Genomic DNA, 72,089 nt, shown 5'->3' with positions numbered 1-72,089 from the left:
CACAAAACGGGGCTTCCCGAGGCTCCCACCCCACAATGCACCTCTGTGTGCAGCAGTCACATCTGCCAGTTTTTTACAAGCTACAATGAAGGCAGGAAACATGAGCGAAGCCGAGAAACAGAGCTCCTTTATGGCCGTAGCGCTTTCGTGTCTTAGCATGGGGAATCGTGGCCTGTCATCGGCAAGTATCACTGTTGAGACATTTGTGTAGTTTAAACCAGTCTAAGAGGCTGTTCACATCAAAAAAAAATTTAAGTGCAATGTTTTCAGTTGTTTTGGTTTTTTTCAATGTAAACATGCTCTAGACGGACATATTTGACCGATGCGCCGCATCTTGATTTTACAGGATTTCGCGTAAGAGCACCACGTTTTCGATGCCGTCTATGTGGTTAACTGGTCTCCCAGCCTGGCTAGACTTGTTTGTTTTGATGTTTTAGAGGGGTTTGGGTAGCTAAACATCAGCTTGGACAGACTGGGAGACCAGCTAAACTAGCTTAAACCAGGCTTATGCTGGTTGTTTCAGCGGGGATTATGAGTGCAGTTTTGTTTCCTACAGTAAAAATATCTTAACACCCGTAAAACAAGACAAAATTACTTGAGAAGCAGAATGGCAAAAGATATTAAATCTTGTGTAGAGAGAAATCTAACAAAATTAGGTGTGGTTTATGCTTATTACAAGAAAAATAAGCTTGTTTTTCCTTTGAATCAAGTTTTTATTGTTATACATTATTACATTTTGTTAGGGTAGGGTTAGGGTGCATTAGATTTCTCTGGAAACAAGATTTAATATTTTACGTCATTTTACTTCTCAAGTAATGTATCTTGTTTTAAGAATGTTTCGATATTTTTACTGAAAAACAAGACAAAAATACTCATCTTATGCAGGTGGTATTAGGGGGAGGGAGTGAGGGTATGTACATTATAGAGAGCATTTGACTGGACAAAAATCTTTGTAGTGCAAGATTAGTACTCAACATTTTTGGTCTGTTTTCCCGGCAGTGAAAGACAGAACATTTTAAATGTGTACATCTGCTAAAAGTTACTTTTTGTTAACTATTTGTCGTATACTAGCATATTGATCGGCTTTAAAGCAAATAGACATAAACTAAAAGCCAAAAAAGCTGGTTTAACAACCGTACATTCAGTATAAATCCAGGGATTCGATTTATAAAAACAAAGATGTATTACAATTAGACACTAATGAGCGGGTGGAACAAGGGCTTAGCGTTATCTCTTGCGCAGCTGCAACATTTTGGACACTAATGGCTAAAATCTGTGTGACTGCTTGTTATTTATGGAGTAATTGCAGATGCATAGCCAACTCATAAAAACGGCTGCTTCCATCCACTGCAGACAGTACACGGTCAAGTGGGTTTAATGACAGAATTACAGATTTCCCAAATCCCATGCGGCTGACAAAACAAGCGTATGTTTGCTGTTCACTTTCAAACACTCTGATGACTCCAAAACTGGCAGCAGAATGAAATGGTCAATTTCTCATTGGCGAATAAATTGACTGTGGTTTTACAGCTGATGAGACCAAACCCTATGGTTAGGTGCATTTGGTTTATTTGTGTATGACCACATTTTCCGGGCATTCGGTGGGAAACGGCCGGACAGGTCTGGCACAGAGCGCATGTAGTAACAGAAACTTGCGCTTACGTTAAACAACCTCATCCAGGAATTACCTACATCCATTACTTTTCTGCCATCTAAACAAAATCAATCAAAACCTTCTCGAAGTCTGTCATAGAAAACTACACTTTGCAAGGTTTCACTGGTGGGCGGATGGTTTCAAATTTAGCAAATCTCAACAGAAAACACTCATAGCTTGACATCGGCTAATAATTCAAAGAAAGAAACACTATATGTTGTCCACCAATTTCACAGTATTCCATGACGTTAGTATATCTGCTCAGTTGCACCTCTCAAGTGAAACCTAGTATATCGTTAAAAATGCCAAAGGAACGTTCAAAAATATGATTAAGTCCTTGAAAGTAGGCAGAGTAGAGAAAAATTCAAAAGACACATTTAATGTTGGAGCTGTAGCAGTTAGCGCACATGCGCCACAACATTATGAGAATCTGGCTTGCATTGGTATTGTGGAATTAACTGAAATTAATGAACTCACCCGCGGCCGCCCCACAGCTGGGTGCAAGATGACCACTGGAGCAGGTACACATGTTGGGCCTGGAGCAAAATCCATCTCCACACGAGTTCCTACATATTGCTGGAGTGGGAAAAATATTCTTCAGAAGTGTTCGACAAGGTATCTGCACCTCATTGAACCCTTTTACAGACTGTGATGATGCAATTCCACCATAATTTAGCAGTGCAAGCCTTTTTTATACTTTCCACTTTTTAACTACCACCACTGGACTACTTTGTGCTTTTATGCAAAATCTGATTAAAAACTGAAAAATGTCCTAATATCCTAATTCCAAAATGATAACTGGACAGCACTCGCTAAATTAATTTGTGATGTAATGTGATGTAACAGGTCATGTGACAACAATTTATCATTCTACTGTTTGAAACATTGTTGCATACTGAATACTAATTCTCGCAGAAAAATAAATAAAAGGCAGTATACAGTACATACTAAGTTATATGTAGTAGGCAGTACACTAGCAATCCATTCTGAATGCAGCCTGTCTCTAAAATATGTGGGTGGGTGTTCCCTCCATCTTCCTGTACTAAGTACTCATTAACTCTTGTGGTTAAACGTCTGTGGTAGCAAACTAAAGATCATAAGGGTCAAACCCTAAAAGGGCCAATTTATGTTTCAATTTGAGTGAACTTTGATTTTAACCACAGGGTCAAACCTAACTCTGTGGTAAGTGTACAGTAAGTTATTAAGGATAAGCATTTGCTAATTGACATCCTTTGCCCCCAACTTTAAAAACAAAAACCTGAATCACATGAGGCTGGAGATACTCACGAACTATACACTGGTTTCCTCCGGGGAGTGTTTTCCATCCTGGACAACAATAGGAGTGGAAGCGCGATCCACATACATTGGGCCTAAAAGGGAGAAAACAAATGCATTCAACTGAAAGCCAAATATTAAAAACAAAGGTTTCTCAGAAACATACAGCAGAATGAAATGTCTACAGTCTCAAAGACCTTGTGACCTTTGGGAATAAATATGGCGCAAAACATGCAACAGCCCCAACAGACTTTATACATTGCTCAAGGGAATGACTGCGAAAAGAGTGCGTTTGTTTTGAGTAGGACCATAACTAAACTTCCTGAGACAGAAATATTTACCAAAGTACTCTTATGTTCCCGAACTTAGTCATCCATGAGCTGCAATTTGGCTCATATCCGACTTTCTCGCCAACTGCATGTTACTCCAGAGAAATTAGGCTGTCTTAGTCTTGATATTTGTAAGATTAATTACAGAGCTAAGCCCAAAGTTTAACATTTCTCCTCTTGAGTACTGTTTCTCACGAGCAAGCCCTGTTGCATGTTTTGGGGGCCACTGTTTTGTGTATATGACTTGATCCAGTACGACCGCTGAACCATTCAAACAAGCATCTGTGATGGATTCCCAGACTGTGATGGGTTCTCACTGGTCAATGACAGCTAAGAGGCAAAACGCCCTCAGGATGCATCATCTTCGCTGGTTCTTTCCAACAAGCCCTGATTATTTCCGTCGAACCTGCACCCCGCTGCACAAACACTTTTATTTTAATCATCACCAAGTTAAGCTCATCGTAAATGGAGCTTTGAAAAAAACCACAAGGTACATCTGTCTTTCTACACACATGCATAAATTCCTTTTCCCTACAAGTCAAGATGCTAACGAATGTCAGTCAACTGGGGACAACCAGCTGTGGTTTGAAGCGTTTGATGGATTTCAAACCGCAATACCAGACGACAAGCTAAGAGTAAAAAACTGAGAGTGAAACCTAAAAGGCTAGAAAGTGTGGAGGCAGATAGAGGGCTAGATGTTGGAAAATGGAAATGTAAAATGCTGGGAAAAACGGCAAGAATTGATGGGAGGTAAAGAAAACAAGTGGAAGTAAATAGTTTGGGAGGTTTGGGGAGTGGGCTGTTGAAAACAAAAGCAGCAGCGGAAATTAGGCCAGAAAATGTTGGAGTATCAGTAACATGGACCCAGAGAGAGTCTTCTTTCTCAAGAAGACACTTGAAGAGCCTGAAATATGGAGTCTCGAGATCCTAGAAGAAGTTGAAGACACCATGATGGATCACACGGGACTCTTCCTCAAACCAATCTCTTTTTTTTCCACAAAAATGAAAACTCTTGGTGAACTATCCCTTATAGTTCGGTTCACCACTTCTACATGAAAGAGCATAGTAACCCAGCATTCTAAATGCAAACCAGCACCACAAAAACAGAGATATTGGTACAAGGGTCTCGGCTACGAGGCAAATACCTAAGAAGACAATGTGACTCCTAACTGGATGGACTAATTCATGTCATTACACTAGGTCAAATCTGTTTACAATTAAAAGATCTACCAGGCCTTTAGGCAAGGGTCAGTATCCGTTATCTGCCAAAGATCTCATGATAAAATTGTTGAGTCAACTTTAAAATTATTGGGGGAGGTCAACTAAAGACCCCTCGCAATCTGAATTCCAGTAAGGCAAAAGGTCAGGATACTAGGACATGCTTTGACGGCCAGTGGCCAGTTTGCAGTGAGGTCATATAAACTGAAGAGGAGTTCTCGTAAAGGCTTGGGGCTAGACTAAGATAGTACATTTCTGACCCAGGCTAACAGATCTAAAGAGGTTAAAGGTTAAATTTAAAGGAATTTGTTCCAGCCCCCTGGATTGCTCTAGTTGAGAGCCCGAAAGCTCACCACACAGTCGTTTTAAATTTATAAAGACTCCATGTGTACAGCCTCTAGATATAAAAGGCTTTTCCAATTCTAACTTGGCCTGTTTACCCTAATGAACTCAAATCACATTGCTGTCTAGACTATACAAACTTTAAACGCAATAACAAAGAGGGGAGGGGGGTCATTCTTGCTTGTTCTTGCAGGTTGAATGTAGAGTTCGTACAAAGATTGTTTCACAAGACTTCAGAGTTCTGCACATGCACCTGGCATTGAATGTACTAAAGAGTATCACAAAACAGTCAAAGTGTGCATGTGTCGAAAGCATCCGTATGGGCTTGCAGTTAAAAAGAGTATACTTTCAAACGCTGGAGCGCCTGACTTTGTGCAAAAAGTACACAGCACGTGGGAAAATGCAGAATACTTTGGCCTGAAGGTATTTTAAGCTTGGCCTGTTTCAAGCAGTTGACCCAATAAACTCAAATCGCACTGCCGTCTAGACTTTACAAATTTTCAATGCAATGACAAAGAGAGGCAGGGGGAACTCCATATGATTTTACAGTATTGCATGAGTCCCAGTGGGAATGCTGTGTTCTCGAAAAGATTGTTTCACGTATCATTTCAAAGTTCTGGAAGGACTGATAGTATCGACGATGAGCGACAGAAAGCAATTAGTCATTATGTTTTTTCTTGTTCGGAACAATACGTCACAATGAGTCCATTTGATAAGTTGATAAATATTTCTGGGCATGCTTTTTTGCACACATAAGGATACACTTATTCGATTTGTGTCTTCGTTGGTAAGATAAATGATGGATTGAATCATTGCAGTATGTTTTTCTCTTTTCAATGGGGTCCCTCTCACATGAGCCCCATATCAAGATGCCTCAAAAATTTAGCTAAATAAGTTTTTCTTATATTGAACTTAAATAATTACCTCCACAATCCCTGATTCCACAACAAAGTCTTGTTGGCTTCTAGTCAGGCCCGTCGGTATCTAATATAGATTGTTTTCCTTATGACTGGCATGTGCTTTTAGCTGTTCAAAAAATCCAAGACAAAGAGCTCACTCTCTCTGGGGACAAAAACATCAAGTGTTCTGGACAAGCCGATATCTGGAGTCGGGTGGAACATCGTATTGGAGACATGTTGAGCAAATTAAATTGGTTCTCTGCTTTGAGAACCCTGGCGAAGCCAACAAAACTTCTCAAAACCTCTACCCTGAGCAGATCTCTGGCTCTATCCTTGGCGCAGCTCATCAGGATCCGCTTGGCATCAATAAACGAGGACCACATAATCATATTCTCACCCCAAGACCATTGCTTTTACAGCAGTCTTCCAGACTTTTCCTTTATTTAAGGGGCCCCCAACTGCAATGCGATCAGACTCCTACAACGTGACAGTCAAATTATGCTTAGCGAGGAAAGCCAGTAAGCTCCAAATCACCTACTGCAGCTCTCTTAAACCAGCTGACCCAGGATAATTTGGCTTGATTAGTCAGCGGTAGATCAAATACGCACTCTTGACAGCAGTCTGAAACTTTTGTTGATTATAAACCAGGAGTTCTCAACAGGGGCGTTCAAAGAATGCCAGGGGGTGCTGAGAGCAAATTAGAAGAGAGGGGGGTGTTAGGTCACAAATGGGGGGCATTTATCATTCATATATCAAATCGATCGTCAAGTTCGTCTCTGCATAAAAACTTTTATCTAGACTCTGAATATTAGCCTACCAGTTCTCCATTATATGGGTTGGTACGCATTTGTAGCGCAGGTCATCTGATTCTGAACTGAAGTCTTGCGACGCTTCTGAAGTATCTGGTTTTGCAGCGTCAAATAGACAGGCGGAGTCACAACCTCCACTAATGCACCTGTATGGCTCTATAGTTGGATACGGCTCAATTGAAAGAGGAAGTGCGTTTTTACTCGCAGACCGGTTCGAGCTCTTAATCACGCAGCGCTGCGAGAACCAGTGAAGCATGGCGTGAGACACGGAAACCATTTGAATTCGGCACATAATTCTACATCACCACCCTTGAATTTACAATAGTAACTAACTGTACTTTAGGCAGAAATAGATTCATAATAAATATAATCATATCACTACTTCAGCTCTACTAAATTTGTAATAAGGGCAAATGCAAAATACATTAAAAACATTTTTTAAGCTGAAATAGAAATGCGTAAATCCTAAAAAAAAAATAAGCTAAAATATTTTTGTTTGAGTGTAAGAAAATATAAGTAATAATTTGTTATGGGGGTGGAAGGGGGTGGCATGAGGTAAGGTAATGAAGTAGGGAGGCGTTCATCCAAAAAAGGTTGAGAACCACTGTTAACATAATCAATGTTCCAAAGGGACGTTCATACACACACTCTGTTGATACTATGAATGCTCTCCTTGAGAACATTATATAGGATTACAGATCGAATAATTAGGTTTGGTGCTTGTAATTAGATGCTATCTTTAAAAGACTTAATGCTAAACAAAGTTCTTTATAGGTACACTACGGAATTCTGGGCTCTCTATTAACATCTGTGGTTGAAACATAAAATTGCAAGTTACTCGTGGAGGAACATCATTTCATTTTTTACACCAGTTGTGCTTCGGCACTGCTCTTCTGCGTGGACTAAAATAATAATTAATCTTTTTAAAATGTCATTTAAACACTTCATTCCGACTAATATCGTATTAGTCTGATTATCCGACCTAGACAAAATTGCAGCTCAGCTTTTTTCAGCATGTATACACTTAATCGTACCGCAACTTGCCTCGCCGCTGTGTGCATACACGCTCCGAAAGACAAAGGTGGTGCGCATCATATAATTAACACAGTGAATTTGACGTCCTTCCTTTAAAGATTGTTGTCTAACTACACAACAACCCAATGTAGCTCGATTATAACTGCACATGTAAATGTCCTGACTGATCGTAAGAAAGTCCTACAAAGACGTATATCCGAAAAATATGTTGTCTGAGCAAGTAAGTAGCACATCTGCTGCCGGACCTTCTTTTTTCGTTTATAGACATGATGTTAACACGCAAAGCAGATAGACGGAAGCCTGAAATTTCCAGCAAAATTGAACCTGACTCCTCTAAATATAAAATTCTTATTGTAGTCTTACCGTAGTAAGACTACAGTACAGCAAGACCACGGTTTGAACACAGAATTTTTAAGTACTGGTTTAATAATGGTACTTCTAACAAATGAAATAAGAAATCCTCCATAGTGCACCTTTAAGATTAGCACCTTGCCTTACAAAGCGAATTCTTGCACTGGAATAATATGGAAACCGTGCAAGTCTTGGAAGTCTTTGGGCCATTCCATGTTTGACATGGACTCTCAAAAGTTTCAGTGCAGTATGGTGGATCACATACTCTCATTTTAACTGGAAAATTGGCCAAAATGTCTAATTAACTCACCTCTATATGGGATACATGTTCAGAATGGCCCTATTGTTTCTCAAGACCAATATCAACTGGACCGCAAACCACAGTGCCAATCTAATTGACTCAAAGTGTTTATTTGACCTTTCTTGATTAGTTTCAGACCTTATATATTTTTAAAAACCCTTTGGATTTTGTGTTGATGTACCTTGATTAAATATGGTTCCATGTATTGGAGACATGTCTCTGTTTTGAAATGCTCTTTCTCACCTGCGGCTTGCAAACAAACGTCCCTTGTTGGAGGCCCTGAGTAATCAGAATACCTCATTTCCTGCTGCAGTTTGCAGAGGGAGTTATAAGCAAGTACAGATGAGAGGATGATTAGAATAACTGATTCAAACATATGAGGACTGCACAGCACAAAACAGCCATTGTTTTCCCAAATATTAGAAAAATACACAGCTCTGGCTTTGTGAACACAGATGCCCTCTCTGAGTTTAAAAGGCATGGAAAAATATCCATCATGCAATCATTAGGTGTCCTCTTTCCAAGTATTTTAAAGGATAGCTTAGCCACAGAATGGAAACTTTGGATTTAAAAATCTGTCAAATTTACAATGACCAAGCAAGAATGTCATTGTAAAAACAACATTAGGAAACAGCACTCCTGTTGTCTTTACCAATACACTGAGGCATTTCAGCACTTAAAATTCCTTCACAGCAGATTCACACACATTTGACAAACGTTTTCTCAGCTGGCTCCTCCACATACTGTATGTTGCTTTTTTAGGGAGCAATCATGCATTCGACCTGGACAGCAGTTTGGCTCCAACCCAAACAGAGCAGCAGGTAGTAAACACAGATTTCTACTGCACTGAATACGCTGATTCTGGACTTGAATTGTGTCATCTAGACACCATACCAGTCCTCAGAAGGACATACTGTAATTCGGGCAATCAAAATTTAGTTAAACCCTCGCTTTGCCTGTTATGGTTAAACCATTAGCATTTTCACTTCAAGGATGAAACTGACAGAAAACAGGGGCAGGATGTGGCTGAAAAAACATCTTACCCCCTGAGGGTCTCCTGGCCTCTCCGACGGACCCTCTGTTGCACCTCCCCCTCAGTTTTTCCAGTGAATCTGCTGGCCTGAATGTCTCCATCGCCTTGTGCCTGCACCGAATTGACTGCGGCCCACCAAAGCACAACCTTGGCCAGCTTCCACACTCCCATTGGCCCCTGCTGCGCGACTCCTGAAGCCCCCGTTAAACGTGCCTCAAACGTAATAAAACTGTTCCCTTCCAACGAGCTCTTCAGACGCGACCTTCAAGTGTGTGATCCAAGAGCACTCCAGACTGAAGGCTGCAACTGAGTTAACAAAGACAGAAGACAAAATGCTTACTTTGTGCTTTTGGTTATTATTTTCATTCATTTTACAACTTAATGTATTTGAGAATCTATGGAGTTTTTATTTTGGGGTGAACCATTCCCTTAACGTAAGAACAAATGCATTCCCACATAAATTTGGCCATTAAATCGCCTTCAGTCGATGATGGAGTTTTTTTTATAAACTCTAGTATTACTCCAGGCAAACCGTTTGGCTCTTTAAACACCAGCACGCACCCTTTTACAGGCCCACTTAGACTGCATTACTGTGCATTTGCTGCAGAAATAACCAACTCTAGGCCAAGACTGGACTCCTGGTTCTGTCCTCAACTGGCTCATTAAAAATAAGATTTCAGACTAAATAATGGGCCTCAGAAGATTTAGAACCACGGCAGAAACTGGCTTCAACTTCAGGGGTAGGTTGCAACAGCAATGCTGTAAAATTGTATTGCTTTCTTTTCACCATGATATATTTAGGGAACGACGGCAGATATATACCCTATGCAAAGTGGGCGTAATGCTTTACAAGAACATTCTTTAACAAAGGATAAATCAGACGTCTACATCCCAGACTTTCTATTGTGGTTTATACCTATAACCTACTTAATGTACAGTGGGGTCCAAAATCTGAGACCACTAGTGAAATTACCTAAATCATTAACTTTTTCCAATTACAAAGTATATCATTTTGGCACATACATTTGATTAGTGACGTATATACTTTATAAATAGTGCAGAATGTTAAAAGTCTTCTTCATTGTGCATCATATTTTTCTTTTAAAATGTTTCTAAAGTTTTAAAATGTTAAAAATCCATCAGGGGCTTGGGTAGCTCAGCGAGTAAAGACGCTGACTACCACCCCTGGAGTCGCGAGTTTGAATCCAGGGCGTGCTGAGTGACTCCAGCCAGGTCTCCTAAGCAACCAAATTGGCCCGGTTGCTAGGGGCGGTAGGGTCACATGGGGTAACCTCCTCGTGGTTGCTATAATGTGGTTCTCGCTCTTGGTGTGGTGTGCGTGGTGAGTTGTGTGTGGATGTCGCAGAGAATAGCGTGAAGCCTCCACATGCGCTACGTCTCCGTGGTAACATGCTCAGCAAGCCACATGATAAGATGCGCGGATTGACGGTCTCAGACGTGGAGGCACCTGAGATTCGTCCTCCGCCACCCAGATTGAGGCGAGTCACTACGCCACCACAAGGACTTAGAGCACATTGGGAATTGGGCATTCCAAATTGGGGAGAAAATCCAAAAACAAAAATCCAATTTTCTGTTTACTTCCAAGTTCAAATGGAAAAATAAAAAAATCTATGTGGTCTTTTTGGCCCCACTGTAAACTGATCAAATGTAGACCTTGAATGCACTGCAAGTCCCTTTGGATAAAATTAAGGTAAATAAATGTAAATATAGTTTTACATCAAAAGGGTGTTGCCTAGTTATAAAGGTTGGTTTAATGAGAAGATAAAGTTCAAATGAGTTGGTTAAATTACAGTCCATCATCTATGATGACAGCCCTGGAAAAGTCAGAGAGGGAAAGTTTGAGGAGTTTTCAAGTGGGCGGGTCTAATCGTGGCGCGAACAAAAGAAAAAAAAAACATCGTCGTTTGATTCAATCCTTGCGAATTTCGTCGTCCGCTTTTCCAATTTTTTTATAACGTCAGGCATAATGTGACATCTTACACTTTAATTATGATGTTAAAAAAATCACGGCACGTGAGCGTTTCCTTTGTGAGAAGAAAAAAATTCGCGACGAGAAAAAGTTTGCTAAGGTAAACGCGTTTACGCGTCAATAGTTTTGTACGCTTTGCGACAGATTTCGCACGCGAATAAGTGTGCTCACTTCCAATATTCCGGTGGTAAACAACGTATTTAGTACTTTAGTGTATTTTAACGGACATTATTTGGATATTTGCAGTCTCAACGCGTTTAACCAACTGTAAAAGTAGCATTTTTTTAAACCCTACATTTGTTAATGTTTTTAAAATGTATATCTTTTTTTATTATTTATTTATTTATTTATTTTTAATGAAACTTAAAAAAAAAAAAAAAAAAAATAAAAAAATCTGACTTAATGCACCAGACTAATAATTTAATATTTTAAACGTGTTTGCCGGTTAACAGTTTGTAACGGAGAGAAAAGCCGGTTGACTTCAATGAATCTTTTTCTTTGAATAAAATGTAACAATGTAGCCAAATTCATAATTGTCCTTAAATTCGATCTTTTCTCAATTTAAACATATCTTCCATGCATATTGTGAGTACTGCGGTGAAACTAATGCAAATTAATCATGCCGAGATAAAAAGAATATTGAAGCAGAAATACCTCGTATGTGTCGGAATGCCTGGAGGAGCCCGTTATTGTCACGGGATATATTCCCTGAATGGAAAACTGCACTGAAGCCCTTGTGAGAAAAAGAAAAGTAAGTGAAATACCCTGATAGGTCGAGGGGAGGTGCTTTTGTTGAAGGAGGGTGCTTGAACCCACTCACTGTGCTTCAAAACCCCTGCTGAAATGCTAGAATGAGCCATCATTTACAGGAACTTAAAGAGTCACTGAAAGGAAAAGCAAAATATAATTTAGACCTTTTATTGTCATGATTGATTGATTTGGTCGTGACTGACAAAGGTAGTATGACCATGAAAAGGCAAAACAACCATGACTTCACTACCATAACTTACAGAAATAATAATGATGAATATTAATACGTTTTTATGTTTTTTTATTTTATTTATTTTTAGATATTTTTTCTATCAAAATATGCTCTGTAAATTATATAAAAATAAATAATAATTTATATATTTTAATTTAAAAATGTATTTGTATAATTTCTGAAAGCTTTGTTCGAAGAACAGAATTTTAAAGGTGCTGTATGGCGATTTTAGCCGTTCTACTTCCACAAGACTGAGCTGTTGGATTAGCCACGCCCCCTCTTTCCAAAACCCCGCCCTCCAAATATACTAAAATGAGCTGTATTGAGAGCAGAAATGGTTGTTAAAAACAGCAGTAAAATAGCGCCCTCAACTGACAACTGTTATGAACAACATGGCATAAAAATGCATTATGCCTCAATAATTCGCTGCAACTGCAATACTATGAGAACACGCAGAATGATTGACAGGCAGAAAGCGTCATTGTCTGCGGACCACGGACACATTTTTGTTTGCTGTTTACAAAGTGTAGAGTTGTCACAGAGACTGGTTAAATATCTCAGGCCACTCATTTCATTAATATCTTTCAGGTAGTAGGAACATTTTTTGCATACCTTTCCATGACAAAAATAGCTTACAGCACCGTTATGACGTTGGTCACTGAAAATCTTTTGCAGCAACACCAAAGTCTTTCTAGCAAGTCAGTTCACTGTCAGTCATCCAAGATTGGATCTTTTAACTGTAAGGCGGGACTTCCTTTCTACATCCATTGACCATTGGGCACATAGATATCTATTCGTAGATACCATATTAGCAGCTGTTTCTGCACATCCACCATTACGTCGGCGCATCCGCCATATTGGATAGGTCAAGAGCCATCCGTCAACACATGAATGTAAATCGGCAAATACGGTCTTCAAATGTCTATAGTCTTTTCAAAGCCAAATTTCAGATTATCTGATTTTCCATAAACATTGGGCAATATTTTAGATGATATGAAAGATCACTGACTTCACTTCTAAAACTGTTTTTTTTTTTTCATAGCAAACTGCAAATAAAGTCCTCTACAAATAAATATATCATGGAAAACATACTGAAAATTAGCACCCAGTCAGTCAATTCATTACATGATGAACTGTTTCCACACAAAAGCAGTTTATGCGGCAGTCTGAGGCTTCTTCTCCATTCACTTACATTCAAACAACTCTCCTTGTTGACTGTTCCAAGATGGCACTGCGGTTGATGTACCCGAACCAGCCGAATGAGGCATCTATGTATGTATATCTATGGTTGGACGTTCCAGTTTCTCCCATTCATTTTATAAGAAGTGACCCGTCTGTGCTAAACAGTCTCTGGCAGCACTCAAATCTCATTTTCCATACCACATATTCTAACTGTTGCATCATTATCATTCACGTGACACACAAGAACCAGTGCATGAGTAAATGACAGAATATTCATTTTTGAGTGAACTACGCTTTGAAGTTACACACCAGAAATGTATCAATTAAAATAAAATGCATTACGAATTTTAGTGTTTTGTTTGATTCTTTTGTTTTTGTTGTATTGAAAAGTTCAATGGTGTTGAACCAAACACAGATGAAAGAACACAGACTTGTATTCTCACTTTGCGTCTTTATTGCTACCTAGCTTCACTTCTAGCCCGTGGTTTACCCCAGAATGCTTAATTTTAATTGGCTGTTTGGAATGATAGGCCACCTGGGTGGCCGAACAGCTGAGCGCAACCCTAATTCGGGTGATAACACTTTGGAAACTGCCAAAGTGAGTCAGCAGGTTTGAAAAACATTGTGCCTTTGTTGTCGGAGCAAGCAGTGATGTATTGTGTTTATTTTATACCTCAGTATATTGCCAGCAGCCATATGACCCTGCAGCTCTCGCCTAGTTACCCACTGAAGCTAAGCAGGGTTAGGGCTGGTCAATACCTGGATGAGAGACCTCCTGGGGAAAACTAAGGTTGATGCTGGTAGAGGTGTTAGTGAGGCCAGCAGGGGGTGCTCACCCTGTGGTCTGTGTGGGTCCTAACACCCCAGTGTAGTGACACTATACTGTAAAAAGACACTGTCTTTCAGATGAGAAGTTAAACCGAGGTTGTTACAAAATCTAAGGGCACTTCTTGTAAAGATTAGGGGTGTAACCCTGGTGTCCTGGGTAAATCCCCACCCCATTGGCCCTTATCAATCATTACCTCCTAATAATCCTCATCCATGAATTGGCTCTATCACTCTACTCTGTCCTCTCCACCAATAGCTGGTGTGTGGTGAGTGTACTGGCACACTATGGCTGCCGTTGCATCATCCAGGTGGATGCTGCACACTGGTGGTGGTTGAGAAGAGTCCCCTGTTCACACTGTAAATTGCTTTGAGTGTAGTGTCAGAAAAAGTGCTACATAAATGTGATGTTCATTCATTCAGGAGAGAAAAACTTTAAAGATTTTGTGGGTTTCGCCAAAGTTTGGATCTCTAGAGTTTTAGTATGTCAGTTAGCCCAGAGGAAAATTTTAGAGATCAGAAGTTCAGAAACTTAATGTAGTTCTTAGATATTTTCATTTAAGTATCACAATTCATAAAGTCATGAGTATTTTTGACTTGTTTTTCTGAAAAAAAAAAAAATCTAAACATTCTTAAACTAGATATCTACTTGAGAAGCAAAATGACATAAGATATTATGTCTTGTTTTCAGAGAAATCTAACAAAATTTTGAAAAATGTATAAATATAACAAGAAAAATCGATTTGCCAATGGGGTAAGAAAAAAACTTGATTCAAAGGGCAAAAAAGTTTATTTTTCTTAACCCGCTGGCAAATAGTTTTTTCATGTTGTAAGCATAAATCGCACCATTTTTTGATAGATTTCTTATATATCTTATGCCATTCTGCTTCTCAAGTCTTTTTTCCCTTGTTTTAAGGATTTGATCTTTTTACTGGAAAATAAGATTTTTTTTTTTGTTGTTTGTTTTTTAAATGATTTCCCCTAAAATAAAATATTTGAGTTCATATTGAGAGATCTCTCACTTTTGTTTGCAGACAATGATATCTTGGCAAAGAGCACGACCTGAGTCTGAGCAGAGTTTGAGACAAGTTGAGATGGAACTCTTGAGGAAACGGATGTGAGATTACTGGTGTTTTTTTCTCTGGAGAAAATCTGAGAAGCAGGAGACACCTTCAATTGTTCTTCATCTAATCTAATCTTATTGTTTTGTAGGAGAGATATTCAAGAGATCTCATTTGCTGTTTGTCTTTCCTAGTGGAGTCCTCAATGTCATAAAAACTAATTGAAGAAATCAGCGCGGAACTGTTCAAGCACATCTCGTGAGTACACCGCCTACGTCATGTAAAATACAGTTGTGGAATCTCAAACCGGCTGTAGACTCTGTGTTGCAGGGTCATGGAAATGATTTGCTGTGTTTTCTGAATCCCCCTTGTCCTTGGAGTGTATGCAACGGAATTGGATGGGAGCGATGTTTTTGGCAATGTGTCCGCCCAAGACCCACTCACCCTAAACAAAACCACATTGTCTGCCGAGCACGGGAAAAATGCCTGACTCTCCCTTAACATCTGACAGGTTTTCTTTAACAGTATGTTTGCGGCCAAAGAGGATGCAGTGGACAGTCTTTTCATGAAGATGAGACAGAATCGAACGCTTTTATGACTTATCTTTTGAGAGTCCGAAGTTTTGTTTACTAATGGTAAACACTGTTTCCTTTGGATTAGTATAATAATTTTCTTAAGACTTGTGGTGTTTTTTAATGCAAGAATCTCTATTACTATTTTTCATAATTAGAGGGAGATTTAAACAAACCCCTAAGTATTCATCTTTGGCATGTTCTGCATCGTTTGGGGACCAGACATGAATGATACCTCCAATGATGCGGCTTGTTAAGATTCATAAGCAATCAGATTTGATTTTCGTCTAGTGGACGATAAAAGGGCGATAAAATCCCACAGACTCATATTGAGGGAACTGAGCCATGTCTAGAAACCACAACATCCAAGATTTGGGCACTTTTGACTTGAGCTAGTAAGTAACCACCTAGCAACAACCCAGAACACCCTAGCAACCAAATAGCAACATGCTAAAAACCTCTTAGAACACCTTAAGGCCAAAACATACTATGGTTTTCTGTGTGCAGCTACGTCTCGCAAATTTCGTCATCAGCACAGTACGCGCTGACTGTCCGCATGCAGATCAGTCAGTGTTCATTTTTACATCGATTTTTTATTTTATTTTATTTTTTCATAATTTTTGCCTTTTGACGAAACGGTCCTTTAAATGTATTTTATTTCGTCATGTCAGATTCATTAATTTTAGTCAATTTTACTCTGACTAAAATAATTTGATTGAGTTCCTGAAAAAATAGCATATAATGAAGTATATACTGAAGTATTAGCAACTTTATAGAAGTTTCTGTGTTGTGCATTCTTCACGCTTTAGTGACTATTCTGTGTTTTTAGAATATTGCATTACGTGTAGTGCGTTTTTAATATCTTGCAGTATGATATTTTTCATATTTTCGTCGACAGTATGCTCCAATTTAAATAGTTTGATTATCAACATGGTGCTTCTTTTTTGTCTCGTCTTCGTTATCGTTGATGAAATAAAAAAAACGTTGACATTTTCATCAGTAATTTTGTTAACGCTGAGCTTAATTTTTCTAGACGCGTGGACATTCCACGTATTTGCGTGTTTTCTGTGCCTGCCGTTGACTGCATGCGTTGAACGCGTCTATATGTGGTCAAAAGAGTATACTTTTAAAAGCTACAGCACTCGACCTTGCGTGAGATGTAACAAAACGTGGAAAAACTAAGTATACCTTAGCCTTTAGCAATCATATGCATAGCAATGGCCTAGCAATCACCCAGAATATCCTAATAATCACATAGCAACATGTAAAAAAACACTGCAACCGTGTGGCAACACCTTATATTCTTATTTACTTTCAGTAAAAACAAACTGTTTCCTTATTATTTGTCAGTGTTTGATCACAAGATACTCTAAAGAGCATTTTTAGTCAAATTTCCAACTCTGAAATCTGCCAGGTCATTAGATTGCAAACATAGCCTACATCCTAGAAAAGACATAATTACAAACAGGATTTGAGACTTTGTGTTGAACTACGGCTGGAGTCCCTCCCAGAGCTGCTTCGTATATGGGACATGACAAATCCCACATAAACCAGACGAAGATCCAGTTGTTTTTCATATGGTTCTGCTCCCACATTAGTTCTGTGAATGCTGCTTTTAATTTGACTTGATCCAGATTCCTCATCTTCTAGGTTTAATGAGCACAAGACCACATTTTGTTTAGGAACACAAACCAATGGATGCTTCACTTTTCACTACCCCTAGGAAAGAAATCACAAATGAGATCTCCTATATCTCAGTTGTTTCTCTAAGACAGCAATGAGATTAAATGGAGAGCAAATGGTGATAAATGGGAGAAATAAGATGCTTGCTTGAACCTGCTTGAATGCCAGAAGGTTTGTGACATTCCTTGAAACTAGACACATCTAAAGATCCTGATGATGAACCTGGATATATATCTCAGTTGAAATCTGTTATAAGTGTGTTTCAGAGCATCGGAATTGAGCACCAAGGTAAAAGATCTCTGTCATTTGTTTTGGAGAGACATTTGATTGAAGACACATGGTGAATGTTATGCACATTAGTTCTGTTGAAGCTAGAATGCACATATGTTTGGGTTCTTGTGTTTACAAAGAGCTATTTTGGCTTGCGTGTCTAAGGTAGTAAAGAAAAGTTCAAAGGTTCCTTCTATGTTGAGTTAAAAAACCTGTTGTTCCAAACCTGTATGACTTCCTTTCTTGAGTGGAACACAAAATAGCAGATGTAAACTGTAGTGAATGAAAATTCTCCCATTTGAAGAGAAATTTGGTTATGTTGTTAATCAAGCATTGAGTCACTTAGTAGGCCTGGACTAGTTTCAGATCTGGGTTTTGTGGTGGTGGCCGCAGGGGTCAAATCGGAACGTGACTCAGTTTTGAGATGCTCCCGGCTTTCAACTCTGCGGTCTGGCATTAGGATCGAGGAATAAATAACTTGAGTATATATTAGTACAAATGAAAACAGAAAAACATCTTTCACTCAGATGAGAATATCCTTCATGGTCTTCTAATCGATATGTGCAATAAACAGATCAGGGTCAACATTTTGCTTGTGTGTTCCACAGAAGAGAGAAAGTCATACGCATTTGTAATGAAAAGCGGGAGAGTTAATGATGACAAAATTAAAATCTGGGGTGTACTCTTCCTTTAACAAACTTCACAGCATTGTCATGTCAGGCTCATCTGCGAGAAGGCCGTTAGATGCCCTTGTGGTGAGGACAGTGGAACTTTGTGGTCATCATTCGAAAGGGTCCACTATTAACTCTCCTATAAAACCCCTTTTAAAGGCTTTTTTCTTGAATTTTCATTTGTTCATTTCCTTAAACATCTGAGGAGCACAACACTCAGTGTTATGTGGTTAGTGGCTCTTACATCACTCTAATTTTAAGCGCTTTTATCTCAAGAGCCCTGAAGTCATAACTGAAACACCTTGAACTTTTTTTATAATTCAAAGTCTGTAATGCTAACCTCACCATCTTCCGATGCAGCTGTACATATCCAGTGATGTAGTGGCGGAAGAATGTGCAACTTCAAAGGAGGACAAATGCAAGCTGTTTTCAACCTACAATACTGTCATCCGTAAATAAACTGAAACATAAAAACAATCCAACCCATTCTCCAATGTCAAATACTCTCACGTGCCTACAACATGACCTGTGATATCTGTCACTTACATCGATAGGAAGCTTTATATGTGATCTGTGCTTTATTTTGCTTTATTGCCTCCTAAAACACCAAGAAGAGGTGAGTGACTGACAGATAAAGACAGAACCCATGAGGGAATTTGGTCTGAGATTAAAACGAGTTTTCCCTGCTGAAAAAAATCTTACATTTGCCTATGCTGTTTTGCTGGTCTTAGCTGGTTTAAGCAGGTCTAGTTGGTCTCCCAGCCTGGCCAAGTTGGTCTTCAGCTTGTCCCCCAAACTGGACTACTGATAAGTGGCCATAACCACTCTAAAACCGATTAACCTGACCAGGCTGGAAAACCAGGTAAAACCTTCTTAGGCTGGTAAAGTTGGTCTTCAGCTGGTCTTGCTGGTCTCCCAAACTGAACAGTTGACAAGTTCTCAAAACCCCTCTAAAACCAGCAAACAGACTAGCCTGGCTGGGAGACCAGTCAAAGCCAGCTTAGGCTGGCCAAGTTGGTCTTCAGCTGGTATAGATGGTCAGCCAGCTGGTCTCCAAGGATGAACAGCTGACAAGTGCCCAAAACCTCTCTAAGACCAGCAAACTAGCAAGCCTTACCAGGCTGGGAGACCAAGTAAAACCATCTTGAGGTGGCCAAGTTTGTCTTCAGCTGGTTTAGCTGGTCTCCCACTCTGACCAAACTGGTGCTCAGCTGGTCTTCTAAACTGAACAGCCAACAAGTGCCCAAAACCCCTCTAAAACCAGCAAAAAGATTAGCCTGGCCAGGCTAGGAAAAAAGGAAAAAGCATCTTAGGCTGGCTAAGTTGGTCTTCAGCTAGTGTAGCTGGTCTCCTAGATTGAACAACTGACAAGTACCCAACCCCCCCTTTAAAACCAGCAAACAGACTCATCTGGCCAGCCTAGGAGACCAGGAAAAATAATCTTAGACTGGCCAAGTTGGTTTTTAGCTGGTTTAGCTGGTCTCCCAGTCTGGCCAAGTTGGTTTTCAGCTATTTTAGCTGGGTATTCAGTGGGTCTCCCACACTGAACAGCTGACAAGTGGCCAACATTTCTCTAAAACTAGCTAACAGACTAACCTGGCCTTAGCCCTGTGAGACCAGCTAAACGAAGGATGATTTAAGCTGTTTACCAGCATTGGCAGAGTTTCTGAATCACTGGGACATGTCGAAAGTTCCCGGAAGGCAACTCGAAGAGCTCCATGGTCCTTGTGACTACAAAAAGACAGAAATGTTGGATTTAGGAAGAACTGGCAATTAGGTGGAATTCCAATAGAGCTGCTAGAAACTGCTTGTGAACTGCACCCTGTGCTAATGGATTTCAGATGTAGAAAGTCTCTCACTCTCTAACTCACATAAAACATTCTGTCTTTTGGGAATCTAAGAAACGGCAGGAATTTACTGCATGCAGTCGTACCAGAACCTAAAGATGTATCTGAAACTATTTGAAGAAAATTAAAGTCATGAACGCATTTCCGCACAAGGTCTTTGTTCTACGTTTTGAGTGATGTGCTCTTTTCCGCTCTGTACTTTTAGACCAGAAATGTATTGAAAGCAAATTTGTGAGTGCAGATGTGAATGTATGAAGCCCTGGTGTACATACATAAAGCAAGTTTTTACATTACTGTGGTGGTAACAAACCTCAAGGGGGCGATATAGTTCAAATGTACTTGCGTTAAGAATTACGCTCAGACACATACTGGAACGAATGACTCATGGAATTGAGCTTGTATAGCTAAAAGCATCTGCGTTAACATACTTGCATACATTTTTTGTTGTTGTTGACAGGTTATGTCAGGTTTGATATCGTGACATCAAACTTCATTGGTTCTTGTGACCAGCCATCATTGACTTTAACATGAAAAAATAAGCAAATAATTAAAATTTCAGTCCGTTTCTCACACAAAGCTACCGTAATTCACTTCGGAAAACCTGAAACATAGCATTGAGACATATGGACTACTTTTGTGGTCAAACCGCTTAAAAATGACATTATGGCGAGTTAATGATGACAGACATCTTATTTCTGGGTAAACTGTTCCTTTAAATATTCAAAAAGGCTCATATGAATTTGTTCTAAATCATCAGATATGACCTAACGCACCTTGGAAGCTGGTCTGAAGTCAGTTTACTTAAGAGGACCTCCAAAGTGCTTTCGCCTAGACTACTAAATCACTGCTTTAGATACACCCACAGATTACAGGCCATGAGGTTACTGAATATACGGTCCTGATTAGAAAGTCTCAGCATGAGCAGTTTTGCACAGACCATCTCGTCTTCACACAAACCTCCACCCCATCGAGAACATATCCATTCTCACTCCACACCCTTCAAAAACCACAGATTCATTTAACTTGACTGAATAAACTCCAATCATCGAGAAAATGCTCCTTTGCTTAATTTAGTTATTAATCAGTAACAGATCGGATGTTGACTTCCAGGTTTGGATCTGCAGTTATTTCCGAAGAATGGATGAAGCTAATATACTGTAAGTGGCTTAATCTTAAAAACGGCCATGCTAGAAAAATTACTTGCCCTTAGGGAACCAAAAGAGTGACTTGTCTTCATATGTTTTTGGTTTTTGGTTTAACCTGACTGTAAACTTGTCTTGCAAGTTTGGTCCAGTAGTAATTTTTAACGTCAGCAATTTTTTCTGGAAACTTCAACACCTGGATCCGTTTTTGAAATAGTTTTGTCAGCAAGTGTCCTACTGTAAATTTTAGACGTACCCTTGTTGAGCAGTCGCCAAAACTTGGGCATAAAGCATCATGGGTGTATATCAGGTTTCAGATAACGGTTTGGAGGTCCATTTTTGGTTTTCAGTAGGGTAACAGAAGAACCTGGATATGTTTTGACTATAGTTTACAGCAGGCAGTGACATTTACCATGCACTATGTCCTGCTGTGTACCTAATCCTCACCCATTTCCTCTCTTAAGTCCAGTGAGATAGTGTGTGTGTGTCGTATTAATGTCCAGTATGCAGACATTAACTCTTTGTGGTGAAGCTTTTGTCAAATGTTCCAGCATTTGGAATCAGAACAATTGAGAGTTCTCACCTTGTATTTAAAGATATTAGTGTCACCAAGTCTCCCATTAACGATGTCTTCCTCGCACTTCCTTGTTATATATCTACTACTCCCTGACATCTTCTTTTGTATTCCACAGAACAATTGACAAAATTTTCAATTTGGGGTAAACTGTTCCTTTAAGAGAGAAGAGAGCCACTGAGTTCAGCAATAATAAACCTGGATTCAGTCCAGATCTGTAATTATTTGCACAGCAGTTCCTCATCTCACTCACTCCAGTGCTGGTTATTTACATTGAAAGTGACCCAGAAAAGACAGCTCAGCCAGCGGACCACCACCCCTCCTTATGGCAAAGGTTAAAATGCTGTCACAATTTATGCAAAGATCCTTTTTAAAGCAAACATTTAGACGTTTTTTCTCCATCGCTTGAAGTAAAGCTAAAGCTGTGAGATATTGCAAACTAAGTGGGTTATATAATGCCACTAGAGACTCTGCAGTGAGTGTAGCACAGTAGGTTTACCATTCAACCCTTTACAGAGCCAAGGACCCCCCAATTCAGAGGGACCCTCCATATAAAAAAGCATTCATATTTTATTGGTAACTTCTTACTGGCTCAAGTTAAAAGAGTCAACAAGTCTGTGATATTTGGGTCTCTTGATATGGCTTGGGTTCCTGCCTCTGTGTAAATCTATACAATTTTTGCAGATTTATATATTTGTTTTTGCTAGGCAAAAACTAAGATGGATCGTTCTGTCCTCATTCATGTATGTAGCACAAACAGTACGGGACTGAAGTACTGAAATAATGTTGAATACTAAGAGATGTGCTAAAATCACAAATCCTAAAGTCCAAAGCATACTCTACGCAAGCACGTGAACGCAGACGCTTCTAGCTAAGCAAGCTTGATTCCGTGCGACGTTGCGTTCTGAAATGTGTCAGACCTCTATCGACAACACAAGTGTGCGTTGTATTCTCAACGTTGCCACAGGGGGTGCTATAGCCAGGGGTTAAACTGGGATTTTTGAGTAGGGGGAACTTTAACACCACCCAGAAGTGGGCACCCTGTTAAAAAAGTGCCGCACTAGTCAAATATAGCTGACCAGGTTCTGACACAGACAGACATAAAGCCTATGTTATTAACTTTAAATAATTTTAAAGTGTTTTTCGAGCAAACACACTCGCTAAATAGAGGTGGAATGCATATAAAATGGAACTGGAGCCTACCTGCAGGAAATAAAATTGTGAAGCAAACTAAATCAAACTAAATTAAATAAAATAACAAAAACTGCCATTTTTTTATTGTTATTATTATTATTTTAATCAAAGGGGCCGGAACGCCGTTCCAGACAATTCCACCTCAATTTAACCCCTGGCTATAGTGGACATTGGTGTCAACTGTCCACTTCTACTTTCAAGTCAACTGCTGTCATGGCTGAGTATAATGGGTTGAAGAGAATATTGCTGAGCAAGTAAGATGAAGACAGAGTATTTATAGCAACTTACCTGAGTAGTAACACATCCAGTGTCAAGTCTCAAACTTTTGAAGGTAACTCTATCGCCCCCTTGAGTTCTGAGGTTTGTAACCGCCACAGTAACGCAAGAACGCACGCTAGTAGATTCAACCGGACCACATGTCGGCAAGTGCTTTCATCTGCGAATGCATACTTGAGTAAAGTATGTTTCTTGCGTAAGTATGAGCTATAATGAGAGTTATGTTTGACTTATATTCTGTATATTTTATATTTATATTATATTCGTGAACCCTCAATTGAAAACCCAGACTTTATGGGACAATGGAATTATCCTGGAACCAAAGGGTTTCTAATAACAGCTTTGACAAATAATACTCAACGGCATTTAATGACTAGTCTGCTTTGGTTCCCTGTGCAAAACAGCAGCAAACAGCCTCTTTTATGGGTATGAAAATGAAGTAAAGCAGGTGTACCCTGGACAAATGGATGGACAGGCTGGAATATCATTTGGGGCTGGAACAACAGATGCTTGACGGCTCAGTACCAGCAAATCATACCTTTACCTACAGTCTAGAGCGCTTCCTGCAGCTGTTTTCATTGCAAAATACCTCATAGCACTGGGACGAAGGTCAATATTTGTGTGCGTGTGGATGCTGTTACTATTTTGGTATGCAAAGTCCTACCTACAACAATGAATGATGACGGCTACATATCACCACTTTTTCACATTATGTCCTTTATGGTTTGTGCTTTCAAGGAATGGAGATGCAAGCTTTTATATAAAACAGTTGCAAGTCATCGTGAAACACTGTTTGCCTTACTTCTGTACGTGAAACAGAATAACCAAAAATGTAGGGTGGGAATTGACTGGATGGTGAAAAGTGGTCTTAATAAGACAGGTGATAGGAGGGGCTGAAAAATAAGAGGGATTCGTGACATCATCTGAAAAAGGGAAAGTTATATCGGAGGTGGTGCACAAAAAGACCAGAAACATCCTTTAAACAATTGTGTTCGTGTTGACTCTCTAGCCCAAATTATAATTCGGTCAGACGCAAATGCTAGTCGTCTCTGTACAGAACACCTGAAGCAAATTTCGTCATCAACAGAGTGCTCGAGCACTGAACTCTTGCAGCCTGATTTTTCTAACCTTGTGTACTCTTCTAATCATACGAGCCTGGAATTATTTGTACTAATTAGTCGGTCCACAAGGTGGCAAGCCTCACAGTTGAGCCGTTGCTGTCATGAAGAAGCACTAGAAGATGTATTCGCCACTAAACAAAAGGAGACAAATGTGAAAACAACAACAGTGGATGTGCATGCCAAGAGCACGTGTGTGAGGAGTATAACATTTGTATAACTCAAGTCTGATGGAATGTAAAGACATCTTTATGGGTATAAACTCTTGAGAATAAATAGTCCAGTATCTCATAGCAGTTGTAGTGCACATGCGCCAGCTGCTTTTATATGCATGCAGTCAAATGAAATATACTTTGAAAGGCTAGCGTACGACAATATGTAGACACGTTCATTTCAAAACCGAAGTATACTTTGGGCTTAAGAAGCCTTAAAGTCAAAAAAGGCTCAAACAGTCATTCCCACCAAACTCCTCTTGGACTTGTGCTTGTGTGGTCATGTTTAGCGCCATTTTGTAGAGTTTTGGCTGATCAGGTGGACAGCTGTGTTTGCCTCTGTCTGACAACTATGCAGGAAACCCAGTGCATCAAACCCACTCACACCCTTCTGCAAACAAACGTATACTGACATAAGCAAGTTCACAGGGAAACACCAACCCAGAGAGAGCAAAGAAATAGTCTGGTATATACAGCCTGAGATGCATGTCAGTTTTTAGAGGTGCTATAACAACAACAATGACTTTAATTAACTTAAACACAAATGAGTAAAATGGCAGATTACCAGTTCACAAACACTTTGCTCTGTTCCTCACACAATGCTATCTTATGACATCTAAACACTTTTAGCTCATGACGTGATACATTTTAATATTTGCATTACCAACAACATTTGCAAGCTTGTTTATATGCAATCAAATTGCGCAGGATCTCAACTGATAGAGCGTTGCACTTGCAATGCAAAGGACCAGAGTCCTAAAAAGCATGCGAGTTGACACAAGAATAGAAATGTCATAGAATCAAATGACCTGGTTGTGTTTTTCATCTCACATTTGCTTTTTCTGACATTATCGGTTAGGTTTAAGTATAGGGTTTAGGGTAGGGAAGTCAGTTTTGTTGATTTAAAACTTAAAACTCAAGCATTAACCTTAAAAACCGAATCTGTTTGGGAGAAATTTTAACTCGCTTTAAGCGCCACCTTGTGGACATTTCATCTCAGAACTGCCACGAGACGTGTATTAAACAATGTCATATAATTTTGCAAAAATGCCGTCACAGTAACTGTCATGAGCTCAGACTGAATGAGTCAGTTGTTGACATACAGTAAGAGTATAGAGCTGTAAAATAAATGTGGATAGCATAGCTCAGGTCATTTGATCTTGGAAGAATTTGATGTGAAATGTGTCTAGGCAAATCTGGGCACAGTTTCTCTTCCGAAACTCTAGAGGAGACACGTGAGATTACTGGGGTCTTTTTCTCAGAAAAACATCTGCGAAGCAGGAGACTTTAGCAAACATCTCAATTTGATTTTCCATATGCATCTCATTGCTTTTGAGAAGAAACAACTGAGATATTAAAGAGATCTAATTTGCGGGCTGGTACAACCTTTCTATTCAAACAGAGTCAAATGTCTGTTTGCTTAGCATTAGCAAGTGTGATCTTGTCAGGCAGGGTTGTGGAGAACCAGCACCTCTGTGGAACTCCAGACAGCTGCTTTGAAGTCAACGTTTGGGGTTGGTCATGAAGGTGGGGGTGGGTGGTGTTCCTCTTTCATGGACTGCCGGGTCACTGTTAGAGAGTCATACATTCACAGTAACATTGAACCTTTCAAAACATTGAAATTGAACCCATTGAAAGAAAAATCACAAATGATATTTAAAAAATTGTCTCCAAGACAGCAATGAGATTAAAAGGAGAGCAAATTGAGACGGTTGCTTCTCAAATTTTTCTCCTGAGAAACAAACCCAAGTAATTTCACATGTGTCTCCTCTAAAGCTTCCAAAGAGATCTTAATAATGCCTCCACCTGTGCTCGGATTTGCCAAGATACCAAGTCTGCAGTCAGAGAACATGAAATCATCATTTTAATATGTTCTCAACATTTCTCATCATATTCTCCCAAGACCACGTGATCTGAGCTAGACCATCCTTATTAATTGTAAAGCTCTATACTCTAACAGTATGTCAACAATCGCCTCGTTTGTGTCTTTGTATTTCTTCAAAAGAATTTTACGAGGAACAACTGAGACATAGTTGAGATTTAAATGAGGCATAAGTGAGAAGCTTAACTATTTTCCACACTTTCTCAGGGTGGATGACCTTGCTTGTGCTTGGTATACATGTGAAACATAACTGAGACCTCAACTAAATATCCCGAGCCATAAGAGAGCAACATCTGGGCAATAGCATTTTCTTCAGCACCATCACATGTTCCTCGAATCTATACTGTTAGTGAAACCACCATTGTTTTGGAAGGTGTGTGGTCTTAGAAAGGGAAGTGCTTTACAAAGTCTTATTCAAACATGCTCTCGGCCATCTGGTAGCTGTTGTAGTTTGGCATTTGATTGGGCTCTACTGGCTCTGGAAGCCACAGAAAGTGCAGTGCTTCACGGGATACATTTAGCAGGGCATGGCCACTTAAGATGGGAGTGGAATGCATTGTTCCTCAGTGAAATCCAGTCTCGGTCTGCAAAAAGAGGTCATTTTTCAAACAGATGCCTAAACAGACTACATGCAGACTACGCTCTGTTGAATTTAAGTGTGGATTGCATTCAAACGACCAAATTCCAAAGCAAAATGGATATGTAAAATATGAATGAGTTGAGAGAGGCTTACATGACAAAACCGTATGGGGGTATTATATTGCGAAATGTGCTCTTGTCCATTTCGTTGTCCTGTGCAGTGATAGCAAGAAACTAAGTAAAAGTAGCGATGCAGCTAACTTAATAAAATTGTTCAGTAGCGTAACAGTAGTTCGATGTTTTCTTAATAGTATCTTTTTTCCACGACTTTTTCCAATGAGATGCGGTGCAGTGCGTCAAAACTTTACAGTGCTGGTTTTTCGCACAGCTTTTTGCGCAAATCAAATGTGCTTTCCTCAAATCTCCTTTCTTTGTAGCGTTATGAAGTTCGAATTATTTTTGTGAATGCATTTGTTGATGTAAATGAACCCATTCAAAAAACGATTATTTTGAGTTGCTGCACAGAAGTTTCTTTACGGCGTTTTAGGTCTACTATTTGGAAGTAAAATGTTTAGTTAAATGCTGCTGTTTGTTGCTATATTTTCTACTGATTGTTGTGCCAGAAATATACCGCTCTGATTATAATTACATTAAAAAATATATTGCTCTTCTAAATAGCTTCACTGTAGTTATCTACTTTAGCTTTTCCAGTAACAAGCTTTTTCCAATGAGCAGCGGTGTAGGGTGGCAAAACGTTACAACGTTGTTGGACGATTCAATGATACTTTTGAGTAGCTGCACAGAAGTCCCTGTGCGGCATTTTTCGGCATCTTTTTGTAGCGAAATTTCAAGTTCTGCTGTTTGTCGCTATATTTAGTACTCATTGTTTTTGTGCAAGATAAATACTGCTCTGATTGTAATAAAATAAATTATCAAAAAAAATATATATATATATATATTGCTCCTCTAAATAGCTTCAAAGTACTTTTCCAATAACAAGCTACCTTTCCCAACAAGTAGCAGTGTCACGTGACAAAACATTACTTTGCTGTTTTTCGTACAGTTAAGCGAACCGAAGCTCTCAACAAATGCGCTTTCCTAGAATGTTTATAGCATTAGGGAGTCCAAATAAACAAACTCATTTAAATAATGATTCAATTATTCTTTTGAGTTGCTTTTTCCAACTAGCAGCAGGGTAGCCTGACAAAACGTTACATTCGTTACGTTTTTTCTCACAGTTGAGCGAACTAAAGTTCTAAACGAATGTGCTTTTCTACAATGTTCTCTCTTTATAGCATTAGGAAGTCCAAATAATTTTAGTGAATTGGTTCACATAAACAAACCCGCTCAAAAAACGATTAAATGATTCTTTTGTGTTGCTGCACAGAAGTCCATGCGGAAATTTTTTTTGTAGCGAAATACGAAATATTTAGTTAAGTGCAACTGTTTGTCACTATTTTTATGACTCACTTATATAAGTTAGGTAAGGGTTATAGGGTTAGTTTTAGTTTTGTATTTAGGCAACGTCCACACTAATACGTTTTCGTTTAAAAATGCATCGTTTTCCCTATGTTTTGGCCTTTCGTCCTCACTAAGAGGGCGTTTTTGACAGCAAAAATGGAGGTTTTCGAAAACACTCTTCCAAGTGGATAAATTTGAAGACACCATATTCGTGTTGTAGTGTGGACAGGGAAAACGGAGATATCTGAAAACGATGACGTGTTTGTTGGCATGTGATGCAGTCATGTGATCCATTCAACCCAAAACAATCAAGATGGCGGCCCATGTTGTAGCGGCATTGTTGTGCCTGTTGTTCACTTTGAGAGCATTGTTAAAGATAAATGTTACTTTGTACAACCTTCACAATGCATTCTTTCAAAGGCGGCGTGACGTTTACTCAGAATTGCTGTCCGGCGGCGGAACAAAAGAAAAATCGCATTTCAGACCGTACACAGAACGGCATTTTTTGCATGTGCAGTCAGGGGATTTAAGAGTTTTCATACGTTTTAGTGTGGATGAGCAACTTTTGGAAAATGCTTGAAAATGGCAGTGTGGACGGAGAGCGTTTTGAAAATAAAAATGCTGTTTTCAAATGTATCTGGATTAATGTGGACATACCCTTAGCGTAAAAGTGAGATCCTCGAAAAATAAATACTGAAATTAATAGCTTCAGTGTAGTTAGCTACTTTTTGTTAGCGGTTTGTAGTGCAGCTTACTACTTTCTCAAAAGAGTAGTTTTACTGTAGTTGAACTACTTTGAATTAAAAGTAGCATTTAGCTAGGGAAGTTACCGTTTCTAAGTAGCTTCCCCAATGTGGCTTTTACATCACAGTTGTCTTCCTTTCAATCTCGTACTCATGAGGTCATTTAGGTCTTGCTGCAAGTGAATTGAGGTGAATTCCTGACCGCGATCAGGCACGTTCCAAAAACGAGTGGAAACCCTTCATGACTGGCCGAGACAAGTGGGGGATGCAGGTTCATTGGTACAGGGTATAGATGCTGTGTCCCTTTGCTATGTTGCTGATTTGGAGTGTGCCTGTAAGGTAGGGAGTTGTCAATTGGCTTTTTGTTGCCAGGTAGGGGTTCAGTGTTTTGTGTGACCGCTAATTAGAAACTGATTAGCACCTTTTAGTGACAGGTGAAGTAATCCCTAACTGCATTAACTACAAACAGGAAACTCAAACACATTTCTACATAACATTCTTTGATCAACCAACCCCCAGGCCACCTCATACAGTTTACAATGCACAGTTAACTAATTAATAATACACTAAGTCATTGTTTGTTTATGTTTCAATGGCTGATATGATTGTGTTCTTGAACTTATAGGTGAAAACATAATGCTGGTGTTATTTTACTCCTTAATAATGTTCTTTTCCATGTCAATTAAGCATATTTGCTGGCAAAATTCCCATAACTGTAATGCATCCAAATGTTTTACCTTTGTTTTGTTTTTTTGGTAATTCTCAATAAATGCAGTACAATTGCTTGTCTTGCCATTGTTACAGAAGAAGTGTACAATAATGTGCTATTAGCGGCACCAATAGTAATAGTAATAGGATAGTGACTACTGGTGGTTATATACAGGTTTTCTGAACACTCCTGGCCTTGTTTGGTCAGACAAACAGATAGTCCCGCCCTAAACTCAACCTAAAAATGGCTTATTTATACAGCGGTTGTCTATCCACACTGAGCTTAAATAGGAGAAACCATTTGAACATTGAAAAAAAATGACACATTTCATCTTTAACCTACTAAATTCTAAGAATGTTCTTTTTTTTTCATTCTGCACTCGTGATATTTATGAAGTTACGGACTGAATATTGACCCAGAAAAGACAGTCTGGCAAAAACCACTGCATGACTGTTATGATTCTGCAACAACAGATGTGTTTTCACATATGATCGCTATTATCGTCTGGTTCTTATCGGCCTCACGTGCACAGTGCATCCTCCTAGATGATGCAGTTGGAGCAGAATTAATAGTCTTCGATGATGATAATCACTCATGAAATGACAAGAGTATGATCTCACATGGAGAAACCCTGAGATCATGTGAGGCGATGAAAGGTTTGGGAATCTGCACATCGTAAAGTCTCTCGTAGAAGCGTTTGGAGCTCAAGATGACTTCAGTGGCTATTTTTGATGGTTAAATGCTAGCAAACCAGTTATTTACAACACAAAACAAGCCTCACCTCATGTCTGTATTTGGTAGTTTATGTCTGAACAGCATGTCACAGGTGTTTTATGAATCAACATTTAGAGCTGGTAAGTATGGAAGATGAGCAGTGACTCTTAAAAATGAAGGAGTTATCATATGAATAATTAAAAAAAGTAACGTGAATGTAAAAAGTGAATAAATCACTTCTCAAAGTTGGCAATCAATGGCTACTTCCACGTCACCTACTGACCAATTAATTTTTTTTTAACTCGATTGGCAAATGCTATTTTGGGCCGGATTATGGACCAGGTCAAACACAAACGAAGATATTCTGATGGAGATATGATGCGTTTATATCCATACAGTGCAACTCAATGGCGTCCAAAATGTTCAAGCTCTAAAAAGGACATTATAAAGGTAATCCATACAACTCGAGTGGTTTAATCCATGAATTTTTGAAGCGATATGATCGGTTTTGGGTGAAAACAGACCAAAATGTAACGCTTCAAGTGCGACCAAGGAGACTGCAGATGTCAAGATTAAAAGTGAAACAAGGAGTAACATTTTGAGATGGCATAAGGGTGAATAAAGAATTTTTTGGGCGAACTATTCGTTTATAAACTGCTAGTTTATAAAAAGAAAATAAAAAAGCATGAAAATAGTATTAAAGAGCGTAATATGGTAAAGTAGCCTACATCTCAAAATCATGAATGAATTCATTGCTCGATCTGTTGTCATTGTGTAGTAAACAGTTGTCTATTTGTGAGGGTTTCAAAGTGTATTTGTTGTTTAATGGAATGACAACCATATCTGGTAATTAGACGCAACGGCTCTGCTAGCATTAGCAGGGTGTGAACTACTTTCGAATGTTTGACCACCAGAACGTTTATTGCCTCGACATTGAAGATGACATCAGTGTGCTTTGTGGTAAGGTTTCCACGTTAATCCCATAAACGGATATTTGACAAATACCCCTCAAGCTGTGAGGAATCAAACAAGGATATTATGCTAGCAAAGCTTACCTCATGTCTACAACTATCGCTTCGACAAGACTTAACCCACGAGAACAAGTTAAAAATCTCCAAATTCATTTCTAGCTTCATTTTGACCCATTAGAGAGCATCGTGATGTAGAACAAAGGGATTTTGTCTCTTTGTCCACTTGTTTGTTATTCGACTATAAATCATACAATCAAAGACATGTTTGGCATGACAATAAAGGAATGGGGAAATTCATTGAGGGACACTTTGTTTTTGTGTTATGCACCAAAAAGAAACTCAAAGCGACAGGTTCTGTACAAATTATGCAGGATTGTCTTCATTAGACCAGCAAAAAAGAAACTCATATAAATGCGACACTACGCCCTATGCAGAAAATAAAGTGGACATGCAGGGGTAAAAACTAACCGGAATTTCATACAAGACCTCAACATGTAGTGGCGATGTCCAGTTATCGTCTAGGAAATAAATAGTTACAGTAATACTGCATTTATATTTACATTATGTGTAAATTTGTTTCAGCTTTTGAAAAGAAGTTAAGACATTTTTCATCTTTTGCTGCGTTCTCGTCGTGTCGGAATAGAGCGCAACTGTGTACACCCATTTTTTCAGCCATCTGGGTTCCAGAAAGTATTTTCCCCATTCATTTCTTCCATAGACCTTTAATAAAATCCTTCATAAAAGAGTTGTGAGCCATGAACCAAACCAAACAGCTCAGAGGAGAATCGCAACATCACAAACTTTGTTTTGAGGCAAAAAATTATTTGAAAATCGTACATAAAGACAAAGATACAACTGTGTACTTACCGTCTTTCATAAGGGCACAAACTACAATCCCATGAAGCATTGCGAATGACTTGATGGGAATACATAAAACTATTGATTTTAGGTTGTTGTTTATAAGTATAGAAACAATATATTTGACGTTTATTGCAAAATATCCTGATATGTACAAATATACAGTATACAGTAAGTAGTTTCAGGTTGAAGGGAGATCAACTCGATTACATTATTCATGGGAGCGTGCGGTCACTCTGAGGCACGTTTCGCGGGTTTCATTGGCCGCGGTTCTCTGATTGGTGGATCTTTCTCTGCAGGACCATGAGTAATGTAGTTGTTCACCATAAATTCCACTATCAAACATGATTTTTGAAATTTAAATAAGGTGGACTCAATGGCTTCAACGCAAGCAATATCATCGATGAACAACCTCGTAGCTATAAAGGTTTATAAGTTATCGTTGAAAATCAATTTGTCTATGGGATAAATGAATTTTGTTGCACTTTATTACTGTAATTGAGAGAGGGCAACTCAGAGATTCTACTCTGAACTGCTCATGTCCTCAGACCTCGGAAGTTATTTGTTTTTATGTCTTGTAATGCCAAAACGGCTTTGTTGTTGATAACAGCAAAATGTTACCTCTATATGTTCTTGCTTAACGTTTAAGAACAAAGAAAGCGCTCCAGGTAACGATGGCATAATAAAATGGCACATCTAACTGTTGTTGATGCTGCCATATTAATTCTTTTTACATGACGTCTCGACTGTCAAGTCGGAGCTTTCATAGAATTCAGGAATTACAACTTGTAATTATGAGCTGTATGAAGACGTGAACGCTTTTTACAAGTCGGAATCTCGTAATTACAGTAATTCCGACATGACGTGAACGTACCATTTTATCAAAATGTAAAGTCATTGCAATTTTGTTTCTTTGGAATAACATGCACTGATGATTTGTGCTCAGTAAAACCAAGAACATGCATTGAAAACATAAATAGGGCTGATTTTGATTTCATGTTGACTTTTTAAAGTGGATCCCTTGAGAAATGCTTTGGAATTTTCAGTTGTGGGGAAAGCTGGCACTCTACTGTGGTCCCTCGGTGGATCATTATGCTGTGAAATATGGCTTCCTTGGCAACATTCCCTACATCCCTGGCGCTGTTATTGTTGGCTATCAGAGGGGCACCATGAGAGAGACCACAGCCAAACAGTCCAGCCCCTGTGGTCTGACCCCTGGCACGATTAGCGGTTTACCTGCAAATACAGCCTGGCACACGGCCAATTCCTGACTATATACTACTTACCAACCTTGTGAATTTATTCACACACTTTTATCTATTCTTTTCCTAATAAAGCGCAACAGTCTGGTTCCGGAAGTAAAAATCGCATTAATTTTTCCATAGGCGAATTGATTATTTATGATAAATTATAAACATTTAAAGTTCTGAGGTTGTTCATCGATGGTATATGCTTCAGTTAAAGCCATCAGTTTATGTTATTTTAACTTACAGTCATTTAAAAAATAAAACACGTTTAATAGTGAAATTCCTGGTGAAGAACTTCACTACCCATGACCCTGAGGGGGGGATATCAGAGATTCGCGGCCAACAATGTGCGCCAAAAGTGCTCTGCGGCCACTGAATGACGCAATAAATTTGGTCTTGGTTACTTTCGGAAGATGGATGGCTGAAAAAATGGGCTGCACTGTTGCATTCAATTGTGGCAATCCAACAAGGTCTATAATACCTCGAGAAAGCTAGCCATTAGCATTCCCATTCATTTCAATGGCAGTTACTCAGCTAGCGCACATAGCCCCAGAAGTACGCAACCTGCTTACTGCCATCTTTGCTCATGAGCACTCAGTTCCGAATGTTGTTTTAGTGAAAATTAGCGAACTGTGACATCAACCTCCGAGACATGGGTTCTGGTCCCGTGGGAACCAGGAAATAATCTCATTTGCATAAAAAAAATGATACATAGGTTGACAGTGGTGGTGGCGTAGTGGGCTAAAGCACAGAACTAGTACATTTACATTTACGCATTTGGCAGATGCTTTTATCCAAAGTGAATTACAGTGCCCTTATTACAGGGACAATCCCCCTGGAGCAACCTGGAGTTAAGTGCCTTGCTCAAGGACACAATGGTGGTGGCTGTGGGGATTGAACCAGCAACCTTCTGTATATATATACTCTACAGACATTTAGGTTTAGGTTTGGGGTTAGGGGGTAGAGTTAATAAAATATACATTACTATTGACTGTTTTACATAATTTACAACTAAAAATACAACTTTGGCACCACTCTATGGGGATTTCACCTGGACAATGGCGCTCACACGTGTCTATTCGTTCAACAACACTTCCAGCTTTAGCCACCGGAGGCAGTGATTCGATTTTAGCTCCAGACCTTTCTATCTACATTTGCCAAATTTGAACTGTCCACAGTTCGACAGTTGGCTAACCAGACAAAAGTGGTATCAGGATTAAACAGTTTATTTTTGTAAACTCCACAATACGCAGAATTGCGGTGTTTCAACACAGAGTTTTACCCTTTGACTCCGATATAAACAGCCAAGTACAAATTAGAGAAAATGAATAATTAGACATTTAAAACCTGTTCTTTGTCAGGAAACAGGTCAATACAGAACATTAACACAATTCATCACTTTCATTGATGTTGTGTTATATGTCAGTTTGGGAGTGGCTATGAAGTACATTTTTCTCCCAGGGAAACTTTATGTTGTGTTTATGGCTGTGGTTGAACTCCGCATTGGCCGATGAGAATGTGTTTTTCTAGCAGTAATTGGACTTGAATGTCAGTGGAAAGTGCTGGTGGTTTAGAAAGGGTTGAGAATTTTGATTCTTTTATTTATAGTGTTTGTTGACATTGTGCTGTATCATATGAAGCACCATTGTGATATACAGTACATCTAATCCAGACTAAAGCTAATCACAGGTACAAGTAACAGCTAGAGAAAGAAACACAAACAAACATGATTGGCCAATGCAATACAAGTATGCAGATCAGTTGTACATACTGGAGGGTTTATTTAAATCATAAATCTGTCACTAAATAAGTTATTTAATTAGTTTTCCAAGAGGCAAAAGAGGTTGGACCAAGCAGTCTCGCAATATAAAGCCAAATAAGGTTGGCAGCATCATGGAAATTCATATACAGTGAATATATTACAGATGACATTACATCCTCCCTCCATTTTAGTCATGTTTACGTTGGCTTTAGGCCACATATATTGCATTCAGATTGAATGCCCTGCAGTCTGGGAAAACTTGCATGCTAAAGGCCAAATAAAACACATTCAGTGCATAGATGTGGCACATATATCTGTTTACACTAATCGGACACAACATTAAAACCACCTGCCTAATATTGTGTAGATCCCCCTCGTGGCGCCAAAACAGCTCTGACCCGTTGAGGCATGGACTCCACAAGACCTATGAAGGTGTCCTGTGGTATCTGGCACAAGACGTTAGCAGCAGATCCTTTAAGTCCTGTTGCGAGGTCGGGCCTCCATGGATCGGACTTGTTGGTCCAGCACATCCCATAGATGCTCAATCAGATTGAGATCTGGGGAATTTAGAGGCCAGGGCAACACCTTGAACTCTTCGTCATGTTCCTCAAACTATTCCTGAACAATGTGTGCAGTGTGGCAGGATGCATTATCCTGCTGAAAGAGGCCACTGCTATCAGGGAATACCGTTGCCAAGAAGGGGTGTACCTGGTCTGCAACGATGTTTAGGTAGGTGGTACGTGTCAAAGTAACATCCACATGAATGCCAGGACTCGAGGTTTCCCAGCAGAACATTGCCCAGAGCATCACACTCCCTCCACCAGCCTGCCTTCTTCCCATAGTGCATCCTGCTGCCATCTCTTCCCCAGGTAAACGACGCACACGCACCCGGCCGTCCACATGATATAGAAGAAAACTGATTTATCAGAACAGGCCACCTTTTCCATTGCTCCAAGATCCAGTTCTGACGCTCACGTGCCCATTCTAGGCTCTTTCGGCGGTGGACAGGGGTTTTGTTATCTAACATTTTATGTTTTTAAATAGTCTGAAAAACCATTTGCTCTCATCATGATAAAACTGCCATTTAAAATCAGTTCCTGTGGTGCAAAGTTTGGATTTTTTAAAATAAATTCTTTTATTTTATGACACTTAATGGGACAAGTAGACAAGACAAGAGACCCATGGGGCTTTAACACAAATTCAAAATGTGCTGTTCCCAATATGCTAAAGTTACAATGCCTCCATAACTTTACCAAAAATAGTTACTACTTATATAAAAACTACATTGTTGTAGTGTTTTTTTGATGCATTTTTACCCTTTAGAATCCTTGCTGGGCCTACAGGCAGTAGATAGCGCTGGGAGGTCCGAATCATTTTAGCGAACGGTTGTTTCATGAACCCGGTTCAAAAAACGATTCACAACCGTGTCATCACTCAAAAGTGTTCTCAGAAATCCCCACGTGAAATTTTATGTTTCATTTCACTGTTGTTCATTTCATCATTTTTCACTACATCTGCAATACGTCTACAAGACGTTTCCTCTCGGATGTCAATAAGACATTCAGCAGATGTCTTGGAGATGTTTATGATTTAGAATGTTTTAAAATCTCTCTTGTTTTTTTATTAGATGTTTAGCAGATGCTTTCCAGATCAAATGCTCTTAAACAGTCATCTCAGAGATGGACATGTGCGATCTGGGGTTGTATTGTTCCAGCATCATTGATGCAACTAAAGAACAGCTACTAATGTTAACGATAACGATAACGATAACTATTAGGTTAATAATATTCATAAATATAAGTAATAACAAAATTGGGTACAAAATTGTTCCCATCTCAGTTTTCCTAATAAATAAATAAATAAATAAATAAAGACATCCATCAGCTTCATTAAAAATATTTGGTTCAAAAGTATGATTTGTTCGAGAATTGGACATGTAGATCCATTCTAAGTATGGAGTAATACTTGTGCCAGAATTCGGCATGCACAAAATTATATTTTGAGTACACCAAAAATGTTCTGCATGTGCAAGATGATATTTTGAGCATGTAAAAAGTTATTTTGCACACAGAGTGGGTAGGCGGAGAAAGCAAAATGTAAGAATTCTGAGCAAATTCACATACAAATAAACTTTATTCAAGTGCAAAATTGATTTATGTTTGCTCAAAATGAATGTATCTTTGCAAGAAGATACACTGCTTTACAAAACTGAGTTCAAGCATGTGCAAAATAACTTTTTGCGCGCTCAAAATATCATCTTGTGCGTGCAAAATAACTAAAAAAATGTGTGCGCTCAAAATATAATCTTGCACGTGCAGAAAATTTTTTGTGCGCTCAAAATATAATCTTGCACATGCAGAAAATTTTTTGTGCACTCAAAATATCATCTTGCACATGCAGAACTTTTTTATGCACTCAAAATATCATCTTGCACGTGCAGAAAAAGTTTTGTACACTCAAAATATCATCTTGCACACGCAGAACATTTTTTATGCGCTCAAAATATCATCTTGCACATGCAGAACATTTTTTGTGCACTCAAAATATCATCTTGCACATGCAGAACTTTTTTATGCGCTCAAAATATCATCTTGCACATGCAGTACTTTTTTATGTGCTCAAAATATCATCTTGCGTGTGCAGAAAAAGTTTTGTACGCTCAAAATAACATCTTGCACATGCAGAATTGTTTGTGCGCTCAGAATATCATCTTGCACATGCAGAATTGTTTGTGCACTCAAAATATCATCTTGCACATGAAGAAAAATGTTTGTGCCCTCAAAATATATTGCGCGTGCAGAACATTTTTTGTGCACTCAGAATATCATTTTGCACGAGCAGAATTTTTTTGTGCACTCAGAATATCATCTTGCTTGAGCAGAAATTTTTTTTTTGCACTTAAAATATTATCTTGCACGTGCAAAAAACAATTATGTGCGCTCAAAATTTCATAATTGTGGCACATATGTAACTCCATATCTGATGGGCAGAAGAACAAGGCGGGCATGCATTCTTTACTTAATATGTGCTTTAAGTTATCAGACCATTTAAAAATAAAAATAAAAATCGTGAACTTATTGCCTTTTCTTGTCAGGTTCTCGATATCTGCAGAAATGGACTTTATAAAATTCTTGTGGTTTGATTGAGTTTATGTCTCTGGGCGCCAAGAAACTAATTATTCATTATCTCGACAGTTGCACACAGATTATCACACTAACTATAGGCTCTTTATCAACGTGCTAACACGTCCTCTGTTACCAAAGCCAGTTGTTTTGTTGTCAAAATTGCATCAAATGTCCGGTAGATGGCGCCAAAAGCACCTTAAGATGTTTCCTTGATGGAGAGAAACTACGGAGGAGATGCTGCTGCAGCCGAAAACCCCATTTATCTGGAGTTTCATGCATTTCCTCGGCTCATGGATCATTTAATGTTTGCATGATCGATTTCCCCATTGGAAGCTGGAATAAGTATATAAAGCAGAGGTTGGTTTTGTGGATGTGTGTTGATGTCGTCATCAGAGGACAGTCGAGCGCATTCCATCGAATATTCGGCCGGAAGAAACTGCGCGAGGGTTTGTTTTTATTTGGATATAAATGGAGCATGACGCTTGATGCTGTTCATAACGAAGAAGGGAAATAAAAAACGGAAATATCCCCGTAGAAGAGGCCCGAGTCCTGTCGTAATTGAGATACATCATTGTTTATCCATCACTGACACATGAACCGGTAATTATGGCTTTTAAATATTCATTTAAATAATTATCATTATTACTAATATATCCATAACAATGTAATATTATGTAGTGGTGGTCATGTTGGAAGATTTATTGTTATTTTGCATCATAACTTCACTTGATGTTTATTAATATTGGTCTTAACACGTTACAAAAATATTTTCTAATATTACAAATATTTCAATGCTGTTATTTCTAGATATACGCTCGATTTGTTGACATAAATATTTTTTTTTATATATCCTGCGTTAGATATATTGACATCTGAACAGCATTACTGAGATTTATCCACATTTTAGGCTATGTTAATAATAATCCACCTGATAAAATGCACCATGTTTGATCAACTAATCGCTGTAGAGTCGTGATGTTACTGAGGCATTATTCGAGTATTTAAAGGGACAGTTCACCCCAAAATGTAAATTATCTCATCCTTTACTCACCCTCATGCCATCCGAGATGTGTTTGACTTTCTGTCTTCTGCTGAACACAAACAAAGATTTTCAGAAGAATATCTCAGCTCTGTTGCTCCTTACAATGCAAGTGAATGGTGACCAGACCTTTGAAGCTCCAAAAAGCACATAAAGGCAGCATGAAAGTAATCCATCAGACTCCAGTGGTTAAATCCATGTCTTCAGAAGTGATATGAAAAGTGTGACTGTGAAACAAGTCCACTTTCACATTCTGAAAGTGAAAGTGGAGATTTATATTAGAGGAACACAAGAGAATTGATAAAGAATATTCCCACAGCTCTTTCCCGGTGGTCACTGTAAACAGTTATTGGACCCACTTTAAATAAGGTGTCTTTAACTACTATGTACTTACGCATTTGATACAACTTACTTATTATGTACATACGTGTTGACGCATTGTACTTACAGTTAATGTACCTGCATTTAATTACAAATGTAGTTACACTGTTAACTTTACCTCTAACCCTAAACCTACCTGGACTTCAACCTCAGTAGCAGCAAATGTGAATCTTGTGAGAATTTTGCAGAACAACATGTAGTTACACAATAAATGCATTGTATTGTATGTATTTTAATGTAAGTACATAGTAGTTAAAGACACCAAATATAAAGTGGGATCCAATTATTTTATGAAAAATATCTCTGAAAATATACTTAAAATTAGTATTTGTGAGTGACCCCAGCCAGGTCTCCTGAGCAACCAAATTGGCCTGGTTGCTAGGGAAGGTAAAGTCACGTGGGGTAACCTCCTTGTGGTCGCTATAATGTGGTTCTCGCTCTCGGTGGGTGCGTGGTGAGTTGTGCGTGGATGCCGCGGAGAGTGGCGCGAAGCCTCCACACGCGCTACGTCTCCGCGGTAACGCTCTCAACAAGCCACGTGATAAGATGCGCGGATTGACGGTCTTCGTCCTCCGCCACCCGGATTGAGGTGAGTCACTACGCCACCATGAGGACTTAGAACGCAATGGGAATTGGGCATTCCAGATTGGGGAGAAAATGTTTGTTTTTTTTTTGTTTTGTTTTTTGTTTTTTTTGTGGAATGACATCAGAGTGATTAAATAATGAGTGAATTTTCATCTGTTTCCTGAAATATTCCTTTGAGTTCTGTACAATACATAAAGGTTGTGAAATAGAGGTAGACGATATATCGGTTTTACCGATTAATCGGTGCCGATAGTTGCTTTTTGGAACTATCGGTTATTGGCCAAAATCTATGCCGATAGTTTCTTTTCTTCCAAATTGTTTTATTCCTCATCAGTTAACCTCATCTGGTGAAATATATACATATTAACTGTAAAAAGTGTAATATGGTTAATACTTGCATATAGAGCATTGTAAGTTAGCCAAGTCTCTGTCATTTCAAAATAAGAGTCCCAGTGTATTTTGGACTTGTTTAAAGTTGAAAGTCCCCCAAATATTAATTTTCGAAGTTATTATTGAGATTTTGGTTGCACAATAAACAGCTTTTGGGATGTTATTCATTTTGGACTTTTGTAGCCTCAATATCGGTACCCTTCACAGTAAGGAAAGACTGATAAGCTTTTTTTTCATTCTGTAAATTGACTGATTTATTTTTTAAATTGGCCGATTAATCAGTTATCAGTTATTATAATTGCATTATTAGTAAATAGTTATCTGGTGCTGTCTAACTACGTCCTTCCTTGTGTCTGTAGGATGGAGGAGCTTGTAAACCAGTGGATTTGGCGGCAGGACTTCTGGCTTCCACCTGGCGTCACATGGCAGGACATCGCTGACGGGACGGCGGGCAGCAGTCGGCATCCTGTCCCCCGCGACCTGCTTATCTCGCTGCCGTTGGCCCTGGGTTTCATCGCCCTGCGGTTTGTTTTTGAAAGGTTAGTGCTAGGGCAATACAATCATATATTTACATATTTTGATTGTTTTTTCTCACAATATTGCAACAATAATTTATAACCCCATTCAGTGGTGGACTGGCCATTGGGAGAACCGGGACTTTTCCCGGTGGGCCGGCCACGAAATGGGGCTGCTGCATTATGCAGAATGCGCCAGTTTCTATGTAAAGTCCCGGGCTGAATTTTCTTCCCAGTCCACCCCTGACCCCATTGCATTTCCTACCATTCAATTATTAAAGAAGCAGGCTGCCTAAATAAGCAGAGACTGAATTGGAATGTATATAAATATAGAAATAGTATGTTGAAACATGCAAACTTAGCGCACTTTTAGCACTCTAAAATGCATCGATTAGTTTCTCTTGAGGGATTTCTTTCCAGGTGTAAAGGAAGGCTGAATCAGTTTGTCGCTTGCAGACTTAATCTGTATAATAAATCTTAGTTGTAATGATTGGAATCAGGATACCAGTGTATTTTGATTGTATATAGGTGTGACAGTTGATTGTTTTGGTGGGTTGTTTTTACATAGTTTCGTTATCACTTTTTCCTTGTGACAAAAACTGCTCAAGCAGGGTTTGCAATGGGCTGTTTTATTTAAACTGTACACCGTTGTGCTTTTGCAATGATTGAATATGCACTGCGTAACTGACGACACCTTGCATCATTCGTACGATAGGAGCAGGTGTTTCAAAAAAGTGAAAGCATTCTGTTCTAAAAATGGGACTTCCTTATGGGTGAATCTTGCGAAGAAATATCCAGGTCAAAAAAAATTTTTTTAAGGCAATTACAATTTTTTGCAGTTTAATATTTTGCGCATTTTCACCCCAAATCGCCATGCAATAATCATCTTGTCTTGATTTTGTTAAAAATTAATGGAACAATGCAGAAAATCCTAATGGTACTAAAGTAGACTTACGTTTTCTGTATGCAAAATATTATTTCTGGCTTTTGGACATTTTTTTGTTTTCGTGAGATTCACTTTTACATTACAGGTTGATTTGTCAGTACATAGATACTGTAAGTCTGGTAAAGTAAGTCAGTTGTTGACCAGCTGGTTAGCGGGGTTTGGATGAGATGGCCTCAGTGTCACAACGACAGCTATTTCTTATGTCGCTCTTGAAATTAGATCTCGCCCTTTCCTGACCTTGTGTTACAGAATCATCCACAACACCCTCATTTACACGATCTCAGAATTGATTAAGGATCTTTAGTTACAAACAGCATCAGGTGACCATTAAAAGTGTAACGGCTTACTTGCGTTGTTTGCGTTTTGTTGTATTTATATGTTGTTGTTTTTTTGTAGCGGTCGAGCATTGCAATCAGTCACGGTCTTGTGCGTTGCAAAATTTGAACAATAGTTTGTTTTCCATACTGCTAAGGAAGCCAATATACAGTGACAAGAAAAAGTATGCGAACCCCTTTGAATTAGCTGGTTTTCTGCATTAACTGGTCATAAAATGTGATCTCATCTTCATCAAAGTCACAAGTATAGTAGACTCATGAACAGAGATGTTAACCAGTTCCAGTGGTTCCTTCAAGTCTTTATCGGTCACTCTAGGGTTCTTTTTTACCTCATTGAGCATTCTGCAGTGTGCCCTTTGAGTCATCTTGGCTGGACAGCCACTTCTAGAGAGAGTACCTATAGTATTAAATCATCTCCATTTATAGATAGTTTGTCTAACTGTGGACAGATGAATATCTAAACTCTTCAAGATAACTTTGTAACCCTTTCCAGCTTATTGCAAAGCAACATATTTTGATCGTAGATCTTCTGAAATCTATTTTTTGAGAGGCTTGGTCCACGTCAGCAAACTCAAAATATTTGAGTGCTTTTTATAAGTTAAAGTAGCTCTAACCCACACCTCCAATCTCACTTCATTAATTTGTGTGCCAGGTTTGCCAGCTCCTGACTGTAATTAGCTTTTGTTGACCTCATTTGCCTAGGGGTTCACATACTTTTTTAAACCTGTATCATGTTTGATTGATGTATTCAATATGTACAAGAAAAATACAATCATTTGTGTGTTATTAGTTAAAACAGATTGTGTTTGTTTATTATTGTAGCTTAGATGAAGTTCAAACCAGATTTTAAGACAAATTTATACATAAATGCAGGTAATTACGAAGGGTTCACATACTTTATCTTGCCACTGTTAAGTGATTTACTTTTGTCTAAAACAGCTTGTTTTGGATGTGTACCCTAAACAAAGTACATAAAGAATATAACTTTCATTACCCCACACAAATTAAGCATTTGAACTGAAATTTTATCAGGTGAAATTATTCGCAATTAAAATATCAAGGGAAGTAATTGACAATTATTATTTTGTCATAATCGTGCAGCCTTAGATGTCAGACTGCAAGACAGGGAGCTCTCCAAGCTCAAGAAGGTGTCACACCCACTGTCGAGTCACATTTAAAGCAGTGTGTGTGTCTCGCAGGGTTGTCGCGTTGCCTCTCAGCCGACAGTTGGGAGTGCGTGACAAGGTTCGAGTTCGGGTCACGCCCATCCCAAAGCTGGAGGAGTTTTACCTGCAGAAAAAGAAGCAGCCCTCACAGGTTAGTGAGTCACACGTGCACCTGTGCCAATCTTGATACACCTGTTGTCTTTAATGTGTGCCAAAATGTAAGATATTTAATACTGTATATCAACAATTACTCCATAGATCTATGCCAAAACGTAGTGAGCTGCCTTGCTGTCTGAATAGGTAGCTGCTTTCAAAGGCAGCATCCTAACTGCAATGGAACCTCGTAAGGGGCCGTTCATAACAAATACGTTATTGCGTAAAAAAAGCTAGTCGAAACATAACAAATAAAACAGAATGCATACGTCTTGATGTTTTTAAAAGTTAGTTCTTTTACTGGCCACGGCATCCAAAAAACAAAGGAACAGCGGGACGTGGCGCAAAGTGTGCAGACGGAGGCAAAAATGCGTTTGTGTCAGAGAAAATGTCAGAGAGAAGCGAGGCGAGGGGGTCTGACATAAGTGAGTGTGTGTGTGAGTTAAAGCAGTATTCGGACTGGGTCGTGGACAGCAGGGAAGGAACAATGCCACGGTTCTCCCGTTGAAGATATTTCGGCGGCTGCCCATGTGATAGCCTATTTAGGTCTGCCGAGGCAGATTTAAGGATAATCTCGCAATCAGCTAAAGACTTCTCATCTGCACTTTCGCACGAGTGTAACGGAACCAGCTTGCGCTAATGATCTCTGGCACGCGCGTGCAACAACCGGGCTTCCCTCGATATTGCGGAGCGCAAACCTCAAAACTGATGTGACCACTTTGATTGGTCAACAACAAAAATAATGTCACTTGATGCATTTCCTTGTACTTGAAAACCATGAACAAAACTATGCAACATAAAAGGAAATGCAGGATACATTAAATACAGATTATGTTTTTACTATGGCGGGTCGCCACCTGATTTCCAATGTAAAATCTGTCCTGAAGCAAAACCATTTGAGAACCACTGAGTTAAAGGTACAGACAGGAGCAGTCACGCACCTGCAGTATATGTTAATTATTAATAATCATACGACATTACTTTAAAAGCTCACACAGCTGATGATGTTTTTCATTTAGTAGTTAATTTAACATGTAAACTAACATGCTTTAGTTATATAACATGTTAAAGTTACACGCTATTTTTTTTTTATCATGTTTATAATTAGTTTTATTATTATAATTCTGTTAGCTTTCTTATTTATTCTATTTCTTTTTAAAAGGGAGACTTTAAAAAAAAATGGTTTTAAGTTTCAATTATAATAAAGCATTTGTTCAACCATAAAAATAAAAAACCCCTTCTGTTTTCACTCCTTTAAAGGTCATTGTAACTGATGATAATAATTGTGTAATACCGTATACCGTGAAACCGTGAAACTGTGATATTGATTTACTAGCCAATGGCGATTCTTTCTCCAACTTGTCCATACTTCAGTACTTGTGAAATAAACTGGTTTGAGAGGAGCTCTTTTTACCTGCTCTTTTGTTGTTGTTCAGAATGAGATAACGCTTTTGAAAAATCACTGTGGACTCAACCAGCACCAAATCCAGAACTGGCTGCGCCACCGCAGAAACCAGGACATACCCAGTAACACCAGGAAGTTTTGTGAAGCTTCGTAAGTGCAGCTTTTGACTGTTTTCTGCCTAACCGTTCTGCATGTAAATTGTGTCCTTTGAAAAAGCTTAAAATAGCTTGTAAACACTACAGGAGGCAAATAATATCCGATTCATTAACACAATTGTAGCTGGTGTTTCTCGATCTTATTTCTCAGGTGGAGGTTTGTCTTTTATCTCATTGTGTTTTCGGCTGGTCTTGTCTCTTTGATTAATGTGAGTATCTTCAACGGATTTTCACCATGAAGGTCCAACATTGAATCAACACCCTCACATGTGGATATAAATGTAATGAGATTGATACCCGTATCTAACATGCTAGTTTTAATCGCTAAGATTACTGTTTCGAATAACAGCAACATCAGGTGTTGTGGTTCAGAATGAAGTTGCCCTCTTTGAAAGGGGATTTCCAACAAATGTGGGAAACCAAATTTTTTTGGGTCAAAATGAAATTAAAATGGACCTTGTTTTTACTTTATTAATATAAGAAAATACTAAACAAGATTAAATAAAATAACGATTTTAATGATTTAAATAAATGCAATTTTTTTTTATTTATAGAGATAAAATAAGAGATAGAGATAAAAATAAATTATTTATAGAAATGCAATTTTTTTAAAATAAATGTAATAAATAAATTATTATTATTATGAATAATTAATAAAAACAATATTCAGTAAATTAAAATACATTATAAAAATATTATTAAAAAATCATCTTATGGGAATAAAATGACTTACAAATTCAAATTCAGGTTTACTTTTGAGTATTTAAAAGACATTAAATTTTCTTTAAATATGTTTAACACGGGGGGCCTGGGTATCTCAGCGAGTATTGACGCTGACTACCACCCCTGGAGTCGTGAGTTCGAATCCAGGGCGTGCTGAGTGACTCCAGCCAGGTCTCCTAAGCAACCAAATTGGCCCGGTTGCTAGGGAGGGTAGAGTCACATGGGGTAACCTCCTCGTGGTCGTGATTAGTGGTTCTCGCTCTCAATGGGGCGTGTGGTAAGTTGTGTGTGGATCGTGGAGAGTAGCATGAGCCTCCACATGCTGTGAGTCTCCGCGGTGTCATGCACAACGAGTCACGTGATAAAATGCGCGGATTGACTGTCTCAGAAGCGGAGGCAACTGAGACTTGTCCTCCGCCACCCGGATTGAGGTGAGTAACCGCGCCACCACGAGGACCTACAAAGTAGTGGGAATTGGGCATTCCAAATTGGGAGAAAAGGGGATAAACATTTATTTTATTTTTTTTATCTGGTTAATATACCTGCACGTCTACCAGACTTTGCATGTGCGATTTATAAAAATATATTTTTGTTACATCTTTTTCCCTGACAGACTCCATGGTTTTGGGATCATCGTGAATGCTGGCGCGGATACCCCAGACAGGTCTGTAATAAACACATTCACTTCCTGTTGAATCTTCAATCTGTTGAGCTCCTTTAAAAGAGATTATGCAGAAATTAATACATTTAAACAATTATGACTTTTTAATTTGACCAGAGTTTCCACCCTGTAATATAAATAATGTTTATATTGCGTCGTCTACATAATCTTCTCGACTTCTTTACTTTTAATGCGACTAATTCTGTCTCTTCATTGTGTCACACAAAAGCAGTTAACATTGATGTCACCTGAATAGTGCTTTATAAAAGATGACATCTTCGACATGCAATTGAAGCACATGTTGAGGCCGTTGAAGTGTCTCAGTACTTCACTGGGCTGATATTCACCATCTCTGTTCCTCTATAGCCTGTAGCAGAAGTTCAGTACTGGTATTACATCGTGGAGTTGTCCTTCTACCTCTCACTTCTGCTCTGTGTTACAACGGACATCAAGCGCAAAGTAAGATGAACTCTTTCATCCTGAACTCTAGATTAACATTTAGGGCATTATTTGTTTACTTGCTGTGTGATATTTTAAAAAATCAACTAGAGCGAATGTTTTTGCCGTATTTTGTTTTGTTGTGTAGGACTTCAAGGAGCAGATCGTTCACCACATCGCCACCATTTTCCTGATCGCATTCTCGTACTGTGGCAACTATGTGCGCGTTGGAACTCTGGTGATGTTAGTCCACGATTCTTCAGACATCCTGCTAGAGGTAAATCAGAGTCACATTTATTCACTCTCAAACTGGCTGCTCTGTGGGGATCCATTATGACATCACAATCTTCTGGTCACGATTGCAGTAAAAGCGGTTTCAAGTCAGGACTAGGAATAGGATGAGATTTTGTCTTTTTTTTTTTACCTTTAGGGTGGGTATTATTTTTTTCGAATTAACACTTTTCACAAAATTGAAAAGCAAAACATATATTCAAAGAATCAACATTTAACCCCCACTATTACCCCTCCCAATCCCTAACCCCACCCTGACACTCATTAAACATCCCTGTGGTCACACATGAATATACACAAAAAAGAAAGAAAAAGAAATATATATATATATATATATATATATATATATATATATATATATATATATATATATATATATAAATAATAACAATCACACATTTAAAACTAAACTTCTCTCTCCACTGCCCCTCCCCGAGAGCCCTCCAAGAAGGCTAAATATCTGCCCCATTTCCTATCAAATAAGTCAGAGTTTCCCAGCCTTCTACATGACATTTCTTCGAATGCCGCCACTCTTCCCATCTATGTGCACCACTCCTGAAATGAGGGCGCTTTAGCCGACTTCCATCCCCTTAGAACAATCTGTCTGCCGATCATAACACTGGCTAGGACCCAAATTTGTACGTGTTTATCCCCTATATCAATGACCGCCCCATCGCCTAAAATACAGAGTCTGGGGCAAAATGAAATTTGAGTGCCCAATACATCACACATAAAACTGAACCTTCAACCATAATTCTTGGATCTAAACACACCACCAAAACACATGGGTTGTGTCTCCAACTTCTGATTGGCATTGCTAGCAGGTGGGTGTGTCCAGGCCTAAGACCAAGACCAAGCCTATACAATCTAGAGGGTGTTCAATAGAATCGATGTAAAATCTTAAAGACGCACCCTTGCCGTTTGAAAACGCCTAATGTTTAGTAAATGCCCATTTTTCTTCTGCGGACACAGAAGTCTTGGGGGGGTGGGGGGGGCACAAGGAAAATCTGGGGGTTTGGCAATGCCCCTCCTTAGACCTGGCCATGTTTCAGATTCATATTTTTGCTCCAAGGGTCTATAAATTCTGAGAAATGGAATGCAGATTTAGCAAATGTCAAAAATGGGTGTTTCTTCTTGACAACAACAGAATGAAATGCACTTTGACGTCTGCCAATTCCGCTCATTTCAGTCTTGTTTGGACTCGTAAAACACCTTGAATGTCATATTTAATTTCTTCCTCTTCTAAAGCAAACTATTTTTCCTCTGGTGAGTAAGTGTGTGGTTATCTGGTTCAGTCATTGTGCTCTTACAGTTACAGAACTTGTGACTTTGGCATGTGGGCGTGTCCTCAGAACTGGTTTACCATGATTCCTATAGTGTGGTCATGTTTTTTTTTGTTTTTTCTTTTTTCTTCTTAAGCACTTGTCTCAGTAACAACTCTTGCTTTCTATATTTTGTGGTCAATATGAGAAACCCCATGTTTGTCTTTCTAGCCCTACCTGACCCTGCTGTCTATATTGTGATTTACTATATTGTGCCATTGAAAACCTGGAAATATCAGGGAATAGAAAAATTGTGATTTCCAGGCTTGGAAAAATAAAATAAAAAGTCATTGAAATTTCCATAGTGAATATGGAATTTCTAGTTATGCTCTGCTCGAACATATTTTATCGACTAGATATTGCTATATATGAGTGCGATTTTTTTTATAATTGTCCAGTACAATGTATGCTTTATTAATATTCTTTATTTACAGTCTGCCAAGATGTTCCATTATGCTGGTTGGAGGAAGACGTGTGATACCCTATTTATCGTTTTTGCCACAGTATTCCTGGTAACTCGTCTTGTGGTTTTCCCATGCAGGTTAGAGCTTTACTCTTTATTTATTTTATATGTGATCTATGCAAAGTTATCTATTGTAACTCCTATTGTAACTCATAGACCTTTCAAGTTACATCCACCAAACTTGGCAAAAACCTTCAGAATGTTCTGACTTAGTGTGCTGTGTCTTTTCTAATGGATCGGACTTACCATTTTCCCGTAGCAAGCGATCAAAAATGGGAAAAATCTCATAGATCTACATTGGCGGAAGGCTTGTTAATGATCTGTTTGACTTACTGTAATGTCTGTACAATCATCAAACTTTTAAAACTAGTTTAAACTTTCAGTCAAGGCTTTTTCAAGCCAACATCAAAGTTTGTCTTGTCAAACTTTACCAATCTAGTTCATGTATCTTCTAGATCGGTTCACCTGTTTTTGTCCTCTTCAACAGAATTGTCTACACAACTGTTGTAGATTCACTGGAAGTCTTTCTCCCGTATCCTGGTTATTATTTCTTCAATGCCCTGCTCTTGACACTTCAAGCACTGCACATCTTTTGGGCTTGGCTGATTCTTCGAATGATTTACAAATTTATCTTTTTAGGCAAAGTGAGTATCGATTTTGTTAGCTTTCATTCAGTCAGATGAATTGCAAAACATAAACAAGTGAAATATAGTATATTTGCGATGATTTTGGTGGTGGTGTTAAAATGTAAGCGACATTGTGAATATTGCAATGATTTTAATAAGCTGTTATTTGTCCGTTAAGTCCCTCTGTTTCGCAGTTTGCGAGTATAAAAACATTAAAGCTGAGATGTTTTGGTAGCGTCTCTGATTTAAACTTCACAAACTGTTAGTTGGTAATTTCGATTGATTTCCGTGAATCAGTTCAAACTGAATCAAATTCAATGATTCATTTATGATTCATTTTCATCACTCGAAAATGTTCAAGGAAGTCTCCGCGTGGTATTTCTCATTTCTAAAATGTTTTAGTAAAAGTATATGTAAGTAAATATTACCGTTTCTTACTTTGGACTGTTATATTGGTGCATATAGTATATATAAAACCTATTCATTTGTGGAAAAACTACGATTAACTAGATTTTTACTGTATTTCTCTTCTTGCATTAAACATTTTGAATATAATTGGCTACCATGGCTGTTTAGTCAAAAAAAATGGTTCCTCTTATTTAAATATATATATATATATATATATATATATATATATATATATATATATATATATAATTTTTGCAATGTTTTGCTATATTGCCCAGCCCTATTCTTAGTGTTACCGAAGAACAAACATTTTTCCAAATGTGTTTTTTAGGTCGAACGAGATGAACGGAGTGACGTAGAGAGTGATGTTGATGAAGTTGGAGAGGAAGAATGCAGTTGGGAGCAGAAGAAGGGAGTCTTTAACTCCAAACTGGCTTCACTGACCAATAACTGTGTGCTGAACAATTTAACCAATCAGAGACGAAAGATGAACAGCAGAACACCGAAAGCCAGATAGTAATACTGCAATACCTGTTTGTATGCTTTGTTTGTTTCTTTGATTTCTTGTGTTTAAACTTAATTCAACTCCCACCCTCATGGATTGTCTGTTGCGAACAAAGTCCAACTATATTTTCAGATTGATGTTTGAATACTTAAGACAATGTAGTAAAACCAGCGGATTCCCCGAGTTATGCTACTTGTTTGTACTGTTACATTTTGTACCTTTTGATTGTATTTGATATAGGTTCAGAGTCTTGTCTTTAATTCATTTGTTTAATTTAATGAATTAGTCTTGTTTTTAATAAGAGCACATATAGCACCTAACATTTAGGAAAGCAAGCGTAAATAGATGGTGTGAATGACCATGTGAATGATCATCCAGTTGAAGTGTTGAAGATACTGAATATTCAGTATGTTTTATTAAAAGATTAAAATGCAACGCAGACATATTTGACTACTATACTGTATATATTAAACATTAAATTAGTTTGACGTTCACAATGATTTATTTCATAAATAATCATTTTATGTAACTTTTCAACTGTTGTTTAAGTTGCTAAACTGTTCCGATTGTTCTTTATGGAACAGTGATGGATAAACATACAAAATATCATTTATGGTTAATTTTACTTCTGAAGAGAGCCACTACGTTGAGTTTCTTTCTTAAACTCTTAGCTACCTCAGCAAAATGCTAAAGATATTTCATGTTGATATTTCTTCTGAATTGTCAGATATTTTTGTTTGTGTGAATTTTCTGTGATGACTCATTTATGGTCGTGGACTGTTAGAAAAGACTTACAGCGACCTCTAGTGGTGTAATATCCACTTGACTTTGTGATACTACTGAAAGATCTTGTTGCAAGAAACTACTGGAGTTTGTTTTGGAGTATACACCAATCAGACACAACATTAAAACCACCTGCCTAATATTGTGTAGGTCCCCATCGTGCCACTAAAACCACTCTGACCCGTCCAGGCATGGACTCCACAAGACCTCTGAAGGTGTCCTGTGGTTTCTGGCACAAGACGTTAGCAGCAGATCCTTTAAGTCCTGTAAGTTGTGAGGTGGGGCCTCCATGGATTGGACTTGTTGGTCCAGCACATCCCATAGATGCTCAATCGGATTGAGATCTGGGGAATTTGGAGGCCAGGGCAACACCTTGAACTCTTCGTCATGTTCCTCAAACCACTCGAACAATGTGTGCAGTGTGGCAGGGCGCATTATCCTGCTGAAAGAGGCCACTGCCATAAGGGAATACCGTTGCCAAGAAGGGGTGTACCTGGTCTGCAACGATGTTTAGGTAGGTGGTATGTGTCAAACTAACATCCACATGAATGCCAGGACTCGAGGTTTCCCAGCAGAACATTGCCCAGAGTATCACACTGCCTCCACCGGCCTGCCTTCTTCCCATAGTGCATCCTGCTGCCATCTCTTCCCCAGGTAAACGACGCACACGCACCCGGCCATCCACATGATCTAAAAGAAAACGTGATTCATCAAACTAGGGCACCTTCTTCCATTGCTCCAAGATCCAGTTCTGACGCTCACGTGCCCATTGGGGAAAGGGGTCAGCATGGGCACTCTGACTGATCTGCGGCTATGCAGCCCCATACGCAGCAAGCTGCGATGCACTGTATGTTCTGACACCTTTCTATCATGGCCAGCGATAAGTTTATCAGCAAACTGTGCTACAGTAGCTCTTCTGTGGGATCGGGTCAGATGGGCAACCCTTTGCTCCCCACATGCATCAGTGAGCCTTGGGCGCCCATGACCCTGTCACCGGTTCACTGGTTGTACTTCCTTGGACCACTTTTGGTAGGTACTTACCACTGCATACCGGAAACACCCCTCAAGACCTGCCGTCGTCTAGCCATCCCAATTTGGCCCTTGTCAAAGTCGCTCAGATCCTTACACTTGCCCATTTTTCCTGCTTCCAACACATGAAATTCAAGAATTGACAGTTAACTTGCTGCCTAATGTATCCCACCCCTTGACATGTGCGATTGTAACGAGATAATCAATGTTATTCACTTCACCTGTCAGTGGTTTTAATAATGTTGTGGTTGATCAGTGTGAATGCCTTATTGAATGAGAGTTTCGATGATTACCCAAGCATGTGCCTCAAAATCTAAAAAGGTTTCTGAATTTGAGGGCGCCTACATATTGCACCTAGATTTCAAAGGCTAAAGGCAAAATGTTTTTAAGATGTTTTAGGGCTGGAAAGTTATTAGTGTTTAGAATACATTAACACAACTAGCCTAAATTGTTCATTTGCACAGTAGTCATGAGCTGCAAGTTTGTCCTATACTGTTTAAACTCGGTTCTAAAATAACCTTTGATTGTTTATGTATGGATAAATGTAAGATTCGTGTCACCATTTTACTCTGTTCTGATTTCGTATGCAGATACACTATATTAATAACTTATATAAATTTAATATTTTATATATATTTAACAATAAAAGAAGAGGATATTGTTGATATGAAATATGAACATTCTTTATGAGGCGAGCAAACTTCGCGCTCAAATTCCCGCCATTTCTCTCTGTGACCACTTAAATAATAAAAATGTAACGCATACAACTAGCCTCAGTAGTCCCGTCTGTGTTTTTTGTGTTCCACGGTAGAAAGAAAGTCATTTGGCTTAAAAATAAATAAATAAAATAGGAAGATGAATGACAGAATTTTCTTTTATTATTATTATTATTATTATTATTAATAATTCCTTTAAAGGAACATTCCTTGTTCAATACAAGTTGAGATCAATCGACAGCGTTTGTGGCATAAAGTACTCGTACCTCCTTTAATAATAATAAATAAATAAATAAATAAATAAAGCACAAATCTGTGTTTCAGTGAGGCACTTACATTGGAAGTCAATGGGGTCAATCTGTAAAGGTTAAAATACTCACTTTTTCAAAAGTATAGACACAAGATGTAAACAATATGTGTGTTAACATGACTCTAGTGTGATAAAATCACTTACTAACCTTATCTGTGCAGTTATAGGCCTATTCAGTTTTACAACCTCGCACACAGACGTCTATTAGATGTGTGTGACTAGATCTGGAAGACGTCTATTTTACATTGTTTGCTCATCTGCAATAGGTCTATTAGATGTATTGTATCCGTTTCCTCAGATGTCTTTGAGACGTTAATGATTTGGAGTGCTCATAAATCTGATCTTTTTAAGATGTTTGTCACATTGTGATGCTTTCCAGATCAAAAGATCTAAAACCGTCATCTGGGGGACGTATGTGTGCTATCTGGGTTGCCATTGTGATGTAACGCCATTAACCATAAACCTGCAAAAAAGACATCTTAAACAACTTCACAGCTCAAATAATACACAAGGATTTTTTTCTCCCCAATTTGGAATGCCCAATTCCCAATGCGCTCTAAGTCCTCGTGGTGGCGTAGTGATTCGCCTCAATCCGGGTGGCGGAGGATGAATCTCAGTTGCCTCCGCGTCTGAGACCGTCAATCCGTGCAACTTATCACGTGGCTTGTTGAGCGCGTTACCGCAGAGACCTAGCGCGTGTGGAGACTTCACGCTATTTTCCACGGCATCCACGCACAACTCACCACGCGCCCCACCGAGAGCGAGAACCACATTATAGTGACCACGAGGAGGTTACCCCATGTGACTTTACCCTCCCTAGCAACCAGGCCAATTTGGTTGCTTAAGAGACCTGGCTGGAGTCACTCAGCACACCCTAGATTCGAACTCACGACTCCAGGGGTGGTAGTCAGCGTCAATACTCGCTGAGCTACCCAGGCCCCCATACATGAGTTTTAACAGAAGAATTAATGTTAGTGCATTTATAAAATTATAAGCTTCACATTTCTGCCTTTTAAACCCTCCAAAAATTGGCCCCATTCACTGCCATTATAAGTGCCTCAGTGTAACCTCCATTTCTGCCCTTTTTTTTTAAGAAAAGGAGGGACGAGTGAAAATTATTTTTTGTGGTAATCAACATTATGCCACAAATGCTGTCGACTGAGCTTCACTTGTATTAAACCCAAAATACTCCTTTAAGGCGGAGAGAAAGAGCCAAATATATATTAATACGAAGCTTAGCACAACGAAAGATTGGTTGACATCGCAGGTGTTCTTGTTATGGTTTCAGAAGGGATGCACTCGCATTGTGGGGACTGGACAGGGTATCGAATCATCGATTTCTAAGCACACGTCAATGCAAGGGTCTAGCAGAATCATGTAAGGGTACATTTTGTTTATCTTCCTCTCGCTCAGTATGTAAATCTGTCAGTTCACTGTGGCACAGCTGGTGTAATTCGAACCCTTGTCCAGAGAAACATCCCCCAAAAAATGTGAAAAACATTTCAGCACTGTGGACAGCAGCAACAAAGCTTCAATTTGATTGGCTGGCATTGAGTTCCACCAATATGCGACTGGCGTATTTTTTTTCTTCTAAAATGGCCCTATAGTAAGCTTTGAAGTACCATGTTAAATATACTGTATTTCAGTCATTCAGTGCCTCCACAGTACTTTTTATGAGGCTTTCCAAGAACCATCTTGACAGTACAATTATGGATCCTAAAACAGTAATTCTGATGTACTTGGAGAAACAAGTAATTGCTGGAGTCGTGGAGACTTTAAAGAAGCTTTGTAAATGCAATTTATTTCACACACCACTGAAACAATACATTCATAAACCACTCAACAAACTCTTTTCTGCAGATGCATTTTGAATTTATTCATCACACATCAATTTCTCCACAGATGCAAAATAATTTAAAACACTGACAAAGAAATTAAAACTGCATCTGGTAGTGTAAACAGGACACGTGTCTTTCCTGTAGCCTTCAGAACACACTGTATTCTACCTTAAAGAAATGGGCGCAAAAACCAGTACACACAATTTCAAATTTAAAAAATATTTATGTATTCTGCATCCATCTTAAGAATTGCACTATGATGTTTGCAGCTAGCTAACTATCTGTAATTGTGTCCATCTCTTGAATCTCATTTTGTCGAAGTTTGGCACTATCTTAAAGGAATATTCTGGGTTCAATACAAGTTAAGATCAGCATTTGTGGCATAATGTTAACACAAAAATGTATTTCGACTCGTCCCTTGACGTTACAGTGAGACACTTACAATGGCAGTGAATGGGGCCGATTTTTGGAGAGTTTAAAGGCAGAAATTTGAAGATTATAATTTTATAAAAGCACTTACGTTAATTATTCAAGTTGTAAAATTGGATATAACTTTACACGGAAAAGGTTTGTAAGCGATTTTATCACACTTAATCATGTTTACATGCATATTTAGGTCTTGTGGCTATACTTTTGAAACGTTAACATTACGGATTGGCCCCATTCACCTCCACTGTATGTGTTTCACTGCTTTTTTTCAAAAGAAAAAGAGGTTGAAACAAAACTTTATGCCACAAATGCTGTCGAGTGAGCTTGTATTGAACCCGGAATATTCCTTTAACACTATTCTCCTTTACTTGAATATATTTATGTTTTAAGTTAATGCATATATTATGAGGGTTTAAAGATACTGACACACTAAACCACATTCTGTTGCCTCACTAAATAAAATACCTACGACTGTTGCAGCATTTCGGGCTCTGTTCAAAATCACTGTTAATTCAGGTACTAATGCATACTGAACTAGTTTTCACTCACTATGCTGTCTTAAAGAGAACAAGTACTTTACAAATAGAAATAACAGAAGGGAAAATAGATTTAAAAGAAAATTTGAAATAAAATCTAATTACTGTAAGTAGTCAACTGGATTGTCACAAAACTAACATTCCTCGAAAATCTGTCCTTTCCGTCTTGTATCAAGAACTTTTTTGGAATGTAGACATAATCTACAAGCTTTTACTTTTCTGTTTTTTTATTGATTTTATTATTATTATTTTTAACATGGGTTAATTTAAGAATATCAACATACCAAGGGGCCTAGACACTCCTGGAGTCACGAGTTTGAATCCAGGGTGTGATGAGTGACTCCAGTCAGGTCTCCTAAGCAACCAAATTGGCCCTGTTGCTAGGGAGGGTAGAGTCACATGGGGTAACCTCCTCGTGGTTGCGATTAGTGGTTCTCGCTCTCAATGGGGCGTGTGGTAAGTTGTGCGTGGATTGCGGAGAGTAGCATGAGCCTCCACATGCTGTGAGTCTCCGCGGTGTCATGCACAACGAGTCACGTGATAAGATGCACGGATTGACGGTCTCAGAAGCGGAGGCAACTGAGACTTGTCCTCCGCCACCCGGATTGAGGTGAGTAACCGCGCCACCACGAGGACCTACTAAATAGTGGGAATTGGGTATTCCAAATTGGGAGAGAAAGGGGATAAAATAAAATAAAAAGAATACCAAAATACCCATGCAGTGATTAAATGGAGTTGAGTGTACTAAACTTGTATCGGCAGGTATAAGTGTCAGCAGATTGGCTAAAAATATTTAATAAACAAATGCGTAAGGGATGTGTAGAACTAACTGAGTAATTATAAATTACCTTCAGAGGTTTTTTGGCAGGGTTTTAACTGTGATAAACGAAAACTCGCTCAACACACACAGTAGTGATAGCAGCTGAAACCAGACAGACAACAGAAACCTCATTATCGAGGATCATTTATATCTATCATCAAAAAAATTATAATAATAAGCTGTGCTCCGATTTAAACATCACATCATGGCTTCATTTTTAACTCCATGATAATCACCATGGAAGACCAGTCAACTTTTCGATTTTTCGTAACACACACATTCAAGCACAAACACGCAACATGCGGCCTAGCACTTGAATTCTCTCGGTTGCCTCCAAGCGTTGTCGTGTCCCACAGTAAAATTCACTCATCGTCAAAGTTCTGCTGAAGTAGGAAGTTCGCAGCAAGGTTTTCATTTTTCTCGCAGGCGAAGTACGCTTGGATGACGAGTCCCTCTGGAAATCCCAGGGCTTTTAACTTGAAAAAAAATAATTTGAAGAAGTATTAGAGGATGCAAAGCAATAACATAGTAACGCTATCGTTAAAAACTCCATGAAATTGTGGAGTTTTCTTTCTTTCGTTTTAACGTATTTCTCAATGAAACCAGAAGATGGGGCGGGACATATCGAAGGGTTTGTATCTTTTTAAAATAGCCAATAGCCTTTAGTTCGTCACTGCCGTGAACCATAATATGCTGCTTGCTATTGTTAGTCAGTTGTAGACGGTATTACAGAGAGGGACATACTCATTCAAGAGTGCATTTGATTGGACAAAAAATTGCGTAAGCCCTTGCGAACAAGATGAGTCATCAATATTTTTGGTCTGTTTTACCAGAAGAGAAAGACTGTCAATTATGTTGTCAAAGTTTAGGAGTACACTTAGAACATGCAAAACTTTATGACCACCTGCCTAATATGCTGTTGGTCCTCCATGTGCCACCAAAACAGCGCCGACCCGCCAAGGCATAGACTCTACAAGACCCCTGAAGGTGTCCTGTGGTATCTGGCACCAAGACATTAGCAGCAGATCTCATAAGTCCTGTAAGTTGCGAGGTGGAGCCACTGTGGATCGGACTTGTTAGTCCAGCACATCCCACAGATGCTCAACTGGATTGATATCTGGGGAATTTGAAGGCCAGGGCAACACCTTGAACTCTTCATCATGTTCCTCAAACTATTCCTGAAACAATTTTTGCAGTGTAGCAGGGTGCATTATCATGTACCCATTGTAGGCACTTTCAACGGTGGACAGGGGTCATCATGGGCACTCTGAATGGTATGCAGCTATGCAACCCCATATGCAGCAGGGTGCAATGCACTGTGTGTTGTGACACATTCCTCCCGTAACCATCATTAAACTTTTCTGTGACTTGTGCAACAGTAGACTTTCTGTTGGTTCGGATCAGAAGGGATAGCCTTCGTTGCCCTCGTGCATTGATGAGCCTTGGGGCCCAACACCCTGTCGCTGGTTCGTGGTTTGCACCTCCTCGGACCACTGTCGGTAAATACTCACCACTGCTGACCGGGAGCACCCCACAATCCTTGCCGTTTCAGAAATGATCTGACCCAGTCATCTGGCCATAGCAATTTGGCCCTTGTCAGAGTTGCTCAGGTCTTTACACCTGCCCATTTCTCCTGCATTTAATACGTTGACTATGAGAACTGATTATTCGCTTACCATCTAATCTACACAGACCTTGACACGTGGCCTTGTTAGGAGATGAGAATCAATGTTATAATGTTGTGGCTCATCAGTGTATATGGCCTTAAAGTTAACCAATCAAGGACAACAAAATTTTGATTTTCAAAGCCACAAAACTTCAATTTTGATTTCATGGAGTCTTTTAGCATACCCTCTCGATTGCTTCCTTCTCCTGTGGCGTGACATGGATGTAGTTTGTCGGGGGCGCGGCCTGGACCTCCGCAGCTCCGTCTCCAGGCTCCCCTGCTTGTGGCTCGTTCAACATTTGCACGAACCGTTCTTGGTGTTGCGTGATTTGCTGAGAAGAAGCACAAATTCACATTTATCCATGCAGTACATCCAATCGGAACCACTGTTGCTCAAGATACGTTAAAGGCAACATGAAATTTTAAATTAACCCTATTTACTTTTAAGAAATGTTCCTGGTCTAATTGTGCAATTATTATCAGTACACGTTATTCCGAAGGAAAAATGATGATTGTTTTCAAAATCTTTTATTAAAATAAAATAACTTGCTCCGCCTCTGAAACGGCTTTCCTTTTCAGCTGATGTCACAAATCCCTCTTATTTCAGCTCCTCCCCTTCAACTACCTGGTATGCTCACTTTTCACCATCCTATCAGTTCCTTACAAATAAAATAAGATCCGATGCTACATTTCTTGTTGAATATTTTGAATAGGAAATGTGTCACATTCTGTAAGTAAAATGGGCTGGGAATGCCATTTAATGTTGACATAAATCTCCACCCACCTGCAGGAGTTGCGGGTTGTCTCGGCCCAGTTGCTGCAGCAGTGCAGGCAGTAGCGCCGGGTTCTGCTGGATGATCTGTCGCATTTGCTGGAACTGCGGCTGGGTCCTGAGGAACTCCAGAGGGTTTCCTGTCGCCTGTGCAACTCCAGATTCTGCACCTGCTCACAGTATAGAAAAAGATATACAGAAGTCTGGCCCGAGACACCAGCAGAACAACATCAAGAAAAAGTAAAAAGAAAAATACATTTTCTCGATTTAAATTATATTGTGTTACAGTTAAAGGCACTTTAAGTCCCAAACTGAAAATTGTATTTTATTGATGCTAACAGTATAATTTAAATGGCTTGGCCATGTATAATTTAAAGTGCAATGGTATTATTTTTTTGGGGGGGGACACATGTACCATGGTAATACCTTGTTTTTTTTTGGACGTTTACTGTGGTAATACCTTGTGTTTTGGAAATGTACCATAGTAATACTTTGTTTATTATTTTACTTTTTTTTTTGGCATGTACCATAGTAACACCTTGTTTTTTTATATGTACTGTGGTAACACCTTTTTTTTTGGACATGTATCGTGCTAATACCTTGTTTTTTGGACATGTATCATGCTAATACCTTGTTTTTTGGACATGTATCATGCTAATACCTTGTTTTTTGGACATGTAGCATGGTAATACCTTGTTTTTTGGCATGTAGCATGGTAATACCATGGTTTTATTTTTTCAGACATGTACCATGGTAATACCTTGTTTTAAATGTTTTGGTATGTACCATAGTAATCCCTTATTATTTGGCATGTACCATGGTAATACCTTGTTTTTTTTATATGTACTGTGGTAACACCTTGTTTTTTGCTCATACCTTGTTTTTTTGCCATTTATCATGGTATTACCTTGCTTTTTTTGGGGGGGGGGGGGGGGGGGTTTGTACCATAGTAATACCTTGATGTTTTTTTTGGACATATACCATGGTAATACCTTGTTTTTTGTACATGTACCATGGTAATACCATGTTTTTTGGCATGTAGCATGGTAAAACCTTGTTTTTTGGTATGTAGCATGGAAATACCATATTTTGTTTTTTTCAGACATGTACCATGGTAATACCTTGGTTTTTGGCATGTAGCATGGTGGATACCATAGTAATATGGGGGGGGGGGTTGGTTGTCATAATCAGTGGATGACCAGGACAAAAAGTAACCAAGCCCCCGCCATGACTTACGTTACCCAAATTACATTTTTTATAATATCGGTAAGACTGTACCAGCTGCTTTTGTAAAACCATGTAGTGCTTCAGAGTCTATTTCAACAGACAATGAACAAATGGACGCTCACCAGCTACAGAGGCAGGTGGCACCTGAGGTTGCTGTGGTGCAGGGGGGTTGGGGTTCGACACAGGGGTGGGCCGCACTACCTCCTGAAGAGGCTGCTCGGGTTCTGTGGGAATACCCTTGAGATACATACATTACCAATTAATTCGAAAATGAATTACAATAATTACAAAGAATTATGCTGGTGTTTTACATCAAGTAAGTTAAAGCTACAATATTTAGAAGATTCAATCATTATAATTGTGTTTTATTCCTTTTTAAAACTTGATTGCAGTAACACTCACCATTAGCAGGTATTCCACTGCCCTGTCCGGATTGTTGTAACTTGCCCGCAGGGCGGCGATCACCTGTTCTCTCTCATAACCCATCAACATGATTTCTGTCACTAAATTCTCATACGCCTGACCTGTAACTAATGGATGTAAGACGATAGATTGTTAATGTCATGTAAAGTTCTTCTGTCCTCTACCTGATTTGTATGGAGAAACTCCCAAACATACCTAGTATTGATGCGGCTGCTTCTAAAAGACCCAATTCATCCATGACGCTACAAAAATACAGACCACAAATTCAGGAAAACAGTTCACAGTTGAGCGTTCCAGTCATTACAAAAATAATCAAATATATGGATTTTTAATCAAACCATATATAACACCATATAAGCTAATGGAAGGCGCACGTCTGCAGGTCTAAAGAAACTGGGCTGCGTGCGGATAGTCCGTGCATTCTGTGCTGATAACAAAATTTGCATCACGTGAGACATAGTGGCAAGCACATTTTGGCCTTAAAAAATACATCCAATTTTAATGAACGGGCGTGGCTGTACCTGGCCTCTGATTGGGCGATGGCTTGCTCCTGTTGAGCTGCCGGGTCCCCCTCCTCTGAGTCTGGTGCTGGAGTCGCGCTTACTGACTCGGTTGATTCTGCTCCAACATTCGAGGCTGCAGGGGGCGCTGTAACAGGTGCCGCGGTTGACTCTACTGATGGCGCTGGCTCCACAGGGGCAGGAGCAGGGGTTGATACAGACACTGAGGGAGTTGCCGGTGGCTCTGCGGGAGCTGAGGGTGTATGGACGGGGGTATCGGGGAGGGGTGCCATAACTGGAGCTGGAGCCGCTGACGGGGGGGCCGAGGCTGGTGGGGGATCAGCAGATTTGGGCTGTAGAAAGAAAAATACAACTGCACCGAGAACTATAGAAAACTGCAAATGAACACTTGAAATGAAAACTGTTAAAATAACAAATTTGAAGTAAACTTATTTTACACACAAGGTTAAGGCTAGGGTTGGTTAGGGTTAGTTAGGGTTAGTGTTAACTAAGCCTAACCAAACCCTAAATTTAAATACATAAAGTTGATAATGCTGTTAAAATGCAATGGCCTGACATGGAAGGCAATTACAAAATAATGAGAAATAAAACTGTTTTACCTTTGTAGCCATCACCACAACAAAGTTCTTCTCATCTATTTTGTATTCTTTTAGAGGTATATCATCATTCAAGATTTTACCTATATTTTATGAGGGAAAATTGTAAAACAGTTTCAAAAATCAAGAAAGTATCTAGAGAGATTTCAAATGTCCTACTAATCACCAAAAAACTATATTTATATATATTTAGCCCCCCAAACTAACATATGTATTGTTGTATGTTAAAATACCCAGCTATTCAGAGTACTGCGAGAAATATATTTTGAAAACACAACCTGCATAGATAAGTTTTTGTCCGACAGCTGGAAAAGCATCTTTCCCCTTCTCCTCCTCGATCTTCTCTTTTAGAGCCTTTACCTGCAAATACAAAATACAAGAAGATGACATCATATGAGGTATTGTCAAATATATGATGGTCCTTAAATCATCAGTTAGAATGGGTTAAAATTGGTAAATAAATTATAAATTCATACAACAATAAAAAAAAAATAAAAAAATTGCGCTTTATTCCACCATTTTCCAGTAAAAGTGTGTTTATTAATTCATAGCTGCCTTTGGATAATGCACATGTTGAGTGTAAAATTTCCAGCTATTATTGCAAACTAAAATCAATTATTATTATTTTCTAAAGGAAGCATAACATTAATTGAAAAATATTCATACAATCTCTGATTAATTTCAAAGTAGAAATGTTGCTATTTTAAAGTCTAATGGCAGGTTAGGTTGTGGGACATATATATATATATATATATATATATATATATATCTTTTGAATCAGCATAATCCTTAAATTCCTAATAATCAATAAAATCATACATTTATGATTAGTAAAGTCTGTGCATTAGATCTAAACACATACTACGCACATGGACACATGCTGAATTCTCATTGCTTTAACCACACTTATTATATTATGTTTCTTAGCTGATAAATACAAAAACTCGATTGTGCCTATCTGAGTTCTGCACCCTAAACTGTCTGAAAGCACTAGTCTTGGCAAAGTACCCATGTTTACAGACACTGGCCATTTAAATGACTATTAATCGCACTAATCGCATTGGATTTGTCACACAAACGAGCAAGGATTTCTATAGATTAAGTCTAAATAATGATATTTTATTTTTTATATGTTACAAATACTATACATATGAGTAATGCACAGTCATTCGAAGAGTACAACAAACACAAGACTCTAAAAACCGCAATAAGTGAACAACGCCAGTCGCTACTTTCGAATTCATCGCCGATAGAATGTGCAGCGCTGTGACGTCATCTTGTTACAATCATGTAACATTCTACAATCACTGTCCGCATTCCACCGGGGGAGGCCGCGGCGTTTCCCAGCGCGTCATGCCCGCACAGCGGCGAGTTTACACGGGCACAGACTCACGCACTCACCGTTAACTCCTCATCTATCTGCACTTTAAACGTCTGCTGCTGAAGGGTCTTCAGCGTGATCGTCAGCATTGTGTTCGAGCGTGAGAGCCCTCGAAATACAGCCTGGGAAGTGTTCTCTGTGAGAGTATGTGGCGATGTGACTCAGCTATCTTTAGGAGAGATGGTGCTGCTGCTGGAGTTCATATGGGAAGACGCCATCTACTTGCTGAATTGGACAAGACACATGGAGACATGGACATACAGTAGTCCCAAAAAGTACATGGACAGTCAATTTACAGTGAATGTCGTTGCATTAGATGATAAAATATCAACCGAAGTAAAAAAAAAAAATGAAATTTTCAACACTTTCAAAACATTTCTCAAAATTAAGTTGGTTGATTTGAAGCAAAACAGTATTTGAAAATCGGTACCTTACAGTCTTTTACGAAGGAACGAACTACAATCCCACAAAGCATTGCGAATGACGTAACAGAATAAAAACAATGGAAACATTGATTTTAGGTTGTTGATTAGAAGTATAGAAACAATATATTTAAAGTGTACAGCAAAATATTCTGATATATACAAATATGTAGTTTAAGTTTAAAGGGAGACCGACTCGATTGCGTCATTCACGTCGCATCACGGAAGTGGGCGGTCGCTGCTGTACTTGTTTGGTGAGCTTTGTTGACTGCGGTTCTCTGATTGGTTGATTTCTCTTCAGGATTATGGGTAGTGTAGTTGCTCACCAAGAATTCTGCTATTAAAGACGATTTTTAAGCTATTACGTTGAAAGAACATGGACTGATAACCATTGATTATCAAACTCAGAGCTCATGGCAAGACTGTCTTTAAAGGTTTAGAAGTTATCGTTGAAAATCAATTCGTCTATGGAAAAAATGAATGGGATTTTTACTTCCGGAACCAGACTGTCGCACTCTACAGTTCAAATACATTGATAACAGGTTTATTCTCAGCCTCATGATCGATTTACGTTTTTTTTTTGGCGGGGGGGGGGTAGTGGGGGTTTAAATGGCAAGCTCTTTAAAATTGGGTTTATTCCAAACACAATAAAGATGTCATGTAACGCTTTCAAAGAAAGCCAATAAAGTCTACCAATTTTACAGAAATGTATTAACAACAGATCTTAATTTTGCCATTTTTAGTAACATGTTGATGACTACGCTTATGGCGCATTTACTTTGATACTTACAACGACCCAAAAAAAAAAAAAGTGAGTTTCCAAATCCTCAGAAATGGAAAATGAGCCAGACAACGGTTTAAAAATATATCATTTATTTAAAAAAAAAAAAAAGAAAAAAAAAAAGAAAGAAATAAGTGCAAATCCAACAAATGATACATTAGATTTTTCCCCTAGAGCAACTCGAGACGGAACAGATAACCCAAACATTTATTAGTCTAAAGTTTATCAGGTCGTACTGACAATGTGTTGGGGAGCATGTAGCAGCAAAACCAAAAAAAGATTAATCTCAAAGGGGCACATATGATATGACAGGTGACTTGAAAGGGGGCGGGACCAAAATTCACACCACATAAAAAATTAAAAAAAAGACACGAGAAACAACTGATCTTGAAACAAGATATTTTGGATTAAATCTTCACAACTCGTCTTTAGTGGGTATATCTTCCTCCCCCTCCTCTTCCTCTTCAGAGGGCTCTTCTGTGTGCTCTTCCTCCTCTGACCCATCTTCCTCGTCATCTTCCTCTTCCTCATTATCATCTTTCTTGCTCTTTTCTTCTTCCTCCCTCTTTTTCCTTTCTTCCTCTTCCTGTTGGTCCTTCATTTTCTTTTCTGGACCCTAAAAAGTTAGAAACAATGTAGGCAAGACATTAAACATCAATATATTAGGGATAAATCAGCCGGTTATTAAATCACAAAATAAACACCAACAGGATGTTCATGACAAAAAGCGATCTTGTCAACAAAAAAAAGGTGGGGTTACAGTGAGGAACATACACTGGAAGTGAATGGGGTCAGTGTATGAACATAAAAATATACATTATTTCAAAAGTATAGCCACAAGACATGTTGACATGATTTTAGTGTGATAAAATTGTTTGCTAAACTTAACGGTGTAAAGTAATATCCAATATTACAACCTTCTTGTCATGACGACGAAAATTCTGCAAACCTAGTAATCTGGTAAACGCAATAACGTTGGTAAATTCCTGGTTTAATCACATTAAAATCATAATAACATGTAGAACATTGATGTTTTGTGGTTATACTTTTAAAACAGTGTGTATTTTAATGTTTATGGACTGACCTCATTCACTTCCATTGTAAGCGCCTCACTGGAACTGTCATTTTTGCTTTTTTGTGTTTAACAAGCAACGTACAAGTCTAAATAACTTTGTGGTAATCAGCATTATGCCACAAATGCTGCTGATTGAGCTTAACTTATTTTAAACCCGGAATATTCCTTTCAGATGCAATTAATACACACAAAATAAAATTAAAATGCATTCTTTTTTTTCTCCCCAATTTGGAATGCCCAATTCCCAATGTGCTCCAAGTCCTGGTGGTGGTGTAGTGACTCGCCTCAATCCGGGTGGCGGAGGACGAATCTCAGTTGCCTCCACATCTGAGACCGTCAATCCGCGCATTTTATCACGTGGCTTGTTGAGCGCGTTACCCCGGAGACGTAGCGCGAGTGGAGGCTTCACGCTATTCTCCGCGGCATCCACGCACAACTCACCACGTGCCCCACCGAGAGCAAGAACCATATTATAGCGACCACAAGGAGGTTACACCATGTGACTCTACCCTCCCTAGCAACCGGGCCAATTTGGTTGCTTAGGGGACCTGGTTGGAGTCATTCAGCACACCCAATAAAAATGAAATATTGATTCGAGTCGAACATTTTATTATGCAAGAAAGCGCCATTGTCTAGAACGGTCAGGTGAATGGATAAAATGTTATTTACCTTTGTTGCTCCCCAAGTTTCAGTACCAAAATTCTCAGCCTCCTGAACATCATCAGTGATCAGGAAGTTATCGAAGATAGTGCCAGATTTCACCTGTAAGGAGAAAGCCGTATTAGTAGAATCCATCTACAAACCTAAACTACCAGTCAGAACACATTTCACCGAATTTATGATCAAGCTCTTCAAAATGGTTTAATCTAAAGGTTTATGCCTAAATGCTTGAAATTTGTCTAGTAGAAAACCGAGTTTCACATGCCTGCCACAGATCCAATCCCAGAATGCCAATGCTGTCAAATTTATAAATGGAGTCGTCTGGTGTGTATTCAGGGTTGTCAATCTCGGGATGAACCCAGGTGCCTTTGTAGTTTGGATTGTCAATTTGTTTTGGTTTCCACTCGCCCTGCAAACACATGGGAATTGGAATTATTCAGACCATTAGCCATTTCAAGAAAAGTGGACACTTTTATTCATGATAACAAGCAGAAGTTCGCCTAAATGATGAACTTAGATCTTTAAACCCCTAGATGTGGTCTGTTATTTCGTACCTTGTACTCTGGGTTTGGTATCATTGCAGGTTCCCATTCTCCATCCATGTCTTCATCCCAGTCGTCTGGTTTCTTAGCATCAGGGTCGGGAATATTCTCGGGTTTATCCCAGTCCTGGAGAGCGAGGTTATACAATTTTACCACACTGTTGTGTTGCATCAACTCCACAAAAGATTTCTGCACACTAAAACTTGCAAATCAGGTTAAGCTACGGTTATAACTGCAATTATTTTCACATTTAAATCACAATCAAGTCACTTCTAACGATTTTACGCTGGTTACAAGATGCACTGAATGTTTGAACTTTTATCAAAACTTAATGCATAAAGTCAAGTTGGCATGATAGACCAGAAACGTACTCTACGCAAGTACGCAAACGCATGGTACCATTGTACGCATTCTTGCATTACTGTGTCGGTAACAACTGTAAATTAATTAGGTTCTAAAGCATTTCAGAACATAACGAGCGTGCGAAATTGAGCTTGTGTAGCTAGAAGCAATTGCACTCATGTACATGCATAGAGTACGTTAGGGTACACTTCGTTTTCTGCGTGCAGTTACGTCTTGCGTACAGTCAGGAACTCTAGCCTTTCAAAGTAAATTCGCACTACGACTGCTTTGTACTAATCTTTAGTACAGTCAACGTATATGGCGCATATGCAGACGAAGCATACAGATGTGCACTGACGCGAACTGTCCACACTAAGCGGGAGATGCAGCAGCACTCGAAAAACCCAATGTATCCTTTGGCTTTTAGACAGCAAGTGTATAGGGACGTTTAACTTGTGCATTGTGACTACACTTAATCAAATCACATTGAAATTGTTGTAACACTTGCCTCTGGTTTTGTGTCTTCAGGGTCGTCGATTGTTGCGCGATCGTCCCAGTCGTCTGGCTTCTTGGCTTCAGGATCCTTGATCTTTTTAGCAGGCAGGAAGTCCCAGTCTTCCTCCAGGGAGCCCGACTCCACTTTCTCATTGTCGATTTTGACTTCGTATGTCTGATCAGGCCGCAGGATCAGTGTGTACAGGTGTGTTAGCTCGTCATCCTGATGGGTGGAAGTAGAGCAACTGAATTCTAACAGCTATGTTGTAATCTTGACATTTTACTAGGTAGCTTTTATTTGCAATGGTATCAGTAGAGTGGTTTACGATTAACGGAAAACCCACTTTGCATTTGATGTCTTTCTTGATTAGGTGGTTCTGGCCTTTGTAGTTGAAGATAACGTGAACTTTCTTGGTGCTGTAGCCACAGATGTCGGGTCCTACGAGAAAGTCGGGAAGGCGAAAATGACATTAGTCAACATTAAAAGGACCTGATTTACTTTCTGAATACATGTTCCTGGTATTATTGTGACGACTCGTCAGTGCACATTATTCCAAAGAAAAAAACGTTTTTGTCTTCGTAATCCTTCGTCAAAATGAAATAATTTGCTCCGCCTCTGAATTTACTTTCCTTTTTGGCTGATGTCATCAAGCTCACTTATTTTACAACCCTGATTTTTGTTTACTGATTTTCACAATCCAATCAATTCCCAAAGGGTAAAATCAAGTTCCGCTACGGATATGCACGAGTAATCAACTAATCGAGTACTCGCTCTGCACCAACTGGTCAGATATTAAAAATAGTACTCGAATAATTGCAAATCAACTTCCCAACGTTCACTGTTCTTGGTAACTTTTGTGAATAAATAAAATATATACTTCATGCATGTGTCGTACTTGTTATTTTTAACATGATTTTTAGGTACTCGATTAATCGAGTAATCGATTAGTTGTTTTTTGTGGGCAACAGAACTTGACTACATAATTACTCGATAATGGCCATCCCTAATTCCACCATACATTTTTGTTTTCTGGTTGAATATCCTGTTTTACTCAAAGTCAAATTGTGGAAGGAGAAAGTCAGAATTTGAGATAAGTGTCTCAAGTTTGTGTTTATTTACTAAGAATGGGAGGTTTTGATTTACCGGTACATAAGGCGATGCATTGCTATTCAATTAAGAAATTAAAGTGATTGGAATCTGTGAACATCATTATAACATATTCATAAAATTATTTGTAATAATCACTTGGTGCACGTTTAAAACCCCATGTACTCTACACCATACAGGCGTAGTGCTGTTGTGTCAACAAGACTTACCGAACATGATGTAGTATTGGGATTCGCCATGCAATTTGGCCTGATCCAAGTCAGCAGGAAAGATCTTCACATACCCACCCCCGCAATCGATTTTCTGTTCGTGTTTCACCGTGAACTGGACCACTAGAGTTTTACCCTCATTACTGAACGAATCGAAGCGGCTGGACAGGGCGTAAAAACGGGCGTCCTGACTTGTTTGCAAACCTAAAGGGGAAAAAAAGCCATATTTTAAGACGTCATATCACATTGCCTAACTTCATAAAGCCTAATGTGTCTTGAATCACTTAGCATTTTCTTTTCTGTGAAGTCATTTGCATAAACAACCAAGCTTCAAGGAGACTATATATTGAAAGAGGGCGTGACCTCTAACCTTTATCAAGCTCAGCATCACCGAAGAATTTCCCTGAGGTCAGTTTCCACTGGCCGTAGTCAGATTTGTGTTTGGACTCTTCCCATCGACTTTTCCAACCATCTGTAGAGACGAAATGAAATTAAGTGTTTGTGATGATCATTTAAATAGAAAACAGCACAAATGGTTTGGGGGAAATTATTCATTCTTTCCTAAATAAATCACACATGAGACTCTCCTGTATTAAAAGTTGCTGTTGCTTGAAAACAATACTTTTACAGCCTAAACAGAGAAATGAAAGCAAAACACTTTGATTCATAAAAACTCTGGGACTTCCTTGACATCTCAAGTGTCATAATGCAAGTGAAACGTCACCAACTATTTAAGAAAACATGTAAATAATTTACACAAATCTTATGCATATGCATTCTTAGCATGACATAGAAGTATAATATATTTTAAATAAATTAAAATACATCAAAATACAGTAAAAGAAAGGATGACATTGGTAAAAACAGGTTAGATTACAAAAATGCATGAAACTTGCCAAACTACCTAAAAAGGAGGGTTACAGAGTTAAAAATGAAAATACAGTATGACATCACCATTACAAACACACTGAACTGAGTTTACACTGTTACAATGTAACACTATTAATGATGTCATGTATGATCAAAGACATGCGATTTACCTCCATCCAGAAATTGCTCTTTAAAATACACGGCTGCGTCCACAGCTAAAGCTACTGCAAAAATAACGCACACCACCACAGCAATCCGCATCTTTGCACCTTTAAAGGATCTTTATCATTTGACGGATCCTCTTATAATAATGAATGCGGCTCGTGACGGTCAGTGAAATATGGCTTGTGTTCCTGCACAGATGGCTGAGCCTCATTGGACGGGCGCTCGGCCAATCAGAGGAGACCACGAGTGAGGAGTCAGCGCTGAGGGCGGGGCCTCGTCAGACCATGTGATGAGGAAATCAGCAAAAATGTGTAGAAATAAAAACAAGTTTAGTGGGTCGTGTCTAGTGGGATCCCTCCAGAGATTATTTAGCAAAGACGGGCCACTTCTATTAAAATAAATGGGAGAAATTGGAACGCTCAACGGATGTAGAAAGGAAGTCCCGCCTTATAGTTAAAAGAGCCAATCACTTTTAGACACAGAGATCGCCTGTCAATCAATTCTAGAACGCGCATGCGCATTAGCTACGCAAGCCGGGAAAATATAATTTTTTAGCGTAATATGAGGTTAAGAATCACAATTTATGATTCCGGTGTTGTCAAATTTTATTGCTGATTTGAAGTATGTTCTTTGATCGTGATCTTGACCAACCGTTTCTGAGATTTATGTCTTTCCCCATTCAAGTAAATAGGAGCTGTACTGGCATGACTGGAAATAGCCTCCTGAGAGCGTTCCAAAGATGGCCGACAGCAACTGACTTGCTAGAAAGACTTTGATCCCTCTTTTGTGAATCTTGCGAGGTTCTTCAACGAGCAGCGCTCGTAAAAGATTATCTTAAATTGTCCGTTTTTGTTTTATTTTTTTCCCTTTTCTCCCCAATTTGGAATGCCCAATTCCCACTTCTTAGTAGGTCCTCATGGTGACGCGGTCTGCTTCTGAGACCATCAATCCGCGCATTTTATCACGTGGC

At 38.9% G+C, this 72,089-nt stretch overlaps 4 protein-coding genes across 4 annotated transcripts in view; 1 reads left to right on the top strand and 3 right to left on the bottom strand.

The window, feature by feature from the left end:
- Positions 1-11,957, bottom strand: part of LOC127438492 (fibrillin-2-like) — a 93,016-nt gene extending 81,059 nt beyond the window's left edge. Inside the window, exons 1-4 of the mRNA XM_051694123.1 lie at positions 11,891-11,957; positions 9,257-9,552; positions 2,942-3,024; positions 2,132-2,230 (exon numbers count right to left, since the gene is read on the bottom strand). Of these exons, the coding sequence (XP_051550083.1) occupies positions 2,132-2,230; positions 2,942-3,024; positions 9,257-9,417 (343 nt within the window). The 5' untranslated portion in view covers positions 9,418-9,552; positions 11,891-11,957. The remainder of the gene's footprint in view (positions 1-2,131; positions 2,231-2,941; positions 3,025-9,256; positions 9,553-11,890) is intronic.
- Positions 11,958-39,113: 27,156 nt separating this feature from the next.
- cers4a (ceramide synthase 4a) lies at positions 39,114-52,848 on the top strand. The gene is made up of 11 exons (XM_051694143.1): positions 39,114-39,496; positions 41,651-41,830; positions 44,287-44,404; positions 45,843-45,961; positions 46,118-46,175; positions 47,303-47,353; positions 47,717-47,809; positions 47,937-48,065; positions 49,836-49,942; positions 50,352-50,508; positions 51,230-52,848. Exons 1-11 carry the CDS (start codon positions 39,489-39,491, stop codon positions 51,413-51,415), a joined length of 1,206 nt encoding a protein of 401 aa, XP_051550103.1. The 5' UTR covers positions 39,114-39,488; the 3' UTR covers positions 51,416-52,848.
- Positions 52,849-56,012: 3,164 nt separating this feature from the next.
- LOC127438502 (UV excision repair protein RAD23 homolog A-like) lies at positions 56,013-64,737 on the bottom strand. The gene is made up of 10 exons (XM_051694141.1): positions 64,471-64,737; positions 63,348-63,429; positions 63,073-63,152; positions 62,474-62,805; positions 62,148-62,194; positions 61,932-62,059; positions 61,652-61,766; positions 60,315-60,472; positions 59,716-59,862; positions 56,013-58,340 (listed from the first exon to the last, which is right to left on the bottom strand). The coding sequence occupies exons 1-10, from the start codon at positions 64,537-64,539 to the stop codon at positions 58,227-58,229; spliced, it is 1,272 nt and encodes a 423-aa protein (XP_051550101.1). The 5' UTR covers positions 64,540-64,737; the 3' UTR covers positions 56,013-58,226.
- A 993-nt stretch (positions 64,738-65,730) lies between these two features.
- LOC127438503 (calreticulin-like) lies at positions 65,731-71,308 on the bottom strand. Its single transcript, XM_051694142.1, has 9 exons — positions 71,125-71,308; positions 70,455-70,556; positions 70,085-70,288; positions 69,112-69,206; positions 68,781-68,990; positions 67,943-68,056; positions 67,654-67,797; positions 67,398-67,490; positions 65,731-66,269 (listed from the first exon to the last, which is right to left on the bottom strand). The coding sequence occupies exons 1-9, from the start codon at positions 71,213-71,215 to the stop codon at positions 66,069-66,071; spliced, it is 1,254 nt and encodes a 417-aa protein (XP_051550102.1). The 5' UTR covers positions 71,216-71,308; the 3' UTR covers positions 65,731-66,068.
- Between the last annotated feature and the right edge of the window lie 781 nt (positions 71,309-72,089).

The sequence above is a fragment of the Myxocyprinus asiaticus genome, chromosome 49 (genome assembly GCF_019703515.2).
Source record: "Myxocyprinus asiaticus isolate MX2 ecotype Aquarium Trade chromosome 49, UBuf_Myxa_2, whole genome shotgun sequence".
Lineage (NCBI taxonomy): Eukaryota > Metazoa > Chordata > Actinopteri > Cypriniformes > Catostomidae > Myxocyprinus > Myxocyprinus asiaticus.
This window is presented reverse-complemented; position numbering and strand designations above follow the sequence as displayed.

Coding starts and splice junctions, on each gene's coding strand:
- cers4a (XM_051694143.1), top strand. Junction 41,831..44,286: donor CTGCGGTTTGTTTTTGAAAG/GTTAGTGCTAGG, acceptor TGTGTCTCGCAG/GGTTGTCGCGTTGCCTCTCA. Junction 44,405..45,842: donor AAAAGAAGCAGCCCTCACAG/GTTAGTGAGTCA, acceptor GTTGTTGTTCAG/AATGAGATAACGCTTTTGAA.
- LOC127438502 (XM_051694141.1), bottom strand. CDS start 64,539: ATGCTGACGATCACGCTGAAGACCCTTCAGCAGCAGACGTTTAAAGTG. Junction 62,806..63,072: donor TTGTGGTGATGGCTACAAAG/GTAAAACAGTTT, acceptor TTCTTTCTACAG/CCCAAATCTGCTGATCCCCC. Junction 59,863..60,314: donor ACAACCCGCAACTCCTGCAG/GTGGGTGGAGAT, acceptor GCTTCTTCTCAG/CAAATCACGCAACACCAAGA.
- LOC127438503 (XM_051694142.1), bottom strand. CDS start 71,215: ATGCGGATTGCTGTGGTGGTGTGCGTTATTTTTGCAGTAGCTTTAGCT. Junction 69,207..70,084: donor CCAATACTACATCATGTTCG/GTAAGTCTTGTT, acceptor ACTTTCTCGTAG/GACCCGACATCTGTGGCTAC. Junction 67,798..67,942: donor TACCAAACCCAGAGTACAAG/GTACGAAATAAC, acceptor ATGTGTTTGCAG/GGCGAGTGGAAACCAAAACA.